Genomic DNA, 72,089 nt, shown 5'->3' with positions numbered 1-72,089 from the left:
AGTTGATGTTAGGCTACATTAATGGAAATATAATATCTAAAAAAGAGATGATAGTTATACTTTACTCTGTGCCACACTTAAGGTATTGGTGTTCATTTCTGAGCAAACCTCCCCCCCCCTTGTTTGTTTGGTGAGGAAGATTGGCCCTAAGGTAACATCTGTGGCAATCTTCCTCTATTTTGTATGTGGGACACCACCACAGCATGGCTTCATGAGTGGTACATAGGTCCCTTCCTGAGATCCAAACCTGTGAACCTTGGGCGGCCAAAGTGGAGTGCATGAACTTAACTGCTATGTCACCAGGCCAGCCTCCTGGGTGTGACACTTTTAAGAATGCAGAATAGTGTAATGTGGGCTTTACTGTCACACTGCCCTACTTCACATTCCAGTTTCATTAGTTTTAACTCTGTGACCTTGGGCAAGTTGCTTAACCTCTCTATGTCTCAGTTTCCTCAGTGGTAAAATAGAGACAACAAGAGGGCTGTTGTGAAGATTAAATGAAGTAACACATAGTAAGTAGTCCACAAATATTAATTTTTAAAATGAGGTAGTCACAACAGAATATATTCAAACAAGAGCAACTGCTTATTCATTCATCCCACAAATATTTATGAAGCGCATCACCATCATAGGAGGAGCGCTTGAAGACACTAGGGATGTTCAGCCTAGGGAAGACACAGCATGAGGGTGTGAGAGCCGTCTTCACATATTTGCAGGACTGTCACGTGGAAGAGGCAGTAGACTTTTTCTGAATGGTTTCATGGAGTAGAACTGGAACCACTGGGTGGAAGCTACAGATTTTGGATCAATGTAAGAAAAATGGAATTGGCTGCCTTCTGAGACAGTGGGTTAATGGTCATTGCCAGCGTCCAAGCAGAGGCTAGACAAAGACTTGGCAAGGTATTGTAAGGACATTCTAGCCTCACCTGGGTGGTTTGAGCACACGACCTTTAATGCTCCTTAATCCTTCCAGAGCTGAAGAGTCTATGATGGTGTGACAATGCTCTTGCTCTTTCTCACCTGCAGGATCGTAGAAGGTCTGTACATCTCCCACCTGCTTCCATTTCTTCATCAAACCACATTTGGACCTAAACAGAATGAATTGAAGTCAAATGCAGGTCGACCTGGGAAAATTTAGTTTCCCCCTCCTCCATACCATATAATTACTGAGCAAAATGTTGATCCAGAATTCCTGGAATAGAGAGGCTGAGGGAAGTCTGATGAATTTTTAAGGAAATTTTTGAAACGTTCCTAAGTCCTTCTTAAAAAAAGTGTCATTGAAAAAAAAGATGTAGGGCCGGCCCCGTGGCTGAGTGGTTAAGTTCGCGTGCTCCACTGCAGCGGCTCAGGGTTTTGCTGGTTCGGAACCTGGGCGCAGACATGGCACCGCTCATCAGGCCATGTTGAGGCGGCGTCCCACAGGACACAACTAGAAGGACCTGCAACTAAGATATACAACTATGTACGGGGGGATTTGGGGAGACAAAGCAGAAAAAAAAAAAGATTGGCAACAGTTGTTAGCTCAGGTGTCAATCCTTAAAAAAAAAAGATATAAACTTAAAATTTCAACCATAGATTAAGGAGTGGCATCTGAGAACAACAGTAAAGTTTGATAGTTTTCTGAAGAGTTGAGAATGAAAAATAAAGCTTTCTGTTTTTATAGACTAGTGCTTCAGAATTCATAGACTGTGCCTGTTGTCATGAGAAAACTTGAGTCGGGAAGTTTGCCTTAGTAAGCAGCTCAAACATGCTCTTTATTTGTCCTCTGAATTAAAATGTGAAACAGAATGAACCAAACCGGGTAGTTTCATAAAAAAACGTATCATACTTTATTTTTCATTACTTCCTGAGAGAATAAGAATGCCCTAGAGAACAAAGGCACTAGGTAAATCTACTAAGTAAATGAATAAATTATAATTAGAATGTATCATTTAGAGGAGACAGCTAGCCTTTATCCACCAAATATATAAATAACCAGGCAATTTAAATGAATCTATGACATAGATAAGTCTCACAAACATTAAAAAAGAGGTTGATAAGTACATTTTAAAGTTTCACAGCCAGTCGTCTTGGCACTTTCAGATAGCATCTTAAAAAATACAGAGAGGGGCCAGCCCTGTGGCTGAGTGGTTAAGGTCGCGCACTCCCCTTCGGTGGCCCAGGGTTTCGCTGGTTTGGATCCTGGACACGGACATGGCACCGTTTGTCAGGCCATGCTGAGGCAGCATCCCACATGGCACAACTAGAAGGACCCACAGCTAGAATGTACAACTATGTGCTCGGGGGCTTTAGGGAGAAGAAAAGAAAAAGAGGAAGATTGGCAACAGAGGTTAGCTCAGGGGCAATCTTAAAAAAAGAAGTACAGAGAAAAATTTGAAGTGTAAACTAGCAGTATAGACTTTAATCCCATTTCTGGGTTAAACGCTAATGGATGGTATCAATAATTCTTGAGCAAGAAAAAACATATACTGATTTGGGTAAACTTGTTTTCATTTGTAACTAAGTTGCTTTCCAACTGATCAACAAAAACCTTGGTAGCTTTTGTTTGTGGGATTTTTTTTCTCACGATAATTATTTTCTTACTAAAAGGTAATTTATTTTCAACAGCTGCTTGGGGAAAGATTAAACAAAGGACAAATACCATAGTAGGTGCCAAAAGCACTCTACAGTTCACGAACTAATTGATATCACTTATAAATCTATTTTTTTTTCCTGAGGAAGATTTGCCCTGAGTTAACATCTGTTGCCAATCTTCCTCTTTTTGCCCAAGGAAGACTTGCCCTGAGCCAACATGTGTGCCAGTCTTCCTCTACTTTGTATGTGGGTCATCAGGCCTCAGCATGGCCTCCAATGAGTGGTGTAGGTCTGTGCCTGGGAACTGAACCTGGGCCACCGAAGCAGAGTGCGCTGAACTCAACCACTAGGCCACTGGCTGGCCCCATAAATCTATTTTTGAATAGCTACAGAAATACTATTGGCATTCAGTAAGTAACAAAATCAAAGCCTATAAAACCAAGTCAGGGTACACTAGAATCATTTCCCCCGTTATCTTTGGGGTTTGTGCCACAAAATATACAATACCATCTGATATACTTGCGTAGCACCTCACTGTTTACAAAAGTGTGTTCACACCCCTTCTCATTTGATCCTCATAACAATCCTGTGAATAGACAATATTATCCAGATCTTACAGATGAGGAAACTGATATTTAAAGAATTTAAGTGATTTGCTCAAGGTGTTACAATGAGAAAAGACAAACACAAGATGGCTGACTCCGGGCCATCTACTGCCCCAGAGCTGTTATCTTTTATCTCCTGAAGGAAACATTCAGCCTAGTAGTGACAGCCAATTCCTCAATTAGTAACTGAATCGTTCTGATTAAAAAGTCCAAAATGCAAAAAATTTCTTATGTTGAATTCCTCTCCAATGGAAAGAGTTATAGCAAGTGTTACAATGTTTAAGATATTTCGACATTTTAGTTATGACTTCCTACAATGTGTATCAATATGGGACAGGAGAACAGATAAGTTATGTGACTGTTTGCTCTCGGTACCTGAGTTAGGCATTAAGCTCTATTTTCTTGTGGATGAAGCAATATGTCAGAAATATATGACTTGTGTCACTCAATTATAATAATTGTGTGCGATGACAATGACATCAACTAGATATTGTGCATCTACAGAATGCCGGGCACTCTCTGTACATTTCCTTGTGGAATCCACTGTGAGGTGTGTATGTGTGCATCTCTCTGAGTAATATAACTATACTTTCATTTGACAGATCAGGTATCCAAGGTTCAGAGAGATTAAATAAGCAGATTGAGACCACAGCCAATAACTGGAAAAGCTGGGATTCAAACACAGGCTATCTGACTTCAAAACTTATTCCATTAACCAATATGCTACATTGCTTCTAACATAAAAGGAGTATGAAACCACCTATGGTTTCAAAAACGAAAGGAGAGGGGGCCGGCCTGGTAGTGTGGCTAAGTTTGTATGCTCTGCTTCCCAGCGGGGTTCACTGGTTCGGATCACCGGCCAGGACTTACACACCACTCATCAAGCTACGAGTGGCGGCGTCCTACATAAAAAGGAGAGGAAGATCGGCACAGATGTTAGCTCAGGGCCAATCTTCCTCACCAAAAAAAAGGGCGGGGGGTGGATTAAAAAAGTTAAAAAAAAGAATAAAAGCAGGAGCACTGAATCAGGTTGCTGGCTATTTTGAAAACAGCTTTTTAGGGATCATTTCCCATTCAGTAGTTTTAAAGAACTCTCTATCTCTCTTTGTCCCCATACAAATACAGATTTCCCCTGCTATGCGAAAGTTCGCTTTATGCCACATCGCTTTTAAAAAAAGTCCTACCTTAGTACCTGTTTTTACTAACTGAAAGAAATCTGAAGAGGATTTTCGTTTTTACAGAAAAAAAGACGAAAAGAGAAAAGAGCGATCAGCGTCTGTTTTGCAGCAAGCCCTTACAGAGGCTCAGCAGTGGAGCTGTCGTATTTCAGGCCTCGCCCATCAGCCGCATCAGCCACAGCAGATGACGAACTTCGACCTTCAACACGGAGGCAGGCAGACCAGAGGCAGGTGTTGACGTTAGGGAGCTGCTGCCCTGATGGATTCACACGACGGTGAGATGTTCCCAGATGACCCTCTTTCTCTCTCTCCTACACCCCAGTCTCCTGTACCTCCCACCACCCCGACCTCGGACAACTCAGCCCGACACCCCGTCATCCCCACCACCACCTCTCAGCCTTCCAGAGTGCTTGCTGGCTTCCCGCTACTGGGAAGTGATGCTACACCATACAGACATTATTTCTATTTTATATAGGCTGTGTATTTATCATAGCATTCCTGCTTTTAGTGTATGTTAGTGTTATTTAGGTTTTATGTGTTATTTGGTAGGTTATTTTTTGGGTCTGGGAACACTCAAAAGTTTTTCTCATATAAATTAATGGTAATTGCTGCTTCACTTTCAGCCATTTCTGCTTACAAAAAGTTTCATAGGAACACTCTCCTTTCAGATCGTGGGGGAAACGTGTAGTGCCTTCCAGTAGAATAGAGTATATCTATGTGTGTATATAATGTATATAGAGAGATTATATCTCTATATATGTATGTTTAGTACTTTCTCGTCCACATTCCAGGGTTTTTTTCTTAATTTTGGAGAAATCGTGAGTGCACACTGATACTTCCAATTTAAATCCAACTCTATTAAGGTCTCTCCCGCCTTCACCCATTCGATAATTTTATCTCCCTTCTTCCAGGGAGAAGCCTGGTTTCCAACAGCATTAACTCATTTACTCCAATGCACACAAAATTGCTCCAGAATTGCTGTACTCACTCTACTATGTAAAACAAACCTACTTAAAAGGGTGGAGGATTTGTATGCAGTGCTTTTTTATCCCTAGTCTGCGGATATTTAGACCAAGCACTGTGTTCGAAAGTCACTTGGGTTCATTATTTTCAGTGTGGTTATGTTACCCGTTTGAAACATGGTTGGGTTCGTTCATTTCTGCTTGCATTCAGCTTTAGGTTTCTCCTCCCATCCTGTTGATTCAATTTTATCTTTGAAAATGTAGAACATGGCATGATTTCAAAAGTCAAAACTGTACAAAAATGTATACTCAGAGAAGCGTGACTCTCTCCCCTATCCCTCCCACCTGTCCCCTCCTCCCTAAAAAGAATCTTAGACACGACAATGATTGCTGGCCTCCCAAAACTCAACCCCACCTGATAAAATCTTGTGCCTTAACATTTAATTTGAAGGGAGTAATTAGGAAAAAAAGTCTAAAAAGTCTTCTTAGGGGGGCTGATAATGAAAAAAAGGTTCAGCAACACTGCACTGATTGTTTCTCCATCTCTATGTTTTCATTTTGAGAATGTTAAATAAATTGAGTCATACAGTATGTAACTTTTTTGAGATTGGATTTTTTCCACTCAACATAGCGTCCTCGAGATCCATCCAAGTTGGGTATATGAAAAGTTCTTTCCTTTATGTTGCTGAGTAGTATTCCGGGGTAGGACTATGCCACAGTTGGTTTATCCACTCGCCCAGTGAAGGTCTTCTGGGTTGTTTCCAGTTTTCAGAGATTGCAAATAAAGCCTCTATATACATTCCCACACAGGTTTTTGTGTGAACATAAATTTTCATTTTTCTGGGGTAAACACCAGGAGTATAATTGCCGGGTTGTATGCAAGTGTATGTCTAATTTTATAAGAGACTGACAAACTATTTTCCAGAATGTTCCATTTTAGATTCCCACCAGCAATGTATGAGAGATCCAGTTTCTCCACATACTCACCGGGCATTTGCTGTCATCTGTATTTTTCATTGTAGTCATTCTGATAGATGTGTAATGATATTCCATCATGGTTTCAATTTGCATTTCTCTAATGGTAATGATGTTGAACTTTTCATGTGTTTATTTGCTTATTTGTAGTTTTCAGCACACAGATCTTCTACGTGTGTTGTTAGAATAATACCTAATTATTTGATGATTGTGAATGGTCTTGTGTTTTAATTCTGGTTTCCATTTGTTCATTGCTAGTACATAAAAATATAATTAAATTGTAGGACACTCAGCCGTCGTCTAAGAATTGCCTAGTGGTATGTAGAAACCGTCCCTCAAACACATGTATACTTTGGAATAGGTGACCAGAACCTTTTAACACCTATTTTCAATTCTTTTGGGTACCTCCCTAGGAATGGAATTGCTGAGTCATATGGTAATTTTATATATAATTTTTTTTTTTTGAGGAAGATTAGCCCTGAGCTAACATCTGCCACCAATCCTCCTCTTTTTGTTGAGGAAGACTGGCCCTGAGCTAACAACTGTGCCCATCTTCCTCTACTTTATTTGTGGGACACTTGCCACAGCATGGCTTGACAAATGGTGCATAGGTCCGCACCTGGGATTTGAACCGGTGAACCCTGGGCCATTGAGGTGGAACATGCGAACTTAACTGCTGTGCCACCAGGCTGGCCTGTATATCTAATGTTTTTGACATACTTCCAGACTGTTTCCAATGCAGCTGCCCCATTTACATACTTACCAGCAGGGTAGGGTGTATAAGGGTTCCAGTTTCCCCACAGCTTCAGCAACACTTGTTATTAGCTATCTGTTTTATTATAGCCATCTCAGTGGGTTTGAAGCGAATTTGAGTTGCATTCTCTGATGACTAATTTTGTTGAGCATTTTTTCTTGTGCTTATCGTCCATTTGTGTATATTAGGAGAAATGTCTATTCAGATCCTTTTTCCATTTTTAAATTGGGCTGTTCGTATTTTTGTTGTTGAGTTAAAAGAGTTCTTTATATATTCTGGCTATAAGACCCATATCAGATATATGATTTGAAAATATTTTCTTTCATCCTGTGAATTGTCCTTTTACTTTCTTTTTTTTAAAGATTTTAAAATTTTTCCTTTTTCTCCCATATCCCCCCAGTACATAGTTGTATATTTTTACTTGTGGGTCCTTTTAGTTGTGGCATGTGGGACGCCGCCTCAACATGGCCCGATGAGTGGTGCCATGTCTGTGCCCAGGATCCGAACTGGCAAAACCCTGGGCCGCCGAAGCCAAGCATGCGAACTTAACCACTCAGCCACAGGGCTGGCCCCCTATTTTCTTCTTTTGTTGCTTGTGCTTTTGATATCCTTTCTAAGAATCCATTTACAAATCCAAGGTTATGAAAATTTATGTCTGTGTTTTTTTTCCTAAGAGTTTAGTAGTTTCAGCTCTTCCAATCCATGAACAAAGAGATGTCGTTTCATTTATTTAGGCCTTTAGTTCTTTTGTTTGTTTATTTTTTTGCTGAGGAAGATTCATCCAGAGCTAACATCCACTGCCAATCTTCCTCTTTTTGTATGTGAGCTGCTGCCATAGCATGGACATTGACAGATGAGTGGTATAGGTCTGCACCTGGGAACCAAACCTGGGCTGCTGAAGCAGAGCCTGCCAAACTTAACCACTAGGCCACTGGGGCTGGACCCAGGTCTTTAATTCTTTCAACAATGCTTTGTACTTCTCTGTGTTCAAGTTTTGTGCCCCTTGGTTAAATTTATTGCTATGTATTTTCTCTCTTTTTGATGCTGCTGTAAATGGAATTGTTTCCTTAATTTCATTTCCAGATTTTTCATTGAAAGTGTATAGAAATAATATTGATTTTTGTGTGTTGATCTTGTGTTCTGCAAGATTGCTGAATTCATTTATTAGCTCTAATAGTTTCTTTGTGAATTCTTTAGGATTTTCTCTATATATGATGATGTCATCTGTGAATAACGATACTTTTACTTCTTCCCATCCAATTTTCATGCCTTTTATTTCTTCTTCTTGCCTAATTTCTCTGGTTAGAACTTCCAGTACAACGTTGAAAAGAAGTGATAAAAATGGGTATCCTTGTCTCGTTTCTGATCTTTGGGGGAACTCCTTTCAGTCTTTCACTATTGAGCAAAACGTTAACCTGTGGAGTTTTTATAAACATTCTTTCTCATGTTTAGGAAATTCTCTTCAACTCTTAGTTTGTTGAGTGTTTTTATCATGAAAGGATGTTGGGTTTTGTCAAATACTTTTACTGCGTCAATTAAGATGACCATATATTTTCTTTACTCTATTAATAAGGTATTAATAAATTGGTTGAATTTTGTATGTTGAAACATCCTTACATTCCTGAGATAAATCACAGTTGGTCATGACATATAATCCTCCTAATCAGCTGCTGGATTCTGTTTGCTAGTATTTTGTTGAGGATTCTCGTGCCTATATTCATAAGGGGTAGTGTATATAGTTTTCTTATGATGTTTTTATCTGGCTTTAGTTTCAGGGTAATGCTGGCCTTACAGAATGAGTTGAGACATGTTCTTTCTTTCTTCTGTTTTTTGGAAGAGTGTGAGAAGGATTGGTGTTAATTCCTTGCATGTTTGGTAAAATTCACCAATGAAGCCGTCTGGTCCTGGGCTTATTTTTGTTGGGAGGATTTTGATTACTGATTCAGTCTCTTTACTTGTTTTAGGTCTGTGCAAATTTTCTCTTCTTGAGTCAGCTCTGATAGTTTGTGTGTTTTTAGGAATTTGTCCACTTCATCTAGGGTGTCTAATGTGTTGACATACAATTGTTCATAGCATTCTCTTATAATCCTTTTTATTTTATAATGTCTGTAGTAATGTCCCTACTTTCTGATTTAGTAATTTGAGTCTTGTATCATTTTTTTCTTGGTCAGTCTAGCTAAATGAATATCAATCTGGTTGGTCTTTTCAAAGAACTGACTTTTGGTTTTGTTGATTCTCTCTATTGTTTTTCTATTCTTTAGTTCATTTCTCTCCACTCTAATTTTTATTATTTCCTCCCTACTGCTAGGTTTAGTTTGCTCTTCTTTTTCTAGTTCCTAAAGGTATAAAGTTAGGTTATTGATTGGGGCTCTTTCTTTTCTTTTAGTGTAAGCACTGACCACTATAAATTTCTCTCTGAGCACTGTTGTTACAGCATCCCATAGGTTTTGTCATGTTGTGTTTTTATTTTAATTTTTTCAACTCATTTTTTATTGAGATATAATTGACATATAGTATTATATTCATTTCAGCTACATAACATAATTATTTGATATTTGCATATATTGCAAAATGATTGCTACAATATCTAGTTAATATCCATTACTATGCATAATTACAAATTATTTTTCCTGTGATGAGAAGTTTTAAGATTTACTCTCTTAGGAGCTTTCAAATATAAAACATACTATTGTTATTTATAGTCACCATGTTGTACATTACATCCCCAGAACTTATTTATTTTATAACTGGAAGTTTCTTCCTTTTCACCACCTTCACACACCCCCACCCCCTTCACACACCTCCACCCCCACCCTGCCTCTGGCAACCACCAGTTCTTTTCTGTATCTATGAGTTCTTTTTGATTTCTTTTTTAGATTCCACATATAAGTGATATGGTATTTCTCTTTCTCTGTCTGACTTATTTCACTTAGCATAATGCCCTCAAAGTCCATCCATGTTGTCACCAATGGCAATATATCATTCTTTTTTTATGGCTGAAATATACATATATATACCATATATTTATATACTATATATATACCACATACCACATTTTATTATCTATTCATCCATCAATGGACACTAAGGTTGTTTCCAAATTTTGGCTATTGTGACTACTGCTTCAATGAATATAGGGGTGCCTATATCTTTTCAAATTAGTGTTTTTATGTTCTTTGGATAAATACCCAGAAGTAGAACTGCTGGCTCGTAAGGTAGTTCTATTTGTAATTTTTCGTGGAACCTCCATACTGTTTTCCTTATTGGCTGCACCAACAATGCACAAGAGTTCTCTTTTCTCCACATCCTCGCCAACACTTGTTATTTCTTGTCTTTTTGATAATAGCCGTTCTAACAGGTGTGAAGTGATATCTCATTGTGCTTTTGATTTGCATTTCCCTGATGATTAGTGATGTTGAGCACCTTTTCATGTACCTGTTGGCCACCTGTATGTCTTCTTTGGAAAAATGTCTATTCAGATCTTCTGCCCATTTTTCACTCAGATCGTTTTTTTGTTATTGAGTTGTATGAGTTCTTTATATATTTTGGGTATTAACCCCTTATCAGATATATGATTTGCTTATTTTCTGGTACCTGGCCCTGGAGTGATGAGGGAAGGTGGATAGTGACCTGGAATGTCAAAGTCAGATAAAGGAAGTGATTTCAACTATGGGCTCTAGATTTGTTGTTTTGCTTTGAAAGGAGCCCTCAGAGGTGAGTTGTGCACTATTTCTAGGAATTAGCTAACCCTGAGAGGGGCAGTCCCTCCAGTGTCAGCAGGGTCCCAGATATCAAAGCATCAAAATACAGAAAATAAAAAGACATGGTTAATACAGGTATTTACAAAGGGATAGCCAAATAGACCAGTGAAACAAAATAGAGAATCCAAAATCAGACTTATAAATATTCAGGCCACCTGATTTTTGACAAAGGTGCTATTTTAATTGAATGGGGGAAATAATGATATTTTCAATAAATAGTCCCTTATTTGGTGTTATCCACATGGAAAAATAAGAATTTTGACCCTTACATCAGACAACACACAAACATTTATTTCAGATCGATTATAGAACTAACTGTTACAGGTAAAAAGATAAAACTTCTCAAAGGTAAAATAGAAAACTATCTTCATTAATTTGGGGTAGGCAAAGGTTTCTTAAATAGAAAACAAAAAGCAATAACCAAAAAGATAAAGATTAACAAATTGGTCTTCACTAAAATAAAGAACTTCTATATACCAAAAGACACCGTTTAAAAAGTGGAAAGGCAAGCCATAAAGAGACAATATTTGAAATACATATATCTGATGAAAGAGTTCCAGTGTTACTAAAGAATTCCTACATATAAATGAGATAAAGAAAGACAATTCATTTTTTTAATGAATAAAAGACTTGAACAGATACTTCAAAAAATAGGATATACAGATGGCAAATTACCACACACAAAGGTGCTTAACATATTCATTACCAAATTAAAACCAAAATTTGATATATAACAAATCTATCAGAAAATCTAAAATTTAAAACCTGATAATAGCAAGTGTTGGCAAGTATGTGGAATAACTCTTATGCTTTGCTCATTGTATGCTAGACAGCATGAAAATGATGTGACCTCAATGCTTAGAACTCACTTTTGGCAGAAACAAAACACACACAAAAACGCTTGATGGGAAGTGGGCCTAGAAGTGGACTAGGCCTGGAAGATAAGGATAAGTTACATCCCAGCTTAGTAGGGGTGGGAGGTCTGCGACCAAATCATGCTGTGGAGTAGACAATAAAAGGTTTGCAAATTCAGGTGAGAAATTTAGACAGCAGGAAGACTACAGCAAGAAAGGAATTTGAACTTGCCACAAAGACTGATGGTTAGTGCAATAATTCCCTGAGTCATTACCAGGAGCAGGCACTGTTGTCCAAGTGTGGGTGGTGTTCAGGTTGGAGTTTACAGACCTCTCAATACACTCCCAAAGAAGGGAGGAAAAATAGGACTAACAAATGGACTAGGAAATAGGACAAGACAAATAGTCAGGGCAAAGACCCAGTGGGCCAAGCACTGTCATCCACAAGGAATCAAAGCGACTTCCAAGCTTAACACAGATTCTGCCCTTATTTATTGATTGCTACAGTTGCTAAGACTCTCTGACCTCTTGATTATTTCATCCCCCATGATGATGCTGTGCCTTCTATCAGTTTACCAAGAGATGCGTGCTGTATTCCCTCAGTGCATCCACAAGGGGCAACAGAGAGCAATAAGTGTTAGCCTCAGCAAACCCAATCTTTGAGGATTCTTTAAGAAACTACACTCCACACCAGTATGAGGACTTCATTCAGTAATTGAAGTTAAGGGAAAGTCATTTCCTGGAGGAGGAAGTAAAGAAATTGAACACAGGGAGACCCACCTTCTCTTATGGCCTAATCCTCACTCTTGCCTGTCTTCTTTCTGGACTACTAGGTACTATACTCTTGGTTGGGAACAAAGATGATCCACGTTCATAAAAGATCCCAACATACCACTGTCTATCTGCTTCCTGGCATCTGACTTCTCATTTAAATGATGGTGGACCTAAGTTCTTAGTGGCTGAATCACAATACTGTAAAGCATTTGTTTATGATTCTGTACCCCCCCATGAAAAATAGACAAGCAAAACACATCATTCATTCATTCATTTGTTCAGAATCTATCACTGCAGAATTCTTTCAGATGACAAGATGACAATGTGCAGTAATCGTTACCGAATTGGCAGGAAGCCCGGCAGCATTAACAACAAACAAGTGAAGGAAGAACTTTTCACTGGCAAACTAGTTGGCAAAATCATTACACACAAACCTAAGTATTTATATTCTCCCATTTCAGTGTAAAAACAAATGCCATAAGCACAAATCTATGGGATTTAAATTACGAGCCAGAGCATGTCACTTAACTGACACAGCAATAATCCTCTTTCATAGGCCAGCAACGTGTACAAGTCAGATTCAGCCTCTCATCAAAAGACATAATCAGCTCATTGGCATGCTCATAGTCCAGCTGAAGAGGAAAACTTTTCTAGAACAACCTATGCATCTAACTTTTGGGTAAAACATGGAGCAGAAAACATCATTGTGCTTTTAACAACAACTGCTGGGGAAAGCAAAACGTATTACACATATTTCTGGAGAAATTATTAGAGTAACTATTAGAAGAGTGTTAATAAAACTCGTCCCGCCTGGTCCTGGAGCACAGCCATTCCCAATTAGATGTTGGCTTTATCAGAGGCCTACCCTTCCCTTCATGGAAAACTAATTGGCACCTTAGGAGAATCTGTGACAACACCAGCAATTTCGTTTCTTGGTAGTGGTACTTTAATCCCTCCTTCTTTACTTCCTCTTTTTTTCCCAAGACATAATTCACATGCCACATCCATTTTAAAGTGTACAATTCAGTGCTTTTTAGTATATTCATACAGTTGTGTAATCATGACCTCTAATTTACTTTATGTCTCTATGGATTTGCCTGTCCTGGATGTTTCAAATGAATGGAATTATCAATATGTGGCCTCTTTGACTTAACATCATGTTTTCAAGGTTCATCTATGTTGTGGCGTGTATCAGTACTTCATTCCTTTCATGGCTGATTAACGCTCCACTGTATGGGTATACCACATTTTGTTTATCAATTTATCAATGGACACTTGAATTGTTTCTACATTTGGCTATTATACATAATGTTGCTATGAACATTCACATACAAGCTTTTGTGGAATGTATGTTTTCATTTCTCTTGAGTGTATACCTAAAAGTGGAATTACTGGGTCGTATGATAACTAAGTTTAAATTTTTTTTTCCTGAGGAAGATTAGCCCTGAGCTAACATCTGCCAATCCTCCTCTTTTTGCTGAGGAAGACTGGCCCTGAGCTAACATCCATGCCCGTATTCCTCTACGTTATATGTGGGACGCCTACCACAGCATGGCTTGCCACACGGTGCCATGTCCACACCCGGGATCCGAACTGGCGAGCCCCGGGCCACCAAAGTAGAACATGCGCACTTAACCACTGCGCCACCGGGCCGGCCCCCTAAGTTTAAATTTTAAGGAACTGTCAAATTTTTTTCCAAATCAGCTGCGCCATTTTGCATTATACCAGGAATGTATGAGCGTTCAAATTTCTCCATATCCTCACCAACATTTGTTATTGTCCATCTTTTTAATTGTAGGCATCTTAGTGTGTGTGAAGTGGTATCTCATTTTGGTTTTTATTTGCATTTCCCTAATGACCAATGATATCAAGCATCTTTTCATGCACTTTTTGGCCATTTATATATCTTCTTTGGAGAAATGTCTGTTCAAGTCCTTTGCCTGTTTTTAGTTGGGTTGTCTTTTTGTTGCTGAGTTGGAAGAGGTCTTTATGTATTCTGGATACTACAACCTTATCAGATACATGATTTGCAAAAATTTTCTCCCTTTCCGTGAATTGTCTTTTCACTTTCTTGATAGGGTCTTTTGACACAAAAAAGTTTTTCATTTTGATGAAGTCCAATTTATCTATTTTTTCTTTTGTTTCATGTGCTTTTAGTGTCATCTCTAAGAATCCATTGCAAATTTAAGGTCCTGAAGATTTCTCCTATGTTTTCTTCAAAGAGTTTTATAGTTATTGCTCTTTCATTTAGCTCTTTGACCCATTTTGAGTTAATTTTTTAATATGGTGTGAGGTAGGGGTCCAGCTTAATGCTTTTGCTTGTGAATATCCAGTTGTCCAAGCCTCATTTATTGAAAAGACTATTCTTTCTCCATTGAATGGTCTTCACATCCTTCTCAAAAACCAATTGACCATTGATGTATGGGTTTATTTCTGGACTCTCAATTCTCTTCCATTAATCTACACATCTATTCTTGTGCCAGTACTATAATATTTTGACTAATATAGCTTTGTAGTAAGTTTTGAAGTAGGGAAGTATAAGTCCTCCAACTTTGTTCTTTTTCAAGATTGTTTTAGCTATTTTGTGTCCCTTGCACTTCCATACTAATTTTGGGATAATCTCGTCCATTTCTATAGAAAAGGAAGCTGGAATTTTGATAGGAATTGCATTCCTTCTGTTGATCAATTTGGAGAGTACTGCCAACCTTACACTATTACGTTTTCCAACTCATGAAATGGGATGTCTTTCCATTTATTTAGGTCTTCTTTAATTTCTTTCAACAATATTTTGGAGTTTCCAGTGTACAATATTTGCAGTTCCCTGGTCAAATTTATTCCTAAGTATTTACTCTTTTTGATGCTCTTGTAAATGGAATTGTTTTCTTAATTTCATTTTCATATTGTTCATTGCTAGAAGTACCATTGATTTGTGTCTGTTGATCTTATTTCCTCTGACCTTGCTGCACTGGTTTATTACATCCATGTTTTGTTCTTGATCTTAGGGAGAAAGCTTATAGTCTTTCACCATTAAGTGTGATGCTAGCAATGGATTTTTCATAGATGCCTTTTATCAGGTTGAAGGCATTGTCTTTTATTACTAGAGTTTAGTGTTTTTTATCATGAAAGGCTGTTGGGTTTTGTCAAATGTTTTTGTGCATCTATGAAATGATCATGCTATTCTTGCCTTTTATTCTATTAATACACTATTTACATTCATTGATTTTTGTATGTTGAACAAACTTTGTATTTCTGAGGTCAATCTTACTTGATCATGGTGTACAAACCTTTCTATATGTTGAGGAATTTGGCTTGCTCGTATTTTGTTAAGGATTTTTGTGTCTATATTTATAAGGGATATTTATGTGTACTCTTATTTTCTTGGGATGTCTTTGGCTGGTTATAGTATCAGGGTAATACTTGTCTCTTAGAATGATTTGGGCAGTGTTCTGTCCTCTTTTATTTTTTGGAAGAGTTTGTTTAAGATTGTTGTTAATTCTTCTTTAGAGTTTGCTAATTCACTAAACTAAGCCAACTGGTCCTGGACATTTCTTTGTTAGAATTTGTTTTGATGAATGGCTCAATCTCTACTTGTTATAGGTATACTTCCATTTTCTACTTCTTCTTGAGTCAGTTTCAGTAGTTTGTGTCTTTCTAGGAATTTGTCTATTTCATCTAGGTGATCTCATTCACTGGCATACAGTTGTCCATAGTGTTCTCTTATAATCCTATTTATTTCTATAAGATTGATAATAGTCCCCCCATTTCATTCTTGATTTTAATAATTTGAATCTTCTCTCTTAATCAGTATAGCTAAAGGCTTCTCAATTTTGTTGATCTTTTCAAAGAGCTAACTTTTATTTTTGTTGATTTTTATTACCTATTTCATTAATTTCCACTCTAATCCTTAGTATTTAGTTCCTTCTGCTTATTTGGGTTTCGTTTGCTTGTCTTTTTCTAGTTTCTAAAGATGAAAAATTGGGTTATTGATTTGAGATATTTTTTCTTTCTAAATATTGGTATTTACAGCTATAAAATCCTGCTAAGCATTGCTCGATCTGCATCCCATAAATTCTGTATGTGTTTTTGTGTTGTGATTAAATTTGTGATAAATTTGTTGTGATTTTGTTTTCATTTATTTCAAAGTGTTTTCTAATTTCCATTGTGAGAAATTTATTTGAACCATTGATAATTTAGTTGTGTGTTTAATTTCCATATATTTATGAATTTCCCAAATTCCATTCTGTTGTTGATTTCTATTTCCATTCCGTTGTGAATGGAGAACATACTTTGTATGATATAAATCTCTTAAAATTTATAAACTTGTTTTATAGTTTAACATATGGTGTATTCTGGAGAATGTTCCATGTGCACTTGAGAAGAATGTATATTCTGCGGTTGTTGGGTGGAATGTTCTGTAGGTTTCTGTTATGTCTATTTGGTTTATAGTTTTGTTCAAGGCCTCTATTCTGTTGATGATATTCTGTCTACTTTTTCTATCCGTTATTCAAAGTAGGGTATTGAAGTCTCCAATTATTATTGTTGAATTGTCTATTTCACCTTTTAATTCTGTCCATTTTTGATTCACGTATTTTGGGGCTCTGCTGTTAGGTGACTACATGCTTATAATTGTTATATCTTCTTTTAGATTGGCTCTTTTATTATTATAAAATGTCCTTTTTCTGTAGTAATAATTTTTTACTTAACGTCTATTTTGCGTGATGTTAATATAGACACTCCAGCTCTCTATTGGTTACTGGTTGTAAAATTTATCTTTTCCCACCTGTTTACTTTCAACCTATTTTTGTCTTTGAATCAAAGTGTGTCTCTTGTAGACAGCATATAGTTGAATCATTTTTTCTTACCTGTTCTGCCAATCTCTGTCTTTGATTGGCACGTTTAATCCCTGTAGATCCAATGTAATTACTGATAAGGTAAGATTTGCATCTGCAAATTTTCTATGTCTTATGCCTTTTTTGTTTCTCTATCCTTCCATTACTATGTTCTTTTGGTAGTGTACTATTTTAATTATTTACTATTTTTATTATTTTCATTCGTATTATTTTCTAATGTACTATTTTAATTCCCTTGTCATTTCTTTTATTACGGATATTTTGTTTTTATTGAGGTCATAATAGTTTATGACATTGTGAAATTTCAGTTGTACATTATTATTTGTCAGTCACCATTATAAGTACACCGCTTCACCCTTCGTGCCCACCCCCCAACACTCTTCTGCCTGGTAACCACTGAACTGTTCTCATTATCCATGTGTTTGCTTATCTTCCACATACAAGTGAAATCATATGGTGTTTGTCTTTCTCTGTCTGGCTTATTTCACTTAACATAATACCTTCAAGCACCATCTATGTTGTTGTGAATGGCACGATTTTGTCTTTTTTTCTGGGCTGAGTAGTATTTCATTGTATATGTATACCACTTTATCCAATCATCAGTCGATGGGCACTCGGGTTGCTTCCAAGTCTTGGCTATTGTGAATAATGCTGCAATGAACATAGGGGTGCATAACTCTTTTTTAACTGTTGATTTCAAGTTTTTTGGTTAAATACCTAGTAGCGGGATAGCTGGGTCATATGGTATTCCTATTTTTAATTTTTTGAGAAATCTCCATACTGTTTTCCACAGTGGTTGTACCAGTTTGCATTCCCATCAGTAGTGTATGAAGGTTCCCTTTTCTCCACAACCTCTCTAACATTTGTTATTTTTCGTCTTGGGGAATATAGCCATTCTAACGAGTGTAAGGTGATATCTTCCTGTAGTTTTGATTTGCATTTCCCTGATGATTAGTGATGTTGAACATCTTTTCATGTGCTTATTGGCCATCCGTATATCTTCTTTGGAGAAATGTCTGTTCACGCCCTCTGCCTATTTTTTGATTGGGTTGTTTGTTTTTTTGTTGTTCAATTGTGTGAGTTCTTTATATATTTGGAGATTAACCCCTTGTCAGATATATGATTTGCAAATATTTCCTCCCAATTGATGGATGGTCTTTTTGTTTTGATCCTGGTTTCCTTTGCCTTGCAGAAGCTCTTTAGTCTGAGGAAGTCCCACTTGTTTACTTTTTCTTTTGCTTCCCTTGTCCGAGAAGACATCGTATTTGAAAAGATTCTTTTAAGACCAATGTCAAAGAGTGTACTACCTATATTTTCTTTCAGAAGTTTTATGGTTTCAGGTGTCACCTTCAAGTCTTTGATCCATTTTGAGTTTATTTTTTATTTTAATTATTTACTATTTTAATTATTATTATTTTCTAGTGTACTATTTTAATTCCCTTGTCATTTCTTTTATTATGGATATTTTTGAATAATTTTCTTAGTGGTTGCTCCAAGGATTACAATTAATATCATAATCTATAAAATTAATAATGGATTAACAATAACTTAATTTCAGTGCTATAGAAAAATAGTGTTCCTATATAACTTGTTTCCTCCCCCTCCCACTTTGTGCTATTATTGTCATAGAAATTACACAATTATATATTATAAGCTCATTAACAGGGTTCATAATTACTGCTTTATGCAGTTGCCTTTAAATCAGATATGAGAAAAGAGTTACAAACAAAAAATACATTTTACTGTTTTTTATATTTACCTATGTAGTTACATTTACTGGCGCTCTTTATTTATTTGTATTGATTTGAGTTACTGTGTAGTGTCCTTTCATTTCAATTTGAAGGACTCTCTATAGTATTTCTCGCAGGGCAGGTCTTCAGCAACAAATTCTCTCAGTTGCTGTTTATTTGGAAATGTCTTAATTTTTCCTTCCTTTTTGAAAGATAATTTAGATGAATATAGAATTATTGACTGACAGTCTTTTTCTTCCAGCTCTTTGAATATGTCATCCCACTACCTTTCAGTGTCCATGATTTAAAAATTAGCTGCTAATCTTTCGAGAATTCCTTGTACATGATGGGTTGTTTTTCCTCTTCCTGCTTTCAAGATTGTCTTTGTCTTTCAACATTTTGATACTAATGTGTCTAGGTGTGGTCTTTTTGTTAATCCTACTTGGAGTGTATTAAACTTCCGGGATGCATAGATTAATGTTTTTCATCAAATTTGGAGAGTTTTAATCTAATATTTCTTCATATATTTTTTCTGCCCCTTTCACTTTCTCATCTCCTTCTGGAGATTATTATATGCCCATTAGACATATTTTTTTGTATGCTTGATAGGGTCCCACGAGTCTCTGAGAAAATGTTCATTCTTTTCCTCTTTCATTCTGTTCCTCAGATTGGATAAATCTCAACTGACATTTCTTCTGCCAGGTCAAATCTGTTGCTGAGCCCCTCTATTAAATCTTTTCTGTTAGTTATTTTACTTTTCAACTCCAGAATTTTTATGATCCTTTTAAATAATTTTTATGTCTTTATTGATATTCTCTATTTAGTGAGAACTTGTGCTCATACTTTCATTTAGTTTTTCACATATAGTTTCTTACAATCTTTTGAACATATTTAAGATAGCTTATTTAAAGTCTTTGTCTAGTCAAAGACTACAAGGAAAGAAAATTAGAGACCAATATCCCTAATGAACATTGTTGCAAAAATCTTCAACAAAATACTAGCAAGCCAAATTGAGCAGCAATGTTAAAAGGATTATATACCATGACTAAGTGGGATTTATCCCTTGAATGCAACGATGGTTCAACACACAAAAATCAATCAATGTAATACTGTATATTAACAGAATGAAGGACAAAACCACAGGATCATCTCAATTGATGACAAAAAAGCTTTTGACAAAAATTTAACACTCTTTCATGATAAAAACATGCAACAAAGACTAGAAGGACATTACCTCAACATAATAAAAGCCATATATGAAAACCCATAGCAGACATCACACTCAATGGTAAAAGACTGAAAGATTTTCCACTAAGATGAGGAACAAGGTAAGGTTGACCATTTTCACCACTTCTGTTCAACATAGTACCACATATTCTAGCCAGAGCAATGAGAGAAGAAAAGAAAAAAAGGCCTTCAAATTGGAAAGAAGGCAGTAAAATTATTTCTATTTACAGATGTTATGATTTTTTATGTAGAAAACCCTAAAGATTCCACCAACCAACTGTTTGAACTAATAAATGAATTTAGCAAAGTAGCAGGATACAAAGTCAACACATAACAATCAGTTGCACTTCAGTATGCTAACAATGAACGATCTGAAAAGGAAATTATGAAAACAGCTCCATTTACAATAACATCAAAAAGAATAAAATATTTAGGAATTAACTTACCCAAGGAGGTGAAAACTTGTATAATGAAAACTACAAAACACTGCTGAAAGAAATTAAAAAAGACATAAATAAATGGAAACACATCCCCTGATCATGAATTGGAAGACTTAGTATTGTTAAGATTTTAATACTAACCAAAGTGATCTACAGATTCAATGCAATCCCTACCAAAATCTGATGATGTTTTTTGTGGGCATAGAAAAACCTATTCTAAAATTCATATGGAATCTCAAGGGATCCCTGAATAACAAAAACAATCTTGAAAGAGAAGAACAAAGTTGAAGGTCTCACACTTCCTCGTTTCAAAACTTAGTACAGAGCTACAGTAATCAAAACTGTATTGTATTGGCATAAATACAGACATATAGGCCAATGGAATAGAATATAGTCCAGAAATAAATCCTTGAATATATGGTCAAGTGATTTTTGACAAGGTTGCCAAGACCAGTCACTGGAGAAAGGACAGTCTTTTCAACATATGGTGCTGGGAAAAATGGATATCTGCATGTAAAAGAATGAAGTTTGATCCTTACCTACACCATATACAAAAATAAAGTCAAAATGAATCAAAGACCTAAATGGGAGACCTAAAACTGTAAAATTCTTAGAAGAAAACATATGGCAAAAACTTCACAACATTGGATTTGACAATGATTTCTTGGATATGATATTAAAGGTACAGGCAACAAAAGAAAAAATAGACAAAATGAACTTAAAATTTAAAAATTTTGTGCATCAAAAGACAATGACAACAAAGAAAAAAAGGCAACTCATGGAATGGGAGAAAATATTTGCAAACCATATATCTGATAAGGGATTAATATCCAGTATACATAGAGAACTCCTAAAACTCAACAACAACAACCATGAAAACAACATGATTCAAAAAGTATTTCCCTTCTCTCATATGGAAGGCTAGAGCTGACTGGTATTGGGTATTCCCCTTTCCCCAGGTCAGTAGGCTCTGATAATATCCCAGCGGGTTAGGCTCTGGTTAACGAGTTTCCCCCGAGGGCAAGCCTTCTTAAGAAGAGCAGAATGCTGTGGCATGTTTCAAAATGCTTGCTTTTCCTCTGCCCCTGCCAGTTGAGGGGATTTTTCTCCGATACTTACTGTGATAACCTGGTTGAACTCCTGGAAGTAAATCTCACAAAATTGTGGGGGCGCCCTATGACTGAGTCCCCCTGGAGTTTTTAACTCTCAGACTTGTCCATACCGAGCCTCCAGAAATTTGTCAATTACAGTCCAGGTTTTCCTACTCTGGCACTGGTCCCATGGTGGGTTTCACTTGTGAATCTCTACCCAAGTTAGCTGTGACTCCCTCTATTCACCAGCCTGTTTCTCTAATCTTGGAGACAGTGATTTGCCCTGCGCCCTCTCCTCTCCTACGAATCCAAAAAGTTGTTGATTTTTCAGTCTGTTCAGCTTTTTACTTGTTGTTAGGATGGAGTGGCGACTTCTAAGCTCCTTACATGAAGAACAGGAAACTGGAAGTCTCCTTATGACTTTTTAGATACCACCCCAAGTGCATGATCCATGAAAGAAAGAATTGATAAGTCAGACTTCATTAAAATTAAAAATTTCTGATCTATTAAAGACACTGTCAAGATAATGAAAAGACGGTCCACAGACTGGGAGAAAATATTTGCAAAAGACACATTTGATAAAGGATTGTTATCCAAAATACACAAAGAACTGTTAAAATTCAACAATAAGAAAAAAATACCAATTAAAAAATGGGCCGAGGACCTTAACACACACCTCAACAAAGAGGATATAAAGATGGCAAATAAACATATGAAAAGATGTCCCACATCATCCTTTGTCATCAGGAAAATGGAATATTATTCAGTACTAAAAAGAAATGGGCTATCAAGCCATGCAAAGACGTAGAGGGCACTTAAATGAAGCCAATCTGAAAAGGCTACACACTGTATGATTACACCTATATGACACTCTGGAAAAGGCAAAACTATGGTGACAGTAAAAAGATCAGTAGTTGCCAGAGGTTGGGGCAGGGGAAGGGGGAGACAGATGACTAGGTGGAGCACAGTGGATTTTTAGGACAGTGAAAATACTCTGTATGATACTACAATGGTGGATACACGTCATTATACATTTGTCCAAACCCATAGAATGGACAACACCAAGAGTGAACTGTTGGGGCCAGCCCCATGGCAGAGTGGTTAAGTTCGAGTGCCCTGCTTCTACAGCCCAGGTTTTCACCTGGTTCAGATCCTGGGCGCAGACATGGCACCACTCATCCAGCCATGCTGAGGCAGTGTCCCACATAGCACAACCAGAAGGACCTACAACTAGAATATACAATTATGTACTGGGGGTCTTTGGGGAGAATGAAGAGAAGAAGAAGAAGAAGAAGGAGATGGAGGAGGAAGAGAGGGAGGGGGGAGGAGGAGGGGGAGGAGGAGGAGAGGAAGAAGAAGAAGAAAGACTCAGCCTCTTCAACAGGAAAAGCAATATCTGGTTGTGATAAAGATACAATTAACCATAAGGAAATATATGTGTCAGGGAGCCAGCCTGTTGGCATAGTGGTAAAGTTCACATGCCCCGCTTTGGCAGCCCAGGCTTCACAGGTTTGGACCCTGGGCGCAGACCTAGCACATTCATCAAGCCACACTACGGTGGCATTGCACATAAAGTAGAAGGAGATTGGTACAGATGTTAGCTCAGCAACAATCTTCCTCAAGCAAAAAGAGGAAGACTGGCAACAGATGTTAGTTCGGGGCCAATCTTCCTCACCAAAAAAAAAAAAAAAAAAGGTGTCAGAAACCATTCCACGTCAGTTCATATAGATTAGAATCGTTGTTTTTAGCTGCTGCATAGATTCCATAGCATGGAGATACTGTAAGTAAACTGTTTCCCTTTTGATGTACATTTCTGTTGTTTCCAATACTTTGTTGTTACAAACAATGCTACAATAAAGATCCATGTACATCATAAATCACTGAGCCAATGTATACAAAATAGATCCCTAGAAATGGAATTTGTGGGTCAAAGAGCTCATTCTAGTCTAGATTTTCCTCAGTGAATATGTATTACTTTTATAATCAGAAAAATACAAACTTAAAAAGAATTAACTGTAGGGTGAAGGTCTTGTTTTTCTAGTATCTTGTAGTATGTACAATACAAGTTTGTAACCTTTCTGATTCTATGCAAGTCAAAGGAAGAGGGCCTGGCCTGAAACAAATGTGGCGACTTGTCATGACTTGTTCATTGTACGCTCTAAAGACTCACTGATGCCGCAGACACACAGATGTATGACTGGAGGAAGCTGCTTTAGTAGAAAGCATTTCACTTTGTTTTAATGGAATTTCAAGACATTTTCTAAACTTTTGTTTCTAAAATGGAGTAGAATAAAAAGTGGAGCAATTATCTGCTATGTTTATGAATCTTTGCTTTGCTTAATGTTATGTGAGATTTGGTAAAAGTCTTATTTTATCAGCTGGGTTCTAAAATTAGAAAGCCCAAATTATAATACCCCAAGTATGAACCCCATGTTATCATCACAATCACTTGTATTTAGGTAGTATAAAGAATTAGAAAAATTTAATACAAGCATTCTTATTTTACTCAAGAACCAAATATTTTGCCTGAATTACCAGGATAATCAGTGTAGCTCTCAAATTCAGTTTGCCTTTTGCCTATGTAGACACAGTTTAAGAAAACTTCTAAAATAAAATTTTAGTGAGATTATAGATCCCCAAAGATAAACTCTTCTCTGCACTCAGGAAACAGATACAACCTAGATTGGCTTATCAAGAGATGGGAGTTAAGCAATGGGGAGCTGAGGCAGGAAGCTACTCAAGATTTTTCTATCAAGCTAACCTATCCCAGAATGGCTCATTTATTCCCTTCCACTTTCCCGTGCCCTTTTCTCAACAATGGTATTGTTGTGGGAGAACAGGGGAGTGTGGAATTGGGGTGAGTACGAGGGTTAGTGCTCAAGTTGGGGTAAAGATAGGAAGAATACGGAAGAGGCCAGTTGTTGGCTAATCCAGCCAGCCACTTTTATATTCCTATTTAAAACACCATCTTGAGCAAAGAAACCAAGCACACCTTTGTGAGGTCAACTCAGGAAAGTGGGTAACTCAGGCAGCAGGAAGTTAAAGTGTCTGGTGGTCTAGACTTCAGCAAAAAGAAAGCTTAAAAAAATGTTAAAGTCCAACTAATTCCTTTGACCATTTTACTAAAATAACAGCAGAAATCAAACTAGTGAGCTATAAGTAGTATATTCAATTTTTCATCATTTTTTAAATTGATTAGAGTGAGAATGTTTGACCTAATTAAATACAAGGAGGACAGTGTATAAATTAAATAGTAATAGCCAGTTACTAATTATTGAAAAATTGCATTTATTTCTTTGTTTAACTGTTGTTTTCGGTTGCCTAATTCTATTTCTGATTAGGTTAATAATTAAATTTCTTTTTGTTCCCTGAGCAGCCGCCAATGATCATGAGATATATGAGTAACAGGGACGCAAGTGTGAGATTAAACTGAATGGTCAATAATCCAGGAAGTAAAAAGTTTACATGCTGAGAATGAAGAATTGATTTTCTATTAAATGCATCCAGATTTCCTCAACAGTTTAAACATAGATTTAGCATATGACCCAGAAATTCTACTCCTAGAAAAATGAAAACATATGTCCTCACAGAAACTTGTATGTGAATGTTCACAGCAGCATTATTTCATAATAGCCAATGAGCGGAAACTACCCAAATGTCCATCAAAAGATAAATGGATGGACAAAAAGTGGTATATCAATACAATGGAAATATTATTCGGCCATAAAAAGGAATGAAACACTGATATATGCTACAACATGGATGAACCTCAAAAACATTATGCTAAGTGAAGGAAAACAGACATAGAAGGCCACATATTGTATGTTTCCATTTATATAAAATATCCAGAATAGGCAAATCCATAGAGACAGAAAGCAGATTGGTGGTTTCCAGGGGGTGGAGGAGGGGGAACGGGAAACAGCTGCTTAATGAGTACAAGCTTTCCTTTCAGGGTGATGAAAATGTTCTAAAATTAGATAGTGGTGATGGTTGCGCAAGTTGGGAATATAATAAAAAACATTGAATTATACACATTAAATGGGTGAACTGTATTGTATGTGAATTGCATGTCAATAAAACTGTTATGAAAAAAGAAAGAAGCAATTAGAACAGATCAGGGAAGGACATGATCACATCCCCTGGGAGACCTGACAGGACTTTCCTGGAGACAAGCAGATCTAATGGTGAGCCTGTGAACACAGCTAGATTTGAAGCTCCTCAGGCCTCTACTCTCGGACCTGTGGGTGTTTGAGGGATCCACAGCTATGGTTTGCCAAGCGCCTGAATGCCTCCAGCAGTTTCAGCCTGTCACAGGCCAAGAGAAACATCTCGAGCTGAGAGAAGCAGGGTGCTTGGTGTGCACAGCAATCAGCTCACTCTCCAGCCACCTAAGCCCATGGGTGGATGAAGTCAGCTACCCAGCAGGGAACCCTAACCACTGGGAGCTGGGAAATAGAAGTCACTGGGTCAAGCAGGTGTGGTACCACCTAGAAGAAGAGCAAAACAGAAGGTAGATGGGAAGCAAGCTCTTCCCTGGGATGCCCACAGGATAAACAAGGAGATTGTCAATAGCCAGTTCTGATACAGGAGATCAAGAAATGCTAACTATATAATTATTCAAAAAGAGGAAACGAGATGCATGAACGTTTTATTCTCCCTTAAAACCAATCTATTGATTTAAGGCCAAGGCTTTTTTTCCCAAGTGTGAATATGCTGATGGGTTTTTTCCTTGTCCTTCTTATTTAAACAGCACATTTACGCTTTGTCTGATTTCCAGTTTCTGTTTATTTAAAACGAATAAAGGACTTAGAGACATGGGCAAAGAAATCTGAGAGCACAATATTTCTAGGTTTTCATTTTTTCCCCATCTTTACAGATGTCTCAACCACAACTAAATTGACAATGAAGTTTTAGCAACTTGAGTCTTTTAATAATAATTTCTATATGCATTAAGTTTAGTTTTTATAAAAACACATTTATTTCATAGTCATATCTATTCGATTTGTGTAATATTTAGTTATATAATAATGTAATTACATTAACTGGTGTTATCAGGTTCAGGGACTGCTATAGTCTGAACATGTCCCCCCAAAATTTATGTTAACGTCCTAGCCTCCAAGGTGTTAGTATTAGGAGGCAAGGCTTGTGGGAGGTTATTAGGTCATGGGGGCAGAGCCCTTATGAACAGGATTAGTGCCTGTATAAAAGGGGCTCCAGAGAGCTCCCTCACCGCTTTCACCATGTAAGGACAAAGTGAGAAGCTGGCAATCTGCAATCTAGAAGAGGGCCTTCACCAGAATGTGACCATGCTGGCACATTCATCCTGGACTTCTAGCCTCCAGAACTGTGACAAATAAATTCGTTGTTTATAAGCCACCCAGTCTGTGGTATTTCGCTACAGCGGCCCGAATTGTCTAAGACAAGGACAAACTCAGCTGACTTGTGGAAGGCATACCACCCACACAGAGGGGACAGAATACTCAGGGCTGGCCTGGGAGAAGCCTTCCAGCCTCCTGCGTGCTCCACAGAGAGACTGGAAAGCCATCTGTTATTTCAGCTGATCATATTAGTAGAGGTTGACCAAGAGACCTTTTGTTGTACCCAGTTTGCCTCTTGGCCACACCCAGTCTTAGGAGAGCCCTGTTCCTGAGTGACTGGACACAGTGCTGAAGGCTGTTTTGAACCTTGATCTTATCAACCATCCTCAAGCATCTCAAGTGTGATATGTTGGCCTTTAGATGCTCCCAATGATCCCTGTCTCCTTGCATTCACACCTTGTGTAATCATCTCCCCTCAAGTGTGGGAGAGAGCTGTGACTTGCTTCTAACAGCAGAATGTGGCAGGGGTTATGGGATGCCACTTCCACAATTACATTACATAAGATTGTAACTTCTGTCTTGCTAGCAGACTCTCTCTATTGCCTTCTCAGCTTATATGCTTTGATGAAGCAAGCAGCCATGTTAGGAAGGCCTAGGTGACAAGGAAATGAAGTGAGCCTCTGGCCAACAGCTAGCAAGGAACTGAGGCCCTCAGTCCAACAGACCACAAGAAACTGAATCCTGACAGCAACCGTGGAGATCTTGGAAGTGGATTCTTCCCCAGTTGAGTCTCAGATGAGACCCCAGCACCAGCCAACACTTTGATTGCAGCCTCGTGAGAGACCCTGGAGCAAAGGACCCAGTTAAACTATGGCTGGACTCCTGAAACTGTGAGATAATAAATATGTGTGCTGTTACAAGCTGCCTTAAAAAAATGCAGCACTAAATAGCAATACTGCCTTGTTGAGAATATTCGATTTTATATCTTCCTCAAGGGGACTGATATTGTTATATACACCAGTAGAGTGAACAAACAAGACATGGCAAATACTTCTTTCCAAATAGTTTCTATAAATTGAAGTATTTATAAGTGAAATGATATGCTGTTGGGATTTGCTTTGAAATCGTCCAGTAGGAGTTGAGTGAGGAAGAATGGAGGGAATATATATATGAAGCAAGTTATGTGTAAATGGGGCTTCATTATATTATTCTGTCTACTTTCGTGTATGTTTGAAATTTTCCATAATAAAAGCAAAACAATTTCTATAATGTTACACTATTCTGCAAAGGTAACAATAATTAAAGTAAATAATGAGTGTCCTAGAAGCTGTTAAATTCTATGTATAAACACTGTGCAGAGTAATGGAAATATTGCAATTCAAAGTAGGTGGTATAGATATTTTTGTACTTGATTTCAGATGTTATTTTTTATCAAATAGTATTTATACATGAAAGTTATGACATTATTGATTATTCAGTTTGGGGGAGGGAGCAGTCTAAGACTGCAGCTTTAAAAATGTATTTTGGTTATTTAAGCTCTGTGCCATCAATGACCATATTAATTGGCAATGACTTTCTATAAAATTTAAACAGAAAAAGTCACAAATATATTGACTATAACAAATACTGACTCTCTTTGTGTGTATATATATGTATACATGTACACACATGCATATGTATAGTAGCATAAATAAAACTGAAAATCATACTATAAAAAAGAAAAAGTTTCTAGGGGCCAGCCCTGTGGCCGAGTGGTCAAAGTTCCATGCGCTCTGCTTTGGTGGCCCGGGTTTGTGGGTTCAGATCCTGAACATGGACCAACTCTACTCATCAGCCATGCTGTGGAAGCATCCCGCATACAAAATAGAGGAAGACCGGCATAGATGTTAGCTCGGGGCTAATCTCCCTCAAGCAAAAAAAAGAGGAAGATTGGTAACAGATGTTAGCAGGGTGAATCTTCCTCACCAAAATTTTTTTTTAAAGTTTCTATATAAATAATATTAATAGAGTGGAGACAAATGAGTCCTTCCATTCACCAAGGAACATCTCTTTTTTATTGCCTTTAAAAATATTTCATTCAGTTACTCAATCATACAACAAATATTGCTGAATATCTGTACTGTGATATTCAAAGAGCTTATTGTTTGGGAGGAAAGAAAGGGGAAATTACTTAAAGTTCAGCCTTCAGAGAGAAAGTAACACATTTGAGCAATGCCCTAAGGATAGGACTCCTTTGCAGTGGCTTGAAGTTACCATTCAAGCAGGGAATGATGGGGCAGAAAATAATATTAATGGAAATGAAGGCATGTGCACAGTCTTTTACAAAGCTTATGTATATGGTGACATGTGATCCTCATAGGATATCAAGAAGCATTGTCTATCCAAGCAATAGCATACTTGCGTGAAACTGATAGTAGAGTCACCAGGCAAATTCTGCTAACAATTTGTGTCTATTACAAGGAAGCAGATGACTGTTGTCTTGGACTATGTTGGCCTCATCTGATGGGAATTCTCAGCGCATTGGTAATGGCGTATTCAAGCTAAAGGATTTCCTAACCCGTTGGCTTACTAATGTAGCTACATCATGAAAATCAAATATTCTAGATTTATTATTTAATATAATTTTCCAGATAATTATTCATTTCTGATAACATTTTTTGTCTCCTCTAAAAGTGGGCACAATCATTCCAGTTCATTCCTTCATTGAACAATATTTATTGAGTGCCAAGCTCTGTATTAGGCACTATTGGATATTCAAATATGGATGAAACATGGATCTTCACATGAATGGATATCAAATATCCCAATATAGGAAAAAATGCATAGACTTTATCCAGTGTATCACTTGTTTTATTTTAGGTAGCTGAAAGAAATAGAAGTAGGCCAAAGAAAAGGAAAGGAAAAAAAAACTATGAATCCCAGTTAATGTGGACTCTTCCTGCAATAAAAGCTCACATTTATAACACATCTTAGAGTCTAAAAAATGCTGTCATGTGTGCATTGCTCATTGAATCTTCCCATAACTACCCCATGAGGGAAGCATTTCCATAGAGATTCAGCAGTGTAGAGCACTGTGTCCAGTGTCACACAGCAAGTAAGTGAGTCAGGACTCAGACCCTCATCTTCTAACTCTGGGATAGACACAGAGAAGTCCACCCTAATCCTTCCTCAAAGAAGGACATGCTGCCCAGCTCTGGGGAGTTCAATCAGCAGTCTCCAGCTGTCAACTCCTTCCACGGCTGCAGATAGCCACCTTGACGCCAGGGCACACCTTTCCTGGGACAGCCTGCATCTGGTGACAGAGAAGCAGGACTATAAAGGCATGGCCATTTTGGCTTGATAAAGGGCACCTTGATGAGTGTTGCTTGCTCTAGAGTTCCCTACTGGGTTGGTGAAGGCTTTGTTGGACTTGCTTAGCAGTTCAACTTCTTCCTCTACCCAATATTGCTTCTTCCCTCTTCCTTTCGCAAATGTTTATCTCTAATAAATATCTTGCACCGCAAACTCCAGCTCCATGTCTGCTTCCAGAGAACCCAATCTTTGACAGTTGGGACTGGGAATGGTCTAAGAACAGCCAATAAGATGAGCTTTTGGAGCTGGATCACTCTCCTCTCAATGGCAATTAGAACCCTCTCACTAGTAGCAAGTGGAGCACAGCTGGCCTCTAGCACCAGGTGGAAGCCCAGTTATTAAAACTTTCACCTGATGTGCATTGGAAATGCACTAGTGGGTACAATATATAAGATATTTGAAATATAGGGGAGGAGAAAATTACAGACCCATATTCCTGATGAACACAGATGCAAAAATCCTCAACAAAATAGTAGCAAACTGAATTTAACAGCAACTTAAAAGGATCATACACCATGATCAAATGGGAGTTATCCTTAGGATGCAAGGATTGTTCAACATACACAAATCAATAAAAGTGATAAACTCCATTAATAGAATGAAGGATAAAAATCATATGATCATATCAATTGACACAGGAAAAAGAATTTGGCAAAATTCAATATCCTTTCACGATAAAAACTCTTAACAAATTATACGTAGAAGGAAGGTATCTCAACATAATAAAGGCCATGTATGACAAGCCCACAGCTAACATTATAGTCAATGGTGAAAAGCTAAAAGCTTTTCCTTTAAGATCAGGAACAAGACAAGGGTGCCCATTCTTACCACTTCTATTCAACATAGTACTGGCAGTCCTAGCCAGAGCAATTAGGCAAGAAATAGAAATAAAGGGCATCCAAATCAGAAAGGAAGGAGTAAAATTGTCTCTGTTTGCAGATGAAATCATCTTATTTATGGAAAACCTTAAAGACTCCACCACAAACTGCTAGAATTAATAAATGAATTTACTAAGGTTGAAGGATACAAAATCAACATATAAAAATCAATTCCATTTCTATAGATAGCAATGAATTACCCAAACAAGAAATTAAGAAAAGAATCCTATTTACCATAGCATCAAAAAGGATAAAATACTTGGGAATAAATGTAACCAAGGAGGTGAATGATCTATACACTGAAAACTATAAGACATTGATGAAAGAAATCGAAAAAGACACAAATAGATGGAAAGATAACCCATGTTCATGGATTGGAAGAATTAATACTGTTAAAATGTCCATATTACCCAAAGTGATCTACAGATTCAATGCAATCCCTATCAAAATTCCAACAGCATTTTTCACAGAAATAGAACAGACAATCCTAAAATTTGTATTGAATCACAAAAGACCCTGAATGGCCAGAGCAATCTTGAGGCTAGAGGCATCACACTTCCTGATTTCAACAAAATAGGGAGCCCAGAAATAAACCCACAGTTATATGGTCAACTAATCTTTGACAAGGGTGCCAAAAACACACAATGGGGAAAGGATAGTTTCTTCAATAAATGGGGTTGGGAAAACTGGATAACCACATGCAAAAGAATGAAATTGGACCCTTATCTGATCTTGTTAGCCATGTAGCTAATATCCCCTCCCTGTATATTTTTTATTATTTGAATAGAATATAGGCATTATTTTGGTTTTTTACATACACAAAAATTAACTTGAAATGGATTAAAGACTTAAATGTAAGACCTGAAAGCACAAAACTTCTAGAAGAAAACATAGAGTGAAAAGCTCATTGACAAAAAGCTCTTGGCAATGAGTTTTGGGATTTGACACCAAAAGTATAGGCAATGAAAGCAAAAAGAATCAAGTGGGACTACACCAAACTCAAAAGCTTCTGTACAGAAAAGGAACAATTAACAAAATGAAAAGGCAACCTACTGAATGGGAGAAAATATTTGTAAACAGTATATCTAATAAGGGGTTAATATCTGAAATATATAAGAAACTCACACAACTCAGCAAAAAAACAACCTAATTAAAAATGGGCAAAGGACCTGAATAGACATTTTTCCAAGGAAGGCATACAGATGGCCAACAGGCACATGAAAAAATGCTCAACATCACTAATCATCAGGAAAATGCAAATCAAAACCACAAGGAGCTATCACCTCACACCTGTTAGAATAGCTAACATCAAAAAGACAAGAGATAAGTCTTGGTTAGGATGTGGAGAAAAGGGTACCCTTGTGCACTGTTGGTGGGAATGTAAATTGGTATGGAAAGCAGTATGGAGCTTCCTCAAAAAATTGAAAGCGGAACTACCGTATGATCCAGCAATCCCACTTCTGGGAATATATCCAAAGGAAATGAACTCAGTATCTCAAAGAGATATTTATACTTCCGTATTCAGTGCAGCATTATTCACAATTGCCAAGTTATGGGAACAACCTAAATGTCCATCGATGGATGAACGAATAAAGAAAATGTGGTATATATACTCTCTATATATTATACTGTATATACTATACTATATGTGTGTGTGTGTGTGTGTGTGTGTGTGTGTGTGTGTATAAAGTCAAACTTTAGAAACAGACTAGAATGGTAGTTGCCAGGGGCTAGGGGGTGGGGGAAATGGGGAGATGTTGGTCAAAGGGTACAAAATTTCAGTTACAAGATAAATAAGTTCTAGGGATCTACTTTACAGCATGGTGACTATAGTTAATAATACTGTATTGTATACTTGAAATTTGATAAGAGAGTAGATCTTAAGTGTCTTCGCCACACACATACAAAAGGTAACTATGTGAGGTGATGGATGTGTTAATTAATTTGATTGTGGCAATTATTTCACAATGTGTATATATATATATACACACACACACATTAAATATATATACACATTAAATATATGTATATACACATTAAATATATATACACACACACACACACATATATACACATTAAATCATCATGTTGTATGCCCTAAAAATAAATAAAAAATAAAATAATGCCTATATTCTATTCAAATAATAAAAAAATAGAGAGAGGGGGGACATTAACCACATGGCTAACAAGATCAGATGACTACAGATGAAATGAACCGCTGAGTGTAACAGGAATGGAAAGCCAGGCATGAAAGCCAAGAAGGCCTCTTTGGTTAAATACAGAAGAGCTCTCATCTCCTATATGGGGAGGGCAGAGAACTTCCAGAACCAAGCCCAGGACTTAATAGTGAGAACGGCTGAACTTCAACTAAGTTTAAACAGCCAACCAAGACAGGGCCCTTGGTTGGGAAAACGTGGCATCCTGACATATGGATAGGGTCTTGTAGGTGAGTACTCCCAAAGATTTTGACTCCCCAGACTTCCCTGAACCTTCTGAGCCAGTATACATGAGCCATCCCATACCTGTTAAGAGCTAACACTCCCCCGTCCTCATGCTGGAAGACCATGAAGAGGTTCTCCCCACAAGGCAATATGTGCTCCCTTTCAGGATTCACTCCCACCTCCCTTTCTGCATACTAGCCTTATAGTTAGGGTAAGGCTAAGCATAACCCAGCTGGGGATATGTTGGACCTGATACGGGAGGAAAGGGATTATACTCCAAAGAAGCTGCAAGAAGTAGCTGGTATGTACCAGCAGGAGAAAGGGGAATATATACAAGACTGGATTGGGTGCTTGATCAAGGTGGGGACAGATAAATTCAATAAGAGGTTATTGAGTTTATCGAGTGCTTTCCTGGGATACACTATGTTAAGGACCCTAGGCAATGGTGCAAATTTTCTACTAGGATGTCTCCTAGAAGGCAAATGTGATAGCCTATGCTGAGTGGAGTTGAAATGTCAGAATTGTTGTGGCAAATCGTTGAGGATGGAATTATAAGGCTCAAGGAAGTGGGCATGCTGGAATGGATATCTCTATATACAGCCACAAGACCCACCAGAAGATTATATTCCACTAAACTTAGCTCACTGATAGCATTGTAGGTGATAAGACCCAAAACAGCAAAGGCTAGGTGGTGGTGCTTAATCGCCAGAAGCCGGAAGTTTGCAATTATAAGACACAGTTTGCATGGCAGCCAAGGGGCCTGACCCACAGAGAGTTATGGTGATGGTTAATAGAACATGTCATCCCTAGGGGGGAAATTTATGGGCAGCTGAAAAGGGTACTGCTCAGCTTGTGATAGCAGAAAAACTCTGGGAGGCCAAGGGTAGTTGTTTCAATAAAAATTCATGATCTCAGGTCCAGTTTCCAGATCTGAGCCAGTTTTCAAACCCAGAAGTCACTTACAGAAGAGGCGGCTGGGTCCCTAGGATAAAGGATCCTGAAATACCACAGTAAGTATACTCTGTAGTGATTCCCCTTTTTCCTTCTGCAAAGGGACCTCTGGCCATTTATTTGGGTGAGAAAGGGTATACTTAGACATTTCCAGGACAATTGGACATAGAGTCTGAGTTGACGTAGATACCTGGAGACTCCAAAACATCACCATGGCCCCCTGTGAGAGTGGGAACATATGAGGACCAAGTAATAAATGGAGTCCTGGACAAGATCCAGCTCACAGGAGGTCCACTGGGTGTGAGAACTCAGTGGTCATCACCCCAGTCTCCAAGTGTATGATTGAGTGGTTGACACAACCACCACTTTGTGTCTTTGGCTAGTGAGATAAAAGCTATCACAATGGGGAAGCCCAGATGGATGCCTCTGATACTAAACCACCATCACCACCACTGCCATGACCCGGGCCAAGATAGTAAATTATCACATGGTGGAGTGCTTGTGGAGATTAGTACAACCTTTAAGAATCTAAGGGATGCAGACTGGTGATTCTCATCATAACTCTATTTAATTTATCAGTCTTGTGCCTTCAGAAACCGGATGGGAAATGACTATAGACTACCACAAGCTCAACCAAGTAGTAGCTCTGATCACAGCTGCTGTGCTAGATGTGGTATCTTTGTGGGAACAGACTAATATAACCTCAAATACATGTTTATGGTCACTGATTTGGCAAATACTTTTTCTATCCCAATCAGAAAAGAGAATCAGAAAGAGCTGACATTCAAATAGGATAGGAAATAGTATACATTTACAGTTTTGTCCCAGAGCTATATTAGCTTCCCTACCCTCTGTCTTAATTTAGCCTGAAGAGATCAGAACCATCTGGACGTGCTGCAGAAGATCGTATTAGCCTATTACATTGATGACATTTTGTTGATCAGACTGAAAGAACAAGAGGTAGCTAGTGCGCCACCTCTTGGTAAGACACATGCACTCCTGAGGGTGGGAGACAAAACCAGGAGGCTTACCAGATCCATAAGGTGTTTAGAGGTCCAGTGGGCAGGGTTATGCTGGGGCATTCCCTCCAAAGCAAAAGACAACTTGTTGCACATTACACCTCTTGCCACAAAGAAGGAATCATGACACCTAGTGGGCCTCTTTGGGTTCTAGAGTATCCCACACCTAGGGATTCTACTCCATCCCTTTTATCAGGTGACAAGGAAGGCTGCCAGCTATGACTAGGGCCCAGAGCAGTAAAGGGCTCTGCAGCAGGTCTAAGCTGTCATGCAAGCTGCCCTGCCACTTGAGCCATACGATCTGGCAGATCATATGGTATTGGAGGTATGAGTGGTGGGAAAAGATGCAGTATGGAATCTGTGGCAAACCTCTGTGGGAGAATCACAATGCAGGCCTAGTTTCGGAGTTCTGGAGCAAGACCATGCCATCTGCAGAAGACAATCACACGCCTTTTGAAAAAGAGCTTCTAGTATGCTCCTGGGCCCTGGTAAAGATGGAACACCTGACCATGGGCCGAAAGCAACCATGTGACTAGAACTGTCTATCATGAACTGGGTCTTATCAGACCCAGTAAATCATAAGGTCAGATGGACCCAGCAACAATCCATCAAAGGATGAAATGGGGAATATCCAGGAGTGATCATGAACAGGACTAAAGGCCACAAGCAGACTGCAAGATCTGGTAGCTCAGATGCCCGTGGCACATACCACTGTTGTACCAGTGCACCTCCCTCAGTTCATGCCTACGGCACTATGGGGACCCCATCAGATCAACTGAGGGAGGAGGGAAAAGCTTGCTTTATGGATGGGTTGGGTCAATGTGAGGGTGTAAGCCAAAAATGACAGTGGCTGGGGGACGGCCTGGTGGCACAACGGTTAAGTTCGCATATTATTCCCTGGTAGCCTGGGGTTCACTGATTTGGATCCCGGGTGCGGACCTACACACTGCTTGGCAAGCCATGCTGTGACAGGCATCCCACATATAAAGCAGAGGAAGATGGGCATAGATGTTAGCTCAGGGCCAGTCTTCCTCAGCAAAAAGAGGAGGATTGGTAGCAGATGTTAGCTCAGGGCTAATCTTCCTAAAAAAAAAAAAAAAAAAAGACAGTGGCTGAATTATAGCCTCACTTGGGGGATGGGGGACTTGAGAGACAGTACCAGGTAAAAATCCTCCCAATGGGGGGCTGGCCCCGTGGCCGAGTGGTTAAGTTCGCGCGCTCCGCTGCAGGCGGCCCAGTGTTTCGTTGGTTCGAATCCTGGGCGCGGACATGGCACTGCTCATCAAACCACGCTGAGGCAGCGTCCCACATGCCACAACTAGAAAGGACCCACAACGAAGAATATACAACTATGTACTGGGGGGCTTTGGGGAGAAAAAGGGGAAAAAAATAAAATCTTTAAAAAAAAAATTAAAAAAAAAAATCCTCCCAATGGGCAGAGCTTTGGGCGATGCACTTAGTCATCCACCTTGGGTGGAAAGAGAGGTGGCCTGAGGTTAAGATATTGATGAATTTATGATCAGTGGTGAATGGCCTGGCTAGCTGGTTAGGGGTTTGGAAGTAAATGACTGGATTGAGAACAAGATCTGAGGCAGAGGCATGTGGATGGACATGTGAGAGTGAGCTCTAAGGGTGAAGATCTTTGTATCACATGTTAACACCCACTAGAGAGCATATAGCTCAGAGGAGGCACTGAACAACCAAGCAAACAGACGTCTTTGTCATTAGCCACCCCAGTGATGGCATGATGGGTACATGAACAAAGTGCCCACAGTGGCAGAGATGGAGATATGCTGGGCCCAACGGCATGCACTCCCACTTACCAAGGGCAATCTAGCTATCACTACTGCAGAACGTTCAACCTGCCAAGTACAGAGACCAACACAGAGCCCCCAGTAGGGTGCCATTCCTTGAGGAGCCCAACTGACCACTTGGTGGCAAGTTCACAACATTATGCCCCTTCTACCCTGAAAGGGCCAATGGTTCATTCTCATAGGAATAGACACTTAATCCAAGTATGGGTTTAGCTTTCCTGCCTGCAGGGCCTCAGCCAGCACCTCTTTCTCAAGCCTTGGAATATTTGATCCACCAGCATGGGATCCCATAAAAAACTGTGTCAGACCAGGAAGACCAACTTTACAGCAAGGGGGTGCAAGAGTGGACCCAGGACCACGGGATCCACTGGTCATATTGAATACCACACCATCCAGAAGCTGCTGGTCTGATAAAGCATTGGAAGAGCCAGCTGAAGGCACAGCTGAAGCCCCAGCTTGGAGACAGTACTCTGTGAGAAAGGAGTGCCATCTTCCAGGCTGCCGTATATGCACCGAATCAAAAAATTGTATACGGCACTGTGTTCTCAGGTGGAAGAAAACTATGGTCTGGGAATCAAGGGGTGGAAGCAGGAGTGGTTCCAATTACCGTCACTCCCAATGACCTACGGAGTGACTGCAGTAGGTTTGCAATGTGACAACTTGCCTAAACTGAACTACATTTCCCAGAATTCCCTTAATTGTGAGCCGTTTTGCAGAGTTGATGGGCCTTGGTGAAGCGGGAGCCATATGGTTTCTAGGTTGGAAATTCAGGGCAGGGGCACTAGGTGCAGTTGCAGCTCACATACATTGTCACTTACCTCCTGGCTCACCTCATTGGTGTGGGGCAATGACAGGGCCTGCAGCTGCTGCTACAGCTTCCCCTCAACCCTCCTTCAGCTTCTCAGACTCCTAGACCAGGGCCAGGTGTGTGTGTAGTTATGGGCAAACAGCACCAGCTTCCCCTGCAGGATAGGCACATCAGCAAAGTTGGAGATAATGAGAGACTGATAGAGACTCTAGTTCATCCTCCTGAGTTCCAGCCCATGCTTCTGGGTTCTAGTTTGTTCTTATTCTCCCCAACTTCATGCCTTGCAGACTTTAAGCTCCAGCATTAGATGTGAAGGTTAGAGACTGTTTAATCAGCTCCCATAATTGAGTAAGGTGAAATCTCTGATGTCTAGATAGATAGATAGAGACAGATACAGATATAAAAATAAAATCTCTTAATAGTTCTACTTCTCTGATTGAATCACTGACAAATATAGGAACTGTGTGCTTACCTTTCCTGTAACTCTACAGGACTAGAGACCTGGTCTCCAAAGGGGGCACACCTTCTCTAGGGGCACAGCAAGAAGCCCATTGAAATATAAGCTACTGCTTCTTCCTGAGTGCTTTGGGCTCCTTCTGTCCACGGGCCAGCAGTCCAGAAGTGGGATCACTGACTTGGCAGGAGTAATTGCCCCTGATTATCACTAGGAGGTAGGGCTGCTGTTACACAAGGTGGGTATGGAGAAATATGTTGCCACTTGGACATGTGTTAGTACTCCCTTGCTCAATTGTGACCATAAGTGGACAGGTACAGCAGCCCCAGCCTGAGAAGGGCATAACGACCAGGGCCTCAGTCCCTTCAGAGATGAGGGCCTGGGTCAGGCCAGCTAGTTAGGCACTGAGGCCACCAGAGGGCAGTAGGTAAGGGTGAGAGTGACCTAGAACGGGTAGTGAAGGAAGGAGGTGCTGAGTATCAGTTGCAGCCCAAGACCAACTGCAGAGGTGGGGGCTGTAGTTAGGCCCACTAACCTCACTCTTCTAAGTTGCCCCTCTGGAAGAGAGGCCCGAAGGAATCCAGAAGGAGAGGTGCAAGGGATAGATGGTGGTAGACACAAAGATGCACCACCCAGGTCTCCTTCAAGGAAGGACCTGCTGCCCAACAGAGGGGAGTGAGGTCAGCAGACAGTCTCCAGCTGTCAGTTCCTTCAGCATCTGCCTTATCTGCAGAGAGCCACTCTGTCCCAGGTTATGTTCTTCCAGAGGCAGCCTGCGTCTGGTGACTGAGTGAGACAGGGGTATAAAGGCCCAGCCATTTCCACCCAACGTGGATCACTCTGATGGACAATACTCCAGAGCTCCCTGCCCAGGTTGCCGAGGCTTTGTCAAGTTTGCATGGCAACTTGACTTCTCCCTCTGCTCAATCCTCAATCTTGCTTCCTCTCTTTTTCCTTTATAGGTGTTGATTCCTAATAAACTTCTGGCACCCCAAACTCCATCTCAGTATCTTCGACCAGTGAACCCAACTGGGCAAACTCCACATCTCATGCTTTTTCTAGTACACCACTGCCCTGGCACAAACATAGGAACTGGAACCCTTTTCTCTCAGCAGTTTATTTATAAACATGCTTTAATATATACCCAAAGGGAGAGATTTCAGATAACTCATGTTTATGGGAGAAAAGTCCTTACGCTACATACAAATATATTTTTTGTACTCATTAAAACCACATAAAAGTATATTACATTTTAAAAGGTTGATTACCTCAAAACCAGAAATGCCCTCCAGGCTCTCCGCTGACATAACCCGCATTTATGAATGCCAAAAGCAGCTCTCCAGATTTTCTTCTGCTTCATTATATGAAGGGGAGATGCTGTTTTGTAAAATCTTGAATAAATTTGTAAGTTTAAAGAAAACATTTTGTTTTGTTATTGAAGGTATTTTAATAAAGAGATACTGAAATAGTATTTTCAAGAATCATTTCCGTTATGAGTGAACAGAATATGATGCCTTTACTGTAGCTTTGAGAAACTTACCAGGGCATCAAGGAAAGAATAAGAGGGAAATATAGAAATCATCAAGCATATTGAACACTTTCTAAGCTGCAAGGGGGCTCACAGCTTTTTTTCTTTTTTTCTTAAAAAGTAGTCAGCTTTCAATGAAAACACTTCAGGAGGTAAAGATTCTAAGGAAAGCAATTAATATTGGAAGAAATGTGTTAAATAATTTTGAGTTATAAAAAATAAAATAGACTCCAACGCTATAATGAGCGTCAATCAAAGAGTCCTGGTTATTGATTAATTTCGTTCCATGAATGCTGGAGCTTGCTTTAGAGAACTGTCATTTGGGCTTCATATTCCAATCGTCTTTCTTTACTATTATAGTTAATGTCAGTGCTATAGGGAGAGGGTGCTGTATCCCTCATGCGGACCTAATAACCCACCATTGGAAGACCTGTACTCTATGTTCTTTCCAATAATGAGATGCATCTTGACTGCTCATCTCAGCCATTTATGAGATGGCTGACTCAAGTTGAGTCCAGATTGCCGTAATAAACCAGTTTGTCTTAGAGAAAGTTAAATAACCTCCATGGTGATTGAACCTTTGGCTCATTAATTTTAGTACAAAAGGTAGCCTGATATAATGGAACAGGCATCGTATGCGAAGCTGGCCATACTGGGTTTGAATCCCACATTCGCCACTTACTAGCTGTGTGATATGGCATAAGTCATTTAATATCTCTGAGCCTCAGTATTCTCATCTGACGATCGAGGATTTCTGTGCAGATTACACAAGACGATGTACATGGAAGTGTGTGACACATAATAAAGTTTTGTAACTGGGCTTTGCCAGCCCTGGTGACTTAGTGCTTTATATTCGGCGCTCTCACCTTCACGGCCAGGGTTCCCTCTGCAGTCAGGGAACCACACCACCGTCTGTCTCTGTTGGTTGTCATACTGTGGTGGCTGTGTATTGCTGTGATGCTGAAAGCTTTGCCACCAGTATTTCAAATACCATCAGGGTCACCCACGGTGGCTAGTTCTCAGCAGAACTTCCAGACTAAGAAGGACTAGGAAGAAGGACCTGGCCACGCACCTCCGAAACCCTGTGAATAGCAGTGGAGCATTGTCTGATATAACACTGGAAGGTGAGAGGATGGTGCAAAAAGAGTGGGCAGGGTTCCACTCCGCTGTACAGAGTCGCTAGGAGTCGGAATTGACTCAGTGGCACTAACAACAAACTAGGCTTTAACCAGCAGTCCAAACGCAGGCTAGGGTTTAGGGACATAAGGAGAATCTCTCAGGTATGCCCCCTGTCATGGTCTGGAATATAGGTGGAATCAACAGGCATGGGCTGAAAGGCAAAAGAAATGCTTCAAGGATACCCCAGAACACACCCTCAGAGAATGAGGTATAAATACCATCTCCTGGGAAATGACAACCTGAGCCCACTAAAATGTAGCAATCATCAAAAGGCTGGGTGTGCTCAATGGGGAGAGGAGAGAAGAGAGAGAGAGAGGCCCCGTGAATAGTAGCTCTGGCCACTAAACTTGGAGACACCACCTTGATGTTCAGTATGGAAAGGAGGGCACACCTACAATACATGGGAACTACAGCTTCAGTGTCTTATGAGTACAAAGAGCAAGACAATGACTGATTCTTATCTGAGCAGCTGTAGTAGTGGGTCCCCAGCTGCATGGCTCCCTGTGCCAAGGGGAAATGGAAAATACTATAATAGCCTCTCTTGTCTCCATTCCCTTTTCCTAGATGAGCTTTTTCCCACTGGAGCACTAGAGCGGGGCTTTCTTCCCCTTCTGGTACTCTGCCTGTCAGGGCCAGGGGCCAGCCTTACACCCACCTGATTGGAGGGGGCCTGAGTAGGCTCTGACCCAAGAAATTTCCTTTACAGGATCTGTCTTGAGGCAAGAAAGTCCAGCATGACAGATTCTTCACTTTGTCCTAAGGCTTCATAGACTAATAAAATCAAAATTTCCTCCCCGCAACTTATTCCACCTTCCAAATATATTACACATCATTGATACACATATTATGAATGAGTTTATCATATCCTCTCCAGAGAACACAATTTGAGGGAGGATAAATATAGAGAGCTTGGTGAGAGTAACAGCTGGGAGGAGACAGATGAACTTGGTCAATTTCCCCTTGTCGGTTACGCAATAACAATAATGACAACAACAGTGGTGACATTTATTGATTATATGTGATCTCACCTTAGCCTCCCAACAACACTATTTACTAACCCTGTCCTACAAAATGAGGAAACTGAGCTACAGGAAATTACGCAACTTGCCCAAGGTCGCATGGCTAGTGCGTGGATAACCAAAGTTTGTGCACTTAATCTCTATGCTACACTGCTTCCTTGGAGAGAGGAGCAACTGTGGTGTTTCTCTTTCATACATCTCTTTGAAACCAGACCGCTCACAGTGGACTTAGCTGGATATTATGACCCAAACCTCTTAGGTCTCTTGTTTCCAAAACAAAAATGATGGCAGCCAAAGGTACAGTGGCATCAGCCAAGTTTTTTTCCTGCAGCTTGTTATCTGGAACTTAGTCTTTATGTCACGAGAACTTGTTTCTCCAGTCTATCTGCAATGAGCAACAAAGGTTGGAATCACAGTAGTTTTCCGAGTAGAACCTCAAATGGGACTTTAAAAGTCAGCAACATGTGTTCTAATTCATTGCTGTTAAGAGTCCTCTTTGAAGCCAAATAGACTTTCCACGTTCACATTCCAGAAATGTCCCCGCCCCTGCCCCCATGCTTTGCCTGGAAAAATCCTTCTTATCCTTCAAGGCCCAGCTCAAATGTCACCTGCTTTATGAAGTCCTTCTTAGCCCCACAGGCAGAATTAATTGATCCTCCTCTGCGCTCCCACAGCACTTTATATTAGCACTGCCAGTATAGCCCTTACCACGTTGTTTTAGTTAGTTGCATAAGTAAGGTTCTTTAGGTCAGAGACCTGTCTTATTCATAAATCCTTTTATCCTCATATCGCCAGCCGAGCACATACCACATTTCACCAAATCTAAAACCCCATTGATTGTAAGATACACCATTATTTTATGAATCACTAAGGAAGATTAAAAAACCCTGACAATTATACTATGACATCCCATTGATTTGAAGATGTGTCCCAAATTCAGGAATGTCAAAATGTACAAAAAAAGAGAAAGACATGTCTTAGAAGTGATGAACGATGGTAATAAGTGCTTAGCAAATGCTTCTAGAACTGGATTGTATACCCAAGGTGGAGCAGATATTCCTAGAGCTCTGTGACAGCCCATGTTTTCTTAGTAAGTAAGGAATTGGGAGTTGGTGGGGAATGGTATGCAGTTGCATTGCTGATCTCAAATATTTTACCCAACAGATTAAAGGGGTGAGTGGCCTGATGTGCCCTTCCTGTTAAAAAAAAAAAAAAAACCACCTCCACATATCCCATTTGATATACTAGAAGGTACATTGACAATATATTCTATCAAAATTGGGGGTCACCAAATGCAACAAGTGATGGTGATTACGGAGACAATGGGACAGAGTATTTGCATCTGCCTTGATTCTGGTTCTTTAAGCCAGCTCAATCCACTGTTGTTCCCATCTGTCCACAAAAAGGAATAGTAACTGGCCAGCCTTCTCCCAGCTTATTGCAGCCCTGCCTTTAAAAATAAAAGTATCAGGGCCAGCTCCGTGGCCGAGTGGTTAAGTTTGCGCGCTCCGCTGCGGCGGCCCAGGGTTCGGATCCTGGGCACGGACATGGCACCGCTCATCAGGCCACGTTGAGGCGGCGTCCCATATCCCACAACTAGTAGGACCTACAACTAAGATATACAACTGTGTACGGGGCGGGGGGGGGGGGGTTGGGGAAATAAAGCAGAAAAAAAAAAGATTGGTAATGTTGTTAGCCCAGGTGCCAATCTTTAAAATAAATAAATAAATAACTAAAAGCATCAAAAGATGTGATCCCTTCCCAGCTCCAAACTGTTGGCTCTGACCTTGGCTTCCATTTCTCCTTGGTCCTCTGGACTTGGTGATTGTGTCTTGTCTCCCTGGGTAGTGTCTAGACCTAGGATTTCTAGAGGACCTTTCCATAGGCCAGGCCTTGCTGGGGCTTAGCATCCCTGGCTGTCTCATTAAGAATGTGTGTTCCAGTTCCACCCTAGAAATACAAACCCTCACGCTAGAGCTGGGCTAAGCCATGCACTTACCTTTTCTGGACCTCCCCCCACCACACTCCTTCTCTGCCCCCTAAGCACACATACACACTCATGCAAGGTAAACCAAGTTGTCACTGAAGACTTTAGATATGTGGTTGGTTGATAGAAATTCTCCTGGAGTAAAAGCTCCTCTTTAAAAATTGAAATACACTAAGAGGATTGAGCCTAGTAGCTTTATTAATGCAATTTGTGAAATATTGTGAACATGTTAGCAGCTCTGCACACTAGCAGTCAGGGACTGAGGATCTTTCTGGGGCAAGGACAAAGGGGTAATTTTTAAGGGGGTGACGAGGAAGAGAGTCAAATAGGGCAAAAGAGTTCCTAGTTTGCTTTCGTGCCTAGACCCTTGGTGGGAAGCCAGCGACCACCAAAACCCTGAAAGTCATCTTGCCCTTTCAGCAGGCTGCCAGTGCCTGGGTTAAGTTATCAGGACTAAGTCAGAAAGCTCCAAAGATGATTATCTTCCAATTTAGTGCAATCTTCCCAGGCCAGGCAAGCGCTGCTCAGCCTCCAGGTCAGCTTAGTTTGCCTCCATTCAATGCCTTCTCCGACCTTAACGAGTAAAAGGGAAACAAGAGAAAGAACTAACCTCATTTACTCCCTGTCCTGATTTATTATTGATATGGTATTTGGAGATGTTCAAACTATAAAAAGAGCCTTTGTATATTTCATTTGAAAGGGAGGCCTGCAAAGGAGGTCCCCCAAAGTGTTAGAACTGAACGTACGCAACGCCATAGGAATTTTACTTCCTCACAGGTACAGCTACATTTGCAAATCAAATCACTGAACTGAAATCACAGAACATTAGAACCGAACAGAATCTGGATGATAGATCTACCCTCATTTTACAGATGAGGACTTTTAGGCTTAGAAGGTTAATTAGCCAGTAACTGGCAAAGCAGGTCCCAGAACCCAAGTGTCCAGACTCCCAGTCTGGGGCTTTCCCATCAGGGAATATATCCAAACCCTTGCAATTGTATCCCACCCTCATAGCCTGTAATTATATTTGGTTCATTGGACTTAAAAATACCATGCAAACGGCACTCCGATTATAAGAAATCTTGATCGATACAAACAAATGCAAAAAATCAACTGGCCCATCATTTCCACCAAAGGACTGAGGCAGTACACTTTTATTCTTTATAAGTATAAAATAAATTGTCATTGCCTGGGCCCCTACAGGACTGGATTCTTGTATCAGTCAAGCCAGCTCACTAACAGCTTGCCCAGATGACATCCAACACTTTTTACCCCAGTCCCGGTCAGCTGGTGATGTAAACTGGGCAGGAAGCTTATAAATTTTCCCCTGGTAGAATTTTGGAAGAACTGTGTAAACAACGCCCCTTGCTGGTCAACAGAAGAATAAGCGAAAGCCACTGCTGACAAATTCAGGGCTCTAGCAAAGGTCCCAGCCTTGTCTCTAAGTCGTCTTCTAGTCTATAGGAACGGTGGCCAGGTTAAGGAAGAAGGCATGAGGAAAACAGTAGGGGGAGAATAAATTGCATTTTTCTCCTGAGATGTTTATATGTGCCTAATTAAGGTTAGATCTCAAAGAAAGCAGATACATTTTCAGTATCCCATAGAGTCTGAACAGGCACTCTAAGACCCACAGACACATGTTATGCTTATACACATAAACAAGATTTTTATTGTTAACATCAATGAACACTGATGGAAGAATATTCATGTGCCAAGGACACATTGCTCACAAGATCACAAAATGGCTGTTGATTTGTATTCATAAATGATTTGGTGAATCGAATCACTACATGTCTTTGAGTGAAATATATATAAAAAAGGCTTCTGACGCTTCGTTTTCATTTGGACTCTCACAATAGCTTCATTAGAAAGCAGAAGCTTTGAAGTTAACATCTATACGTTTTACAGATACTCGGATTCACCAAAAATGAAAATTATGTCCCATTACACACACTTTAAGTAGTACACAAAGAAAGCACAAGGAACACTGATTTGGCTCAATGATTTGCCTAATGAAAGGCTTTTTTTTTAAGTTTTAAAACAAATCCCCTGTAAAGCTGTTAAGGGCACTTGATGATGTTACAGAAGCAAAGTGTTTTCGAAGCAACTCCAGAGCCCTATTATTTCTTGCTTGCAGGATCTTCTCAGCTCGCAGTTCATTCTTGATGGCATCAAGCTCTCCACGGATCTTCTCCATTTCTAATTCATAATACAATTTCATTTCTTCCCTTAGGAGTGCATTGCCCAGCTCAGTCTGACGCTTTAACTTCCTAACAGCTTCTTTCAAATCTCTGTTCTCCAGGCTCAACTTGTGGATGACTTCTTTGGCTTGTTGGAGCTCTTCAGTTAAGTTTTTGACATTTATTGCTTTTTCAGATAGGTCATTTCTTAAAGCTTGAAGTTCCCAGTCTTTCTTCGAAGTTTCCATCCCTGTTCCTTGAAAATTTAGGTGTTTTGCGGAGACTACTCTTTTGGAGTTCAAAAGTTCTTTCTCAGCATTTTCAAATTCCTCTTCTATTTCTTTGCATTTCATCTTTAGCTCTTCCAGTTCTTCATTCAGAAGATTCAGGCGAAGTTTGGGAGACATTCCTTTGGTAAATTTCTTCTTCTTGTCCTTCTTGTCTTGTCGCGGTGGAGTTGGTAACTCCTTTGTAGTCCAGGTGGAATGACCATCTGTGCTATTCAAGCCTTCTTTGGCTGCAACACCCAACTTAGATGCTTCACAGGAGGCAGAATTTGCATCTGCTTCATTCTTTGAAATGTTTATCTTTCTCGCTCTTAAATTTGGTCCTTGTTCTTTTTCATTTAGTTGGGAAGTAAATTCTTTCCTCTTGAATTTACTTTCTTCTTGAAACTTTCTGCTAGACAAATTATAAACTCCTTCCATTTTCTTGGTCTTCTCTGAAGTCTTTTGTTCAGAAGAAGATTCAGGCTGGTCTAGAACATCCTGGGCACTAAAGAAAGGAGCAAACATATTCTCCTTCCAGTGTTTTCTTCTAGCATCCATTTCTTCAGGCACCTCTCCCAATTCCTGAAAAACAAAATTTAAAATCAAGGCACCTTATTTACACTGGCAGCTGGTGTAGTGGAAAGAACTAAGAACGCTGGCTCTTGGGTGAAAGAACCTAAATATTTGAGGACTGGCTCTCCCTCTAACTTGCTGAGTGGCTTGGCTTTCAGTCCCTCATTTATAAAACGAAAGGGCTAAACTAGCTAAGTTCTGCAGACCCCTCCAGCTTTAAAATTCTCTGACCCCATGAAATTCAACCAACAAACTGACACATTTGGCTATTTATTACAGATAGAGAAAATAATTCTGTGTGAAAGCAACCATACGCATGAAAACAGACTGCTTCAAAATAGTAAAAGTCATTAAAAATTAAGGTTGATATTAATAATAGCTTAATACCTGTGGTTCTAACGTGCCTGATTTTTTTCCTAGTTCTTTTGGGTTGGACTACTGTTTATTCATTCTTTAAAGTGACTAAAACGTCAGGGCTTAATGCAACGTGAGCTGCTTTGGGGAAAGTATACCATGCAGACTTCCTTATGACTAACTCTGCCAAATGCCCTTCTGCGTTGACCTGTAAATTCCTGCTATTCCAGTCTCAGGCTTTGCTTCTAGGCAAGACTGCCAAGTGTACAGAATTCTATCCGTTTTGACAGCAATTTCATGATGAGAACCGAATGTCAACAATTGGAAATATTAATGCCGCCAAATGCGTTTTTCTCAAGATACTGACCCCAAGTGCAGTTTTTAGGTGAAAACTTAGCATGCCAAAAAACAACTTTCTAAATTTATAAAAATTACAGGATATCTATTTTGTTTCAAAAGGAGTCTTTCCTATACAAAGAGAATCCATAAGATACAGCTTTCCTAAAGCACGGAAATGTGAGCAGTAACTACTTCTGAGAGAAGGGAGAGAGGACCCAAGCAACATGCTGAAGGGCCACTGGCATCTCAAGCCACCAAACTGGCAACTGCAGTTACTGCTAAAGGGTGGGAAGAAGAAGGGAGGCATCACTTTACTCACTTTATACATTAATTTGCTGTCATATGTTTGTAGCATCATCACGGAGAAAAATCAAAGCATGCCCGCATCTGTTTTTCCCATGCACACAAATGTAATTTTATCTTGGTAACGAAAAATGGCAATTGTGTTTATTTTTAATTAATATTCTCTTTAATGTTATTACAGATTATAAGTGTTTTACTATTGTGTTCTTTAATATATAATATATATTTATATAATATGAAATATATAAACATAATATGCCATATTATATAAATAGTATAATAGTGGTGCATGTTATTTGTAGAATTTTGGAAAATACAGAAAAGCACAGAAAACAGAAAGAATCTCCCTCATAATCCCCTGAGATAACCACTTTCTGGTATACTATCTCTCTAGTATTTTCTTTTTAACAACAGTAGTTTAAATTTTAACAGACTTTCCTTGCTACAGCTCATGAGAGAATAAACCTGATACCTCTGTGTACTGAACATGCCTGACCCCCTCACCCCCCAAAAGAAGGAAGGGACTCGCTATCCCTAAGGGTACATCCCCACTGGCCACTCCTTGGCTTTGAGGAAAGGGAAAGGTACAAATATTCAGTGAAAGTGTTAAAATGAGTGGTTCAAAACCCAAAAGCCAAGCTTTATTAAAGTTTGGTCGATCAGACCATAGTAATAAGCTGAGACTCAAAATTCATAGGATACATTCGCCATTGCAGCATCGTGTCTCTTCTCTTGAAACAGTCCTCTCTGACTTCCATGATTTCACTAGTCACCAGCCAGAAGCACTGTGAGCTATCTGTTCTTAAAGGGGAAGATAATCAGAATCCTGGTTTCTCTCCTCTCTAGGAATATGAATGCAAATGATTGGGAAGTATGATAGCAATCGTAAAGGAAGGGAACAGAGAGAAGATGGTGATGCTAATTGCAGTCACATTTTTTAGCAGTCAAATTTTTACCAGACAATTCTGTAAAAGGTGAAAATGCTTCTAATCAGGTAGTAATGGGAGAGAGACTCCTCCTCCTATCTAATTCTGGCTGAAAGGCATTGGCGAGACAGATCAGGAAGGAGGTGTGCAGAAGGGCAAATAAGGTGAGGCCACTTTATAGCTGGAGAGAGCAATAATGACAAATCTGAGAGGAGATCTGGGGATAGATAAAAGTTAAGATAGAAAACGCTTTTCATTAATAATTTTGCTCCTTGCAAATGTGACTTCTATCTCCAACCTTCCCATAAATCTCTGGCAAAAGATATACATATTTTTTTCTTTAATTTCACTACTTTTCTTCCTTGAGCCTCTGTACAATTTCCTTTATAGCCAATGCTTTTCACAGAACTGGGAAGAGTCCACTTATTTTATAACTGAGGCTCAGAGAAGTTAAGCGATTTGATCAAGGCCACACAGCCTGTAGCGGTAAAACTGAGACCCTCTCTCCCAGGTCAGCGCCTCTTCTAAAATTCCTCTTTATTCTTCTGCTAGATTTCATTCCACAAATTGAAATAAAACAACCCACTATTTTCAGAGCTTAGGTATTTTTTAAAGGGCCACAAAGGGAGAGAGGAAAAACGAAGGGGGGGAGGGGAAGGAGAATTGCATGTCACATATCAAAGGACAGAAAGAGAAAGGTTTGAAAAGCCTTTTGGAATTTCCCTCCCATGGCTTACACAGGGCAGGGTCAAGGGGTCTCTGAGCTGCTCCTTTCTTTCTTTTCTTTTTTTTTTTTCCTGTCTTTCATTGGCAAGATATCCTTTAAGGGCTTGTTCCCAAACCTAGTCACAAAGTATGGCAAAGCCCAGACTGGGGGTAAAAGCTGCCAGTTTCATTTTCTCTTCGCAAATTGCACTGTTTGTTTTTTATGCAGAACAAGTATGACATTAGTATTCTCTGGCCAGGACAAGGAATATGCTTTGAAACAATGACATTCCTCTACCCTGGCGTGGCAGCCATTTTGCTCTCAATAAACTTGATTAGGTAATTCGTTGCAGCAGAAGGCAAATCTAACCAGAAGCCATTATTAAAAGTACAAACATGCCTTTTTAGTGGGTCAGTTGTGAACATTTCTTATTATAAGTGCCCACCCCACACTACATCGGATACTGAAGGGCTGAAGGGTAGGGGAAGGAGGCCCAAGAGAAATGATAACTTTAAAGAAACAAATAAGCCAGAACACAGGAAAACAATATCAATTTGTGTGATACAAACAACATTAGGGGGTCCTCTAAGACGGTGATCCCCCAGAAGTCCTTGGGACTGCACTGTTAAGGCATGGGTGTCCATAATCCGGCTACGTCTATTCATTTGTGTCTCACGTGAATTAATAACGGACTCTCGATGGTTCTAGTTAGCATCTGCCCGAAAACATCACCATTCACCCTCTGGTGACTTTCTTCTTTTTTGCAGTGGCAAAGCAGTAGGGCATTTTGGCGGAGTAAGGAACTCCTTGACTCATGTAAGTGGTTTATATTCACCTAAGAATTTGGGCACCGCTGACAAAATAAATTGAAAATGAATTTACAGTGTAATGTGACGTAACATAATTATTGAGAGCGAAACAAAGAGTAATCATTTATTATGGATCTTTAGGTAAACCGTTCCATAAAATTCTTAAGTGAATGCACATCTATCCTCAAACTGCTCCAGAAAATAACACCCTACTGTTCCCTGTGAAAGGAGAAACCCACAAAACCGTCTTCCTTTCATTTTCAAAGTCTGGGGCCCTGGGGAATATACTCATGTTAAGGTGGATAAGTGATCAAATATGTGAAATTTAATTATTTGTTTTCTAAAATATTCATATTTTAAATCACACTCTTTAGGGAAATTTGATGACAGAAAAAAATCAAACCTCTTTTTTCTGTTGCCTTATCTCATTTACATCAGAATTTGACTTCAAACCTTCAGGACCATCTCTTTTGCATAAATCGAGATCTGTCTGCAGCATGCGACTCTTCTTCCAGGTGGGGGTGGGCAGGGACTGGGAAACAGATCTGGGAAAGCTCCAGAAGCTTTTTCCCACCTCACAAGGGTGCTTCATCTTAAATGTTGTAACTTGGGAATGATGGTTGCAAAAGGTCATCTCCAACCTGTGATGGGCAACCTTCTGTCACTACCCTCAGCCCCCCGCAACTAGAGGCGTGGCTTTTAGTCACAGCCCAGAAGCAGCAAGGGGAAGACAAAGGGCCCTTCTTAGCCCAGGGAACTTTTCCCCATTATTCTCGGATGGTTTCAGTTCTCCCAACCCTCAGAAAAACTGCTTGGCCAAAACAGGGGGGAAAAGTCTACTACAAAGAAAGTCACCGGCCTGGCTTCTTTGCTCCATTGTCCAATCTGTTCTCACTTAAAAGCAGTAGTTCTCAACTTTTTTTTCTACTTCCACCGTTCCCAGGCACAAAACACTGCCGGCCTTACCCTCTCTCCTTACTCGAGAAGATTCCAACCTGCCCCCTCTAGAGGAGCTTCCATATTCTCTGCCCTCTTCAGAATTACCGGCTTGCAGAAAACTACTCAACACCAAAATGAGGACCCAAATGAACGGTCTGAAGTCAAGGTGGGTGAACACGTTTTACTGTGCAGAATTGTGGGGAAGAAGGCAAAGGAAGTTCTTGAGAAAAGAACTGAGTGTGGACTACGGTGAAAAAACAGACGGAAAGAGTCACATATCTTTGCTCCCACACTTTAGAACTCTGTGAAAACTTACCTTTTGTGAGCCTCAGCTGCTTCGGGTGTAAAATAGGGACAATCTACCTATTTCACAGGTGGTTAAGAGAAATTAATGAAAACAAAAATGGAAGCAGTTTTAAAGTACACTGGAAATGACAGGTTTTGTTCTTTTTTAGGTTTTCCTTCCCCTCCCTTGGAGCATAAACCAGCCCGTGAACCAACCCAACCCTTCTCCAAAGATATGTGCTCCAAAGTTGCCAGCCTGAAGTCATCAGCCCTCAGAAAAAGTTAATTTGAAAAAAAAAAAAAAAGTAGGCACCATTAAAGGAAGCAGAGGACAACCAAAACTCAAATTTTACATTAATTTAACCTGTATCCTCAGCAAAGAATCAGCCCTAAATCCGGCGAGTTACTGATGCTCCCAATTTCTGAAGCTAACTTGATTCCAGCTAAGCAGAAATGTGGTAGTCTTTGCATTTTTAGCACCAACTGCTTTACCAAGAACTTCCCAGATGCCCCAGTGCTTTTCAGAGCCACTAATAACTTCTTTGAAACATTACAATTGGAGGATCAGCTTAAAGATGAGGAAGGATGACTCTGTGCTGAGTTTTTCCTGTGCTTCTACAGCATTTCATACATACTTTTATTTTACCAATACACTGTGATCTCTTGGCATCTTACTCACTTCTGTATCCCTAGCTGTTACCCGGCACAGAGTAGCCCTCAAGAAATATCTGTTGAATAAATGATCCTTAACAGTCTTCCTGAAAATTCTATAATGCTTTGATTCGAATTGAGTTTTTGTACTTATAATTTCTCCTCTGCCTTATGAAGTTTTCTGGGGGACATTTTAGGGAAAGGACTTAGTACTTTTCCCTCCAAGTTTATTCGGCTCAGCTAAAGTCTTCAGGACGCTTTTCTTTTGTAGTCTTATGAGGCCTTTTTGATAGTGTACTGACATTGCAGATTAATGATCTAGTTACAAAGTGGAAGATGTATGTTGGGTGAGGCTCTGTGCTTCGAAACACTCCAACAAGATATCAGCCAGCACAACTGTACTTACGCTTCCTGACGTCCAAGGTCTTCTACTGGATGCTTTTATTCTCTTTCTCCAGTTTGAGCTGAAAAATCAAATCCCCCCAGCGTATCAGAAAATACGAATAACCAGAAGGCTCAAAACTGTGTTTATGTCTGAAATGTAGCTGAAAATTACAAGTGATTTGCTTAGAATGTCCTTTGGCCTACCTGAAATGTGATGCCAGACACTTTGAAACAAGTTTTCTTTCTAATTTGTCAACTCACTTTCCCAACGATTGTGCGGCTAAGTCTTCCTTCCCCAAGCAATGCAAATATCAAATGGGATGAGAATCAAGGTGGCATCTTATTCAACACAGTATCTCCTCCCCTTTAGCACCTATTGAGCAAATGAGCCACCGCTGGCCTCAGCAGCAGCATGCTTATTATTAATGAGCATGCCAAGAGCCACGTTAGCAGAGGGCTGGAGCCTAGGCCTTGCCTCCCTCCCTCGGAGTACAGTTAATTTGAAAAATCATTCAAAAGGGAAGTGATTCCGATTTTTGCCTTAAATCTTTCAGGCTCCTAACATATGAGCCAAGTGTCCAATAGAGAAGGACAAATGGCCTTCCCTATTGTTTGGCAGTTACTGAGAGCGAAGTAAAGTTGTAAACTGGGCCCTGTGAACGGTTATGACCCCCAACTCTTTGTTATTGGCGTAAAATCATTCCTTGTGGGAGAAGAGATACGAAGTCACCTTAGTTGCGAAGCCTGAGTACTTTATTAGGATGGAAGTCACATTCTTGCTGTAAAGCTATATCTATGCATAGTTTGGGTTTGTTTTCTGTAAATGGTTAACTGAAACTCCTGCCATCGCTGCGTCCAGTGGAGAGAAGGTGACTCAGGTCGGGCCGCTGCCCTGACCCCCACCGCAGGCGACACCTTCCACCTCCCCAGTCCCTACCCTCCGGCTGGGCTGGCGGGCGGCGGGGAGGGGGCGGCGGGCGAGGCCTGAGCCCACTCCCCCTTCCGCACTCGCACTCCCCCGAACTGTGCCCTTCCCTCCCGTGCGCGCCAGCGCCCGGCCTGGAGCCCGAAGGAGAGGAGAGCCCGCAGTGGGTCGCGGCAGGGTCGGCGGGCTCCTCCGAGCTGGGGCCCCGACGGCCGAGCCAGGAGGAAGCGGGGCGAGCCGGGGAGCCCGGGCTTTCCGACGCGCGGACGTACCTGGAGGCGCGGGTGGGGTCCAGTGGGCCCTGTCCCTCGTCCTCGAAGCTGGTCACCACCGGCGGGCGGCAGCCCTCGGTTCGGCGCTGGCCACCGCTCCCGGCCACTCCGGCCAGAGCCTCCGCAGTGCAGCGCCCGCGCGGGCCGCGCCGTTGCCTAGCAACCGGCCGGCCTGATTTAAAGGGAACCGGGCGCCGGGAACCCGCGCGGTGGGTGGGACGCTGCCCCGCGGCAGGCAAAGCCCGCCCCAGCACTGAGCATGCCCCGTGGGGCGGGCCCCCGCGGCGGCGGCTTCGGCTGGCGAGAAATCGGAGCTCCAGTAGCCAGAAAGCTGAGTCAGGGCGGGAAGGGGCGAGAAACTGCGAGGCAGCTCCGCCCACAGTGGGCTTATTACGGAGGGTCTGGATGACTCACAAAGCCACCTGGACACTGCGATTGTGCGAGGAGGAGGGAGTGGCACAGGGTTAATCCCTAGGCCTGCAGGAGTAACATGACGTTGAGGAGGGTTAGCTCTGGGAGGTCGCCTGGATTTGGTTCAGGGTCCCTAAGGATGTGAGAATTGCACCCCACCCTCCCGCCCCCACGCACACCCCTGCCCCTCAGCACGATGGTCTGGCCGGAATTTCTGCCTCTGACCAAGGTTCTAAGGACCTGTGTGAGGAGAGCATTGCCCCCTGGCTGTGCCCCTACGGGAGACTGGGCTTGTATCTCAGGTAGCCCATGGTTTCCTCATTTAGGACTCAGGAATTTCTCCAAACCACTCTTGCCCCATTTGAGTTTAAAATCTATTGCGGGCAACTAGTTCTACACTCCTGGCAGTGTAAAATGGTTTTCTGATATCCAGTCCCCACACTACTGTCCTCGAGCTTCAAAGGTTGCTCCCGACTCCCTCCCGGGATTTGGTTGAGGGAACAAGTCCACGTTTTTCATTATGTTGTAGATTTCGGTCATAGTGTTTTGTTACATAAATAAATGGCCTTCTCAGACTTTGCTTAGCCTGCTTGCCCAACACTGATTCTTCCATCTCCAAATTAGCCACACACACTGACCACACACCACGGCTATAGTCTGATTTGGACCCAGCCTGGACCTGACCAAAAGATAGACCCGGCAAAGGTTGGAGGGCCTGAAACAGCAGGACTGGGGTGTCCAAAAGGGTGATAAGAGTGACTTTTAGGAAAGCTAGTATTTTCTAGGAAGCACGAGGGTGAAAGGCAACATTGGCTCTGGAATCTCCAGTGAAAGGAGATGTAAGCCCGTTTACAAAGTGACAATCTAATCCATCAAGACCCAGCAAGGGAGTGACCCAGAAACACTACCAAGATACATTTCAAAGCTTCCTGTAGGGTCCGCCTGGTGGCGCAGCGGTTGGGTTCACACGGTCTGCTTCTCCGTGGCCCAGGGTTGGCCGGTTCGGATCCCGGGTGTGGACATGGCACCACATGGCAAAAGCCATGCTGTAGTAGGCGTCCCACATATAAAGGAGAGGAAGATGGGCATGGATGTTAGCTCAGGGCCAGTCTTCCTCAGCGAAAAGTGGAGGATTGGCAGTAGTTAGCTCAGGGCTAATCTTCCTCAAAAAAAACCCCAGCAAACACTCAGATACAGAGAATAGATTGGTGGTTACCAGAGGAGAAGTGAGACGGGGGAAGGGTGAAAGGGGTAAATGGGCACATGTACGGTGACAGATGGAAACTAGACTTTTGGTGGTGAATACGATGTGGTGTATACAGAAGTCGAATTATAATGATGTACACCTGAAATCAATATAATGTTGTAAACCAGTGTTGCCTCAATAAAAAAAATATGAATCTTTTTTAATTGCTCGGTGCCTCAGTTTCCTCATTTGTACAATGGGAGTAATAATTGTACCTAACTTATAGGAGTGTTGTGAGGACGGAGGTAATGTTTTGAAAACCCATAGGGCAATGCTTGACACATAGTAAAACCTATATAAATGTTTGATATTATCATTAGTATCATTATCTTGTCCTATAAATTCATTGCCCTCCTAAAATGTGAATCGAAACACACTGATGGTGATAACTCAGGGTGTGCTCTGAGAAGCAGAGTCTGAAGTCTCGAGACCCAGAATTCCCAACTTTTATTTCAGGTAGAGTCCAAGACTCCCATTAGGCAGCCCCACTCCGCTCCCATACCCCTGAAAAAATGTACAAAGAGTTCTTTGGTCTTGCTGTAATTCTGTTTTTAAATACGGTGGGTCACTCCTTCATGTACTGTACTCAAAGTATCAAATTGCAGAGAATCAACAGCAATGAGGACAAAGAGTTTTGTTATTCAAAGCTACTGCAGACTCAGAGATAGGTTTTCAAATATGGAAGTCAGAAAACAGTTTACTATCCTCAGGAACTTTTATCAATACCAAGGCAACAAGGCACTTGATAATAATAGAATCATACATTCATACAATGGAGCTCAACCTTCTCATTTTATCGTGTAGGACATCGAGACCCAGAGAAGTAACGTGATTTACCCTTTGATCACACAGCAAAATAAGCTTCTTTTGAGAGCCAACAAATGATCCTAGTTTGAGTAGCCTTAAACCTGGGATATTTGGGGCAATCAAAAAAATATACATTTATAGGTGTTTAAATTATTCATGCAGATAATAATAATAGCTAACATCTCTCACACCCCTGCATGCCATACGTCAGCAGATTCTGTTGGCTGTACCTTCACGATGTATCCAGAATCTAGTGGCTTCTCCCCATCTCCACCATTACCACCCTGATATTGGCCCCCGTCACTTCTTGACCGGGCTATTGCAATAGCCTGCTAACTGCATCGCCTCTTCCCACTGTACCAGTTTCCTAAGGCTGCCGTATCAAACTATCCCAAACTGGGTGGCTTCAAACAACAGACACTTATTCTCTCACAGTTCTGGAGGCCAGAAGTCTAAAATCAAGGTGTCGGCAGGGTTGATTCCTTCTGGAGATTCTGAGAGACATTCTGTCTCTCGTAGCTTCTAGTGGTTGCCGGCAATCTGGAGCCTTCCTTGGCTTGTGGAGGCATCACTCCAATCTTTGCCTCTGTCTTCACGTAGTGTTCTCCCTATGTGTCTGTGTGTCTTCACATAGCTGTCTTCCCTCTGTGTGTGTCTGTGTGCCCAAATTCCCCTCCTCTTGTAAGGACATGAGTTATTGAGGGCCCGCTTTAATTCAATATGACCTCATCTTAACTTGATTACATCTGCAAAGACTATTTATAATAAGGGCACATTCATAATTACTGGGGGGTAAGGAGTTGAGCTTATCTTTTTGGGGGACACAAGTCAACCCACAACACCTGCCCACCATCTATTCTCAACACAGATCCAGACAGACTGCTATAAAATATTAAGTCAGATCATGTTTCCACTTTGCTCAAAAGCCTACAAAGGCTTTCAATTCGACTGGCAGGAAAACCCAAAATCCTTATAATAGCCTACAAGGCCCTGCAGAATTTGCATCAAGAGTCGCTTACGCCCCTACCCCATACACACAATACTTCTCTGCCCTCCTCGTCTGGTACTTTATCCCTTGATGTTTCCACTCCAGCAGCACTGGCTGCCTTGTTCCCAGAACACCCAGGCACCCTCCCACCATTAGGGACGACCTGTTCCCCCTGCCTTGAATGCTCTTCAAGAGATACATGATATCCACGAATCTTATTTCCTTACCCTCTGCGAGTCTTTGTTCAAGTCTTAGCTTCTCTGTGAGGCCTACCCTGACCCTCCCATTTCATACTGTCAATTTTCAACCTCTGCACCATTCCCACTACTCCTTATCCTACTCGACTTTAAAAGAAAAATAGAACTTATTTTCTAACCTACTATATTATGTGGTTTTTCTTCTGTTCTCTCTGACTCCACCCCCAGGCTGCACTACCCTGTAAGCTCCAAGAGGATAGACATCTTTGCTTTGTTCACTGGCACATTCTAAGCACCAAGCACAGTGCCTGGCACATGGTAGGCACTGAACAATTACTTTTTCAGTATTCATTCATATCACGTGCCAGGAGTGTTTCCTCTAACCCTCACAACAATCTTGTGACGTAGGTACTCTCATTACCTATATTTTACAGAAGAGCAAACTGAGGCACACAAAGGTTAAGTAACTTGCCTAAGGTCACATGGTTAGTAAGTGGTGGAGCTGGGGTTTGAACTCAGGCAGGTCTGGCATCCGACTATGCAGCACTGACATATAAAGGGCATCTGAGCACTATATATATGGAAGACCCTATATCCAACTATCTCTTATTCCAACATTCACATTTTCTAACAGTAGGCAATGAACAGTAATAGTTTTTAAACTACTGACATATATTTTGCTAAGATATAGCTTGATGATGTTTGTATATTATGTGCACAAACTGGAGACTTGCTATGTGGGTTCAAATACCAGCTCTACCACTTAGCCGTTATGTGTCCTTGAGCAAATTGCTTAACTTCTTTGTATCCCAGATTCTTCTTTGGTAAACTGGGAGTAATTCTACTTGTGTGAAGTAATCCTACTTCACAGGGTGGCTGTGAGGATAAATTAGTTAATAAATGTAAAGGAATTAGAACTGTGCTTGGCAAACAGAAAGCGCCCGATAAGTCTTAGCCGTTAGTAGTAGTAGTCATGAGTATTAAAAGTATCAAATTTTGGGGCCGGCCCATTGGCGCAGCAGTTAAGTTCACACGTTCCACCTCGGCGGCCCGGGGTTCGCTGGTTCAGTTCCCGGGTGAGGACATGGCACCGCTTGGCAAGCCATACTGTGGTAGGCGTCCCACGTATAAAGTAGAGGAAGATGGGCATGGATGTTAGCTCAGGGCCAGGCTTCCTCAGCAAAAAGAGGAAGATTGGCAGCAGATGTTAGCTCAGGGCTAATCTTCCTCAAAAAAAAAAAAAAATCAAATTTTGATCCAGTCTTGCCTATAATATAGAAGCTGTTAAACAGGCAAAACTTACCCCTGGTGTTGGACGTTAAAATAATGATTACCTTAGGGGAGATAGTGACAGGGAAAGGACACTAGGCAAGCTTCTGGGGTTTTGGTAATGTTCTGCTTCTTAATCTGGGCACTGTTTACATGGATGCACTTACTTTGTGAAAAATCATGACGTTCCACACTTAAGATTTGTACATTTTTTCTGTTTGTGTACCTCGATAAAAAATTTATTTAAAAACAACTGAATGCAGCCTTATGTCACTGTCTCCCAATTTCTCTATTCCTTTTCTTAAATTTCCCCCCAACTCCCATGTATTCAGGTAAGGATTGCTGAGCACCTCAATGTGCCTGGAACTGGGCTAAGTGCTAGAAGTATTCAGATAGACGAATATGATAGCTGATGGAATTATTTACAAAATAAGGATGGGCTTGGATGAAGGAGCAGTCAATCAGATGGGAAAGGAGTTTGAGTCAAGGAAGTTTTAAGCTCCTTGGACAGTGAACCACCTGAGCTGGGTCTTGAAACATGAATAGTAGTTCTCCAGGCAGAAAAAGGAGGTAAAACAGAGGGAATAGCATGTGCGAAGGTACAGAACCATGAAACAGCATGACAAACTGGAAAACCCAAAATAGTTCAGATTTACTGGATTTAAAGTGCAAGGCAGTAGGTGGGAGCAACTGGAGTGAGAGTAAGAGTACTACAGAAAAAGAGAATACTTATCAGTGAAAGTGATTTTGGCTTAACAAATTAAATATTTGAAAATATAAGTAGATGCATTCATATAGTTGATGGCTCTTACAAAATCAGAATATATTTATTGATTTATCTGCAACATGTCGGTAGTATGCTAAGCACTGGGCAGTCAAAAATTAGTAAGATCAATGAACCCCAAGCGCAAGAAACATGAAGAAAACTATACCAAGTCACATGATAATCACTTAAAACCAGTGATAGAGAAAATCATAAAAGCAGCCAGAGAAAAAGACGCAATATATACAGAGGACCAGAGATTTTGTGTCGGAAAAATTGCAAGCCAGAGGACAGTGCAACAACATCTTTAAAGTAGTGAAATTAAAAAAAAAGTCAATCTAGACTTTTTTTATCCCGTAAATATGTCTTTCAAAACAGAGACAAAATTAAGACTTTTTCAGATACACAAAAGCTGAAAGAATTCATCACCAGAAGACCTGCACTACAAGAAATGTTAAAGGAAGTCCTTCAGGGCTGATATGGGATGAAGATCTGGATCCACACAAAGGAATGTAGAGCACTGGAAAGTATAAATACCTGGGTAGGTATAAAGACTTTTTTCTTATCATTTAAATATCTTTAAAGATAGTCAACTGTCTTAAGCAAAAATGATCAATATTTTGTGGGTTTACAACAGATATAAAAGTAAAATGCATGACAAAAATAGCACAAATGTTGGGAGGGAAGAAATGGAAGCACACCATTGCAAGGTTCTTGTACTATATGTGAGTGTTTAAACATTTCTTGAAGAGATTATTCTTTCCCCGTTGAATATCTTGACACGCTTGTCAAAAGTCAACTGACCGTAAATTTGAGGATTTATTTCTTCACTCTCAATGCTATTCTATTGGTCTATATGTCTATCTTTGTAATATGTTTTGAAATTGGGATGTGTGAATCCTTCAACTTTGTTGTTCTTTTTCAAGGTTGTTTTGGTTATTTTGATCCCCTTGAATTTCCATATGAATTTTAGGGTCAACTTGTCAATTTATGCGAAGAAGCCAGCTGAGATTTTGATAAGAATTGCCTTGAATCTGTAGATCAAGTTGGGTTATATACTACTTTATGGTATATAATTTTTCCATTCTTTTCAACTTTTTTGCTTCCTTATGTTTTTGACATGTCTCAGTAAATGCCTTCACTGATTTTACTTTTCTTAAATCCAGTTTGACAATCTTTGTTCATTTGAGCTACTTAAATATTTGGGTTAAATCTACCGCCTTATTTTTGTACTGTAAGTCCCTCTTCCCCATGTTTTCCCCCCTTCTTTCTCACCTATTCTTATTCCACAGTCTCCTTCTGTCCTGATTTCAAGATTATGCCCTCTGATTTTATTTTTAAACGGTTGGCCCTGAGACTACAACAGGAAAACTTAGGAAAATTTGAAACTAATCGATACTTTCTTTTCAGACAACGAAAGAACCTTTAAATATTAGATTCATTTAGCTGCTCCCTCTCAGTCTGTGTTAATATATTTTAATTCTATATATTTATGTACTTTATCCTCTGAAACTTAATATAGTTCATATTTATTTAGATTTATCCATGTATTTTTCCCTTGCTTTGCTCTGCTCTCCTTTCTGTATCTCTGGCATCTGCAATAACTTTTATTCTACCTTTGGAATTCCCTTTAATGAGGTTCTACTGGTGGCGATTTCTCTCATTATATTTCACCTTCTTGCTTGAAAGGTATTTTTGCAAGGCATACAGTTATACGTTAACGGTTATTTTCCACATATTTCCAGCACATTAAAGCTGTCATTCAGTTGTCTATTGGCTCCAGTGTCACTGTTGGGAACCAGCTGTCAGTTAGCTGTCTAGTGTCTCTCCTTTCTTTGAAAATAATCTGTCTTTTTTCTCTGGTTGCTCTACTCTGGTGTCTCTGCCCAGTTCTGAAAAGCTCTTGGCTATTGCCTCCTCGCCTTTCCTTCTAGAACTCTGATTAAGTGTATGCTTTAGATTGAGTCTATCACTCTAAATTCCAAATTTCTTTCTTGTTTGCTTTTCTTGAATCGTTTTTTTTTAGGAAAAAAGCTTTGTTATAACATATCCTAGATGTTATATTATACAACTTGATTTGAAACTTACCAAACAATAGCAAAGCTTGTCTAGAAAGTAATTTTGTACCTTATTTTATATGTTCTATCTCTTTGCCTCTCTGTGCTGATTTCTGAATAATTTCTCCTTTATTAAACTGAGATATAATTCACATATAACATTATATTAGTTTCAGGTGTACAACATAAGGATTCAATATTTGTATATATCATGAAGTGATCACCACAATAAGTCTAGTTAACATGTATCATCACCACACAGTTACGATTTTTTTTACTGTGATGAGAACTTTTAAGATCTATTCTCTTATGAATAATTTCTTCTGAAATGTCTTCCAATTCACTAATTCTCTAATTAATTGTGTCTAATTTTCTGTTAATCTCTTCAATTGATTGAGTTCTTAATTTCAATCATGAAATTTTTTTCAGTTCCAGAATTTCAATGAAATAATTTTTGAAATATGGTTATTCTGTAGAATTTCTTGTTCCCCGTGCATATTTTTATTTCTTTAAACAGAGTAAGCATAATCCTTCATATTCTGTGCTTAGTAATTCCAGTATAAAAATTATTTCAGGATGTGGCTCTGCTGTCTGTTACTTTTGCCTATTCTCACTTGTGGTAATTCAATTTCTTGTTTGATCATTAACTTTTTTTTGAGGTGCTCACTTTCCTTATAAAATAATTTGAATAAATTCTTTGAGATCTAGGACAAAGGTGAATTTCTTCACAAAGGATTTATGTTTGCTTTTGCTAAGTATCTGGGAACATTAACAGGCCAAGGTCACTTTAAATTTATGACTAGAGATTTCTTGAGTCACCCAGGCAGTGTGAATTGGGGCTGCATGATGACAACTTCTAGGCCAGTTTTTTCCTCCCTGTCCTGCTTAGCACCATGAAGGAAATATTTCTCTGTAGTCCCCTGGGAGAGTGGGTGGGAAAGCAAGTTAAGTTCTCCTTCACCCAGGGTTTATTCCTTTTGGACACCAATTTAATGGGAAAAGGACTTCTATTAGACTTTCTACCTTTAATTGGTCCCTGGGCTTGTGTTTTTTACCCTTATGTTTTGGGTGGCTTTTGCAAAGTTGAAATCTTCAAACTCCCAAATTCTGCAGTTGTCTTCAGGACAAAGCTGATTTCATTACTTCACTTCTCTATGTTTTCACAGTCTCTTAGGTTTTATCCTGATAATTTCTTACCTGGAAGATCTTCAAGGCTTATAAATAGATGTTTTATCATCTATTAACCAATACTTTTTGTTGTTTTCGGGAGTGATGACATGCCAGCAACAGAAAGCCTATACTCCCTCTTTGGTCCACTTCAACATAGCTCCTGGATCTACTAAAACTCCTTTTACAGAGGTCAGAAAAGATCACTAAGCTGCCATGTTGATTTGACATACTTTTCATTCCTATCTAATTCAACCTTTCCACAGTTTCTGACACACCTGATTATTCTTTCTCCCTTGGAATGAGTTTCTGGCTTTCACAACACCTCACTTTCCTATACAACTACTAAATGAACATTCCTCAGGCCTCAGGTCTCGGTCTTCTCATTTCTACATTTCCACCATTCTGCGTTAAGCTACTAACATCTATCTCTTACATTACTTCGAGAGCCTCCTCATTGGACGTCCTCTGCCTTCTCTTCTCTCCAACCAATCCATTTTCCCCACAGCAAATGGAGTGATCTTTTATTATTTATTTATTTATTTTTCTGAAGATTAGCCCTGAGCTAACATCTGTTGCCAATCGTCCTCTTGCTTTTTTTTTTTTGCTTAAGGAAGATTAGCCCTAAGCTAACAGCTGTACCAATCTTCCTCCACTTCATACGTGGGTCACCGCCACAGGATGGCTGACAAGTGGTGTAGGTCTGCAGTGGGGATCCAAACCCATGAACCTGGGCCGCCAAAGTGGAGTGTGCTGAACTTAACCACTACACCATGGGGCTGGCCTTCAGAGTGATATTTTAAAAGTGAAAATTAGATCATGTCTTTTGGCTTCAGTCAAATCCTTCAAAGTACTGCATTAGAACTTTAGATAAAGTCCAAACAATTGAACACACCTACAAAACTCTGTGTGATCTAACGCCTGCCTCTGTATCCAGAATCATTCCCTTAGATAAAACAATAGACGAACTGATGTTTTTCAGTTCCTCAAATATGTCAAATTCTTTCCCACCTCAGATCCTTGACACTCGCTGTTCCCTCTTCCTGAAATATTGTTTCCACGCTTTTTGCGTGGTTAACTCCAACTCATATTTCGCCTTAACTGTTTTCTGAGATTTTCCCTGGCAACCTAATCCAATGACATCCTGTTCTTTCCCTTTAAAAATTTTATCATAATTTGCAATTAAATATTTATTGTTGGTTTATTTCTTTAAGATCTGTTCCCCCAATTATCTTTAAGTGCCAGGAAAGTGGAAGCCTTATTTGGTATTTTTCCACTCTATGCCCAGGGCTTAGCACAGTGTTTGGCACATAGTAGGAGTTCAAGAAGCATATGTTAAATGATGGATTTCTCTCCCTTTAAGCAGACCTACAAAGTAAAATTTTACTTAGGAATTACATATTGAGGGGCCAGGACCATGGCCTAGTGGTTGAGTTTGGTGTGCTCCACTTCAGTTCCCAGGCACAGACCGACAGCACTTGTTGATGGCCATGCTGTGGTGGCAACTCACATACAAAATAGAGGAAGATGGGCACAGGTGTTAGCTCAGGGACAATCTTCCTCAAGCAAAAAGAGGAAGATTGGCAACAGATGTCAGCTCAGGGTGAATCTTCCTCAGCAAAAAAAAAAAAAAAAAAAAAAAAGAAAGAAAGAAAGAAAAAGAAAAAAGAAAGAAATTACACGTTGAGTACAGAATTAGAACAAGGAGTATGAGTTAGACGACAATAATACTCATAGAGATCAGGCTAAAATAAGATGTATTTGTGATTAGACCCGTAATGCTTTAACCCATAACTCATTTACCCATTTTAAAATATTAATTGAGCACTACTTTGTGCAAGGAACTGTTCTAGCACTGAGGATACAATAATAAACAAAATAGGCAAAAATCCCTGTCCTCATGGATCTTATATCTGTATGATCAAGCAGAAAAGAAAGAAAGAAACAAAATATATAGAATGTAGCTGGTGATATGGGCTACAGTGAAGAACAAAGCAGAGAACAGGGCTAGGGAAAGGGGGAGTGCAGTCAGCCTATCACTAGTAGAATTTATATCCTATGGTGTTCAAAAAAGACTTAAGGTAGACATTATTTATAGAACTTAGTTATCACAAAGAAAATAATAACATTTATGCAAGGAAAGACTTTCAAGTGAGAAACTGTAAAAACATACTTCCTTCTGTACAGCAGTAGAACAGGCAGAGAGCTGTCCAGGTTTTGGGTCACTGACAAGCTATCACAACCTGGCACAAGGTCTTCAAAAAGGCAGTGGCTAGAGAGGATAAGGGCTGAAAGCAAGAATGGAAATTCCAGGAAGAAAAAAATGAGGAGCCAAGAAGGAAAGCGCACTTCTTTTTTTTTTTTTTCCTTTGGTGAGGAAGATGGGCCCCGAGCTAACATCTGTTGCCAACCTTCCTCTTTTTTTTCTCCCCAAAGCCCAAGTACATGGAGTACATGGTTGTATATACTAGCTGTAAGTCCTTCTAGTTCCTCTATGGCTTGATGAGCAGTATGTAGTTCCGCACCCAGGATCGGAAATGGTGAACCCCAGGCCGCTGAAGCGGAGCACACAAACTTAACCACTCGGCCTCGGGGCCAGCCCGAAGAAGCACACTTCTTGCTGATGATCTAAAGTCCTGTGGACAGGCAGTCCACACTCTTCAATTGCTGCTTGGCCATCTTTTCTTTCTACCACTATAGCTATTTCTGACCATGATCCCTTTCTTATTTGGCATTATAGTTGTATAAGTTTTTCCTTATTATCCTATCCCCAAAACAAATGTTTAATTTTGAGGGCTTTTCTGATAAACTAAATTGTCTGTATCACAAGGAAATCACAGAAAAAGATCCCTTTTTATCCCTGCATGCATCGTTAAAACTTGTATTGAAGGAATACAGATAGCCAGTATGCTGCGCCGGCTGCCTCTTACGTTTTACCTTAATAACTGGGATAAAGGCAGAACCTGGAGTGAAAAAACAAAACAGTCGTTAACATAAAGACGATTATAACGAAGTTAAGGAATGAGCATATGAACTCAACCTGTCTATAATAACTTCCTTCTTATGAGAAGTTTTTATGCCTTCTGATGAGAAGGGGCCTCTTTATTTTGAAGAGTTTATAAAATTTCACCTGAAAAAAACCACTGGTTTTAGTCAATGAGTGCTAATATTTTTTTGTACTTGAAGTGTTACCCTGTTATTTAAATAAAATAAAATTACTTCTCAGGCTCGGGCTCTGACTATCGGATGGAATACTTGAGGGAATTTTTCAAATTTGACATAATTTATTTGTATTCAAAATTTCATAGAGTCAACCCTCGAGTTTGGTGAGTACGGCCATATTAACAATATCAAGTCTTCCAATTCTTGGACCTGGGAGGGCCTTCTGTTTATTTGGGTCTTTAATATCTTTCAACAATATTTTGTAGTTTCCAGTCTTCTGCTTCCCTGGTGTTAAGTTTATCCCTAAGTCTTTGATTCTTTTTGATGCTCTTGTAAATAGGATTATTTTCTTAATTTCATTTCTGGAGTATTCATTGCTAGTGTATGGAAATACAAATGATTTTCGTATATTCATCCTGTATCCTGCTACCTTGCTATACTGGTTTATTGGCCCTAAGAGGTTTTCTGTGAATTCTGTAGGATTTTCTATATACAAGATAAATCCGTAATTAAAAATTTTCCAAAAAAGAAATCTCCAAGCCCAGGTGGTTTCACTGGAGAATTCTACCAATGTTTCAAGATTTAACTCCAATTTTGCCCAGTCCCATCCAGAAAATAGAAGGCGAGGGAACACTTCCCAATTCATGTTATGAAGCTAGCATTACCTCTGATGACACTCCAGCGGGGAGGGGAAGGAGCATATCATTCCTGCTAGGGGTGGCAAGTCCAAGGTCTCCCTGTGGTCTCCACTAATGCTTCATTGGGGGAGGGTGGGGGGTGGAGCTTCTTATGGGTCTGCAGAGATGAAAGTCCTGGCTCCCCGGGCTTTCTCTGACACACCCTGGTGGAGGTGTTGCAGAACCTTGTTACTGCCTTCTTAGTGTGGAATTCTAGGCTATCCACTCAGCATTTGCTGCTGCCACTGGGGGTGGCGCCACGGTTTTTTCTGTGGTGTTTGACAGGAGTAGAGCAGTTAATGCAAAATGTTTTGTTTCTTGCTAGGCTGTACCCTTTCCTGGTTCTTTGGCTAGAGTGCTGGTTTTTACTGGGGCTTTTTTTTTGTCTGTTTCTGTTGGCATTTCTGGGTTGCCAACTTTTTCATCTCCACATCCAGGATATACGAGCCAAAAAGAAAACCCAGGGAACTTAACATCATGTTGTTCCTCAGGTCCCAAGATCCCTAAGCGGTATAATCTGTCTGCTTCTATCCAATTTTCAGAGTCTTCTTATGTTTGTTTTATATATAATGTACAGGATTTTTAGTTTTACCTAGAAGGAAGAATATGGAAAAGTGTGTTTACTCCATATGCCTGGAAGAAGTCTTCTTGATGAGTTCTTTCTTTAACAAACAAAATACTTTAATTCTCAACGTTTCTAATATTTTAAATTACACTGTACTAAATATGTATTTGCTTTACTAAACTTTCTCATTTCTCTATATGTTTATAAACAACAGTAAGTTTTAATATTTTGATAGGAATTTTTAAGATCACAGAATAATTGTTACTTTCTCATTAATTATGAAGATCTCTTTCCACAGTTGAGCTTGCATGATCATTTTTACAGTCCAGCACTACCATGCAAAGACAGGACTTCCTGTACTATAAACCCTAAAAGGCAACCATTAAAATAACACTACAAAAAGTTATAACTAATAAGTCACCAACAAGATAAGAAGTAATAATTAGAAATACTTAATCCAAAGGATGGCAGGAAAAGGAACAAAGAAGAGATAGGACAAATAGAAGATAAATGTTAAAAAGATAGACTTAAACATGTCAACAATCTCATTAAATATAACTAATTAATATGCAAAGATTGTCATATTAGATAGCAAAGAAAGGTTCAAGTATATGCCACTTTCAAGAAACATTGAGTATAAACACATATAGGTTAAAACTAAATGGATGGATAAAGATACCGGGCTAACACTAATCAAAAGAAAGCTGAAGTGCTTATATTAATATCAGGCAAAGTAGATTTCAAAGCAAAAACTATTATTATGGATAAAGAGTATCATTTCATAGTGATAAAGGGATTAATTCTTCAGGAGAATGTAAGAATCCTAAATATTTATGTGCCTAATAACAGAGCTTCAAATTACTTGAAGCAAAACCTGAGAAAACATCAACAAGAAATAGACAAATCCACAGTTATAGTTGGAGACTTCAACATCCCTCTTTCAATAAATGATAGGACAAGTAGACAGAAAATCATTAAGAATATAGAAGATCTAAACAATGTAATCAGCTAATTTGACCTCATTGATATTTATAGAGTACTCCATCACCAGCAGCAGAATACATATTCTTTTTGAGTACACATATTAACCAAGATACAACATATACAGGGCCACAAAATAAGTCTCAACGAATTTAAAAGGATTCAAACAAAGTATGTTCTCTGATCACAATGGAATTAAATTAGAAATCAATAACAGAAAGACATCTGGGAAATTCTCAAATATTTGGGAACTAAATACACTTGTAAACGACATGGGTCAAAGTAGACTTCAAAGGGATTTTAAAAGTATTTTGAACTGAATGAAAATGAAAACACAACATATCAAAATTTATGATAGGCAGCCAAAGCAGTGCTTAGAGGAACATTTAGAGCACTAAATGCCTATGTTAGAAAAGAAGCCAATTAAGTTCTCAAATCAATGACTTCAATTTCCACCTTAAAAATCTAGAAAAAGAAGAACAAGTGAAACTCAAAGTAGGCCAAAGAAAAGAAATAATAGAGATCAAAGTAGGAATCAATAGAAAAATATAAAAACAATAGAGAAAATCAATGAAATGGAAAGTTAGTTCTTTGAAAAGATAAATAATATTGATAAACCTCTAGCCAGACTGATCAAGAAAAAAGAGAAAAGGTACAAATTGCTAACATGGAATGAGAGAGATAACATCACTACAGGGTCTCATATATTAAAAAGGAAAGGAATGTTACAAATAACTTTATGTCTATAAATTCAATGACTTAGATGAAATGGATAAATTATTTGAAAGAAACAATCTTCTGAAACTCTCTCAAGAAGAAATAATATAACTTGAATAGCTATCTATTGAAGACATTGAACTTATTGAAAAGTTTCCCACAAAGAGAACTCCAAGCCTAGATGACATTATTGGTGAGTTCTACCTAGCATTTAAGAAAGAAATATCAATTCTAAAAACAATGACAAACAAACACATAGAAACAGAGACTGCATTGGTGGTTACCAGAGGGGAAGGGGGGGTGGGTGGTGAAAGGGATGATTAGGCACATGTGTGTGGTGATGGATGGTAATTAGTCTTTGGGTGGTGAGCATGATGTAATCACACAGAAATCAAAATATATAATGATGTACCCCTGAAATTTATATAATGTTATAAACCAAAGTTACTGCAAAAAAGAAAGAAATATCAATTTTACACAAATTCTTTTAGAAAATGAAGTTGGAAGATCTCCCAACTCATTCTATGAAGCCAGTATTAATCTGATACCAAAACTATACAAAGGTATCACAAGAAAAGAAAACTACAGACCACAATCCCTCATGAACATAGATACAAAAATTCTTAATAAAATATTAGCAAATGAAATTAAACAAACTATAAAAAGAATAACGCACCAAGTGGGGTTTTTCCTGGGAATGCAAGGTTGTGCTAACATTCAAAAACCAATCAATGTAATTCAGCATATTAACAAACCCAAAAGAAAAAACGTATGATCATCGCAATAGATGTAGAAAAATTACTTGACAAAATCCAACATCCATTTCTGATAAAAATTCTCAGCAAAGCAGGAATAGAAGGAAACTTCCTCCACCTGATAAAGGGAATCTGCTAAAACCTCCAGTTGATGTCATACTCAGTGGTAAAAGGGTGAATGCTGCCCTTCTAAGACTGGGAACAAGGTAAGGATGTCTTTCCTTTCTATTTAACTCAACATATTGCTAGTGTTTCCAACCAGGGCAATAATCAAGAAAAAGAAATAAAAGGTTTCCAGGTTAAGAAGAAAGAAGTAAAACTGTTTTTATTCTCTGAGACGTGATCATCTTTGTAGAAAACTCTATGGAAGCTATAAAAACAGTTCTACAACTAATAAGTGAGTTTAGCGAGGTTGTAGGATGCGAGATCAATATCAAAAAATCAATTGTGTTTTTATGTACTAGCAACAAACAACGGGAAATTGAAATTAAAAAACAATATCTTTTATAATAGGATAAAAAATATTAAATACTTAGGGATAAAAGCTGTGAAAGAAGGGCTGGCCCCGTGGCCAAGTGGTTAAGTTCACGTGCTCCGCTTCCTCGGCCCAGGGTTTCACCGATTCCGATGCTGGGCACGGACATGTTACTGCTCATCAGGCCATGCTGAGGTGGCGTCCCACATGCCACAGCTAGAAGGACTCACACCTAAAAATACACAACTATGTACCGGGGGGCTTTGGGGAGGAAAAGGAAAAATAAAATCTTTAAAAAAAAAGCTGTGAAAGGTCTGTACACTGGAAACTATAAAACATTGTTGACATAAATCAAAGAAGACCTAAGTAGATGGAGAGACACACTGTGTTCATGCATTGAAAGACTCAATACTGTTTAGATAGCAATTCTCCTCAAATTGATCTATAGGTTCAACACTATTCCAGTGCAAATCCCAGAAGATTTTTTGGTAGAAATCAATGAGCTGATTCTGAAATTCATATAGAAATACAAGAGACCAAGGGTAGTAAAAACAACTTTGAAAGAAAGAACAATGTTGGAGGGCTAACACTACTTGTTTTCAAGATACGTTATAAAGCTACAGTAATCAAGAGTGTGGTATTGGAGTAAAGACAAATAGAACAATGTAACAAAATACAGACTCATAAATAGACCCACATATATAGGGACAATTTATTTTTGACAAATGCACATGAAATTCAGTGGAGAAAATCATATTTTTAACAAACGGTACTGTAATATTTTAACATCCATATGCAAAAAAGAATTATCATCCATATCTCACATCATATACAAAAGTTAACTCCAAATTTGCCCCAGACCTAGTCTAAACATAGTATTAAACCTATATCACTCGGAAAACTTTGGAGAAAATCTTTTCTCACCTTGGGTGAGACAAAGATTTCTTAGATATAACACTGAAAGCACATCCATGAAAGAATAAATTTATAAAGTTGACTTCATCAAAATCTAAAACTTCTGCCCATCAAAGGGCACTGTTTAAGAAATGTAAAGGCAAGACATTGACTGAGAGAAAATAATCACAAATCTTGTGTCTGATAAAGGACTTGTATACAGAATATATAGAACTCTTACAACTCAATAATAAAAACACAAGTAACCCAATTAAGTAAAATGGCAAAAGATTTCAGCACTTTACCAAAGAAGATATATGGATGGCAAATAAGTGCATGAAAAAGATGCTCAATGTCATTAGTTATTAATGAAATGCAAATTAAAACCATAATGAGATACCACTGCATACCTAGTAGAATGACTCAAATTAAAAAAGACTACACCAAATGTTGGCTAGGATGTGGCGGAACTGGAACACTGCTGGTGGGATTGTAAAATGGTACAAGCACTTTGGAAAACG

At 39.6% G+C, this 72,089-nt stretch overlaps 1 protein-coding gene across 1 annotated transcript; it reads right to left on the bottom strand.

The window, feature by feature from the left end:
• Positions 1–46,165: 46,165 nt before the first annotated feature.
• On the bottom strand, positions 46,166–55,348 carry CCDC160 (coiled-coil domain containing 160). Its single transcript, XM_070603541.1, has 3 exons — positions 54,438–55,348; positions 53,263–53,320; positions 46,166–47,553 (listed from the first exon to the last, which is right to left on the bottom strand). Exon 3 carries the CDS (start codon positions 47,527–47,529, stop codon positions 46,558–46,560), a length of 972 nt encoding a protein of 323 aa, XP_070459642.1. The 5' UTR covers positions 47,530–47,553; positions 53,263–53,320; positions 54,438–55,348; the 3' UTR covers positions 46,166–46,557.
• Positions 55,349–72,089: the final 16,741 nt, after the last annotated feature.

The sequence above is a fragment of the Equus przewalskii genome, chromosome X (genome assembly GCF_037783145.1).
Source record: "Equus przewalskii isolate Varuska chromosome X, EquPr2, whole genome shotgun sequence".
NCBI classification, from domain to species: domain Eukaryota; kingdom Metazoa; phylum Chordata; class Mammalia; order Perissodactyla; family Equidae; genus Equus; species Equus przewalskii.
This window is presented reverse-complemented; position numbering and strand designations above follow the sequence as displayed.

Coding starts and splice junctions, on each gene's coding strand:
- CCDC160 (XM_070603541.1), bottom strand. CDS start 47,529: ATGGATGCTAGAAGAAAACACTGGAAGGAGAATATGTTTGCTCCTTTC.